The sequence below is a fragment of the Papaver somniferum genome, chromosome 3, assembly GCF_003573695.1.
Source record: "Papaver somniferum cultivar HN1 chromosome 3, ASM357369v1, whole genome shotgun sequence".
NCBI classification, from domain to species: domain Eukaryota; kingdom Viridiplantae; phylum Streptophyta; class Magnoliopsida; order Ranunculales; family Papaveraceae; genus Papaver; species Papaver somniferum.
In genome coordinates this window covers 50,579,015-50,651,103 of record NC_039360.1, presented here as the reverse complement: position 1 = coordinate 50,651,103, position 72,089 = coordinate 50,579,015, and the positions used below count along the sequence as shown (strand labels likewise).

Here is a 72,089-nt window from a genome sequence, read left to right as displayed (position 1 = left end):
TCCGAGAAGACTATAAGAAAAACACATGCGTCAGCTAAGAATCAGGGGCAAGGTACTAAGGAACTTACAAGCACAAAGGTATGATAATGATCCTTACCTCCGCAGGCGTTTCAACCAAAGCCTTTCTCTTCCTAGTCCTTGTGGCCACAGAATTACCAGCAGAACCTGGAGCAGTCCCAGCAGAAGAAGCAGGGGCAGACTGCAAAAGAAAACCGTCAGAACAAAGGTATCAAAGCAGACAAAGATATCAAAGCGAACAAAGATATCAAAAATGAAGGTACCTCATGGTAAGGGGCAGGATTAAAAATCCAAGGTCGATACCCATCATACTTCTCAGGCAAAGAACGAGCTGAACGAGGAACTGAGGGATCCGAGGTGGTAAAACCATAAGCCCAAGGACCAACCACACGAAGAGGAGTACGATCCCAACGATCATCGTGATCAATACGAATGCGATCAGACTTTAGCAAAGGCATCCTAGCAGAATAGGGGATGGTAGTCAAAACAGTCTTATCAATCTCCTCTAGCAAGCGAAGGCTATTACCTTCCCTAATCTTCCTAGAAGTAACATGGATACGACGAGGACCAACACTCCAAGGAAGAATTACCAGCAGAACCTGGAGCAGTCCCAGCAGAAGAAGCAGGGGAAGACTGCAAAAGAAAACCGTCAGAACAAAGGTATCAATGCAGACAAAGATATCAAAGAGAACGAAGATATCAAAAACGAAGGTACCTCATGGGAAGGGGAAGGATTAAAAAGCCAAGGCCGATACCCATCATACTTCTTGGGCAAAGAACGAGCTGAACGAGGAACTAAGAGATCCGCGGTGGTAAAACCATAAGCCCAAGGACCAACCACACGAAGAGGAGTACGAGCCTAACGATCATCGTGATCAAGACGAATGCGATCAGATTTTGGTAAAGGCAGTCTAGCAGAATAGGGGATGGTAGTCAAACCAGTCTTATCAATCTCCTCCAGCAAGCGAAGGTTATTACCTTTCCTAATCTTCCTAGCGGTAACATGGATACGACGAGGACCAACACTCCAAGGAAGAAGATTACTCTTCTGAATAGCATCAGCATACGTAGCATTGAAGTTGGCAGGGGTATAAGCCTCCCGCTTAGATTTCCCCCCAGCAAAGGGATCATAAGACTCCAGGGTTGTTTTGCCCTTGCTACGGTACCATCTTTCGCGAAGGGCACGCCAGTAATTACCAGTATATTGCATAACTCCTCTAACCTGATTCTTGTTTGTCGGGTCATCCCTCGAAGACAAAATATCATAGTAGAAGGGATATTTTCTACTAAACAAAGGGAGGAGCATACCTGCGGCCAATTGTCCAACGCTAATGAGGAGGTTATTATCATCATAAGGAAAATCTCGGATGAGAGACTCAGTAAGAATATCAGGGCCATTGATGAAGGAAATCTCAAATTTATGGAGGCGAAAAGACTTGGCAGCGGAAGATCGAAGGAGAGAAAGAACAATTGGAAGCGGAAGAATCTCAATGAAAGAGATGGAGGGCGACAGTTCGAAGAAGAAGGAGAAAGGGAATTAATAAAAACTCCTTCTCTTTGTTACCTTCTTATAGGCGGCTGGAGAATCCAAAAATTTGGATGTCCCGAAATTCAAGGGGAAGTTATTGCATGAAAGGACATGTGGGGACCACCCAATCGGTACGTGCAAAAATGGCGGCGTAACGGAAGTTTTCTTCCACTTCTACCAAACGGTAGAATATGAAAGAAAAGGGGAAAACTGTGAATACCAATATTCTGTGGAGCACGTGTCATGATCTTAGTGGTCGCACATATATTAAACTGTGTAGCCTTCGCTGAACTGAGAAGCCTAAGTAGCAAAGGATACCTCCTTAGATCTACTTTATCTCATCCCAATAAAGAAGGCCTAAACGGTCAAGATAAGAATGGTAAAAGCCTAGTCTACAAAGAGGCAGCTGGCGAGGGGACAGAGGTAGATGACGCATCTAATCATCATTAAATGCTCAAATATCTTATTTATACGCATGAATCAAGGCACGTGGAGAGAGAAGGATTGGCAGAACCCGATTGGCGGAAGCTGGCGGTGAACAAAGGTACAACTTGTACTAAGGTTGGGTAGTTCCCGAAGGAACGTGGGCCAGCTGAGGTGGCGAAATACAACTGGAGAAGATACACGGTGGAAGAAGGTATCATTGGTACGAAAGGTATATCAGCAGACAATGGACCCAGAGGCAGCAAACATATACCTGGAGCAAGAGGGGCTATAAATACCAAGCCTCACCAACAAACTAAGGGCATTCAATATCTAGGAGAGAATATCTAGTCTTAAACTTATACCTCTTTAATGTTTAGAACTTAAGTATTTAGTTCCACTTCAGTTCTCTCTATTACTTTGGGAAACATTTAAGATCTTTGTAACCACTTCAAACTTAATACAAAACAATCACTCATTACCCCGTGGACGTATACAAATGTCGAACCACGTAATCTCTTGTGTCTCACGATAACTTAGAAGCCATTACATTATATTTGTGTTCTTCGTTATTATTGAGATCTTAGATATCATTTATTACCTAAATTATTAGTTCAACAGAGGTAGCAATACTGCTTAGTATCAGATCCTCAGAGATGTATACATTACGTAGACTACGGAAAACGAGTAGTCACAGCCAGAGTCTTACAGATTGATCTCTCGAATCTAAAAGTACTCATGTCCAGTGCATTGTTTAGGGTTTGAATTCGTTTCTCATCAACACACCCAAATTTACCAAAAACAGCAGAACCAGTTTTTACCCTCAAACAATTGGCGACCACAATCGGAGATTGATCTCTCAGTTGCAACATCAATATTTCAATATTCATTCCAGTTTTCTCAATTTCAAAAGGGTGGATCTTAGATTCAACTCAATCATTAAATTCAATTTAGTTTCAACAACCAATTTCAATTCTGGTGTTCCATTCGCTAAGAAGCTTCACAAAAATGCTTTTTCAACCAATGCTACTAGAAACGCCTTGGATAGCTGAGCACCAGTGAATCTCCCAGATGAAAGGACCAGAAGGCCGCGTGGAGGCACAAGAAGACGTGACTACTACTTAGAAGAACGAAACGGCTTCTTTGGAGATCCGGATGGAGCAACCGCCTTTTCTGCAAACACCACAGGTGTTGTATGGAGCAAGCCAGAAATGCCTCAAAGGATCCACACCAAGAAAGACAAAGTGAAGATTCACGTAGCTGTTATTCCAGTATGGAGATAGTCAACAACAAATCTCAACACCATTGGAGTCATAGGAAGACACCTGCAGAGATCACAAAAGAAAAGATCCAGAACATGGCGTAATTCTGAGAATTCATACATCTACAATAGCAAAGGAGGCTTGAACCATCTTCAAATCATCATAAAGGGTTCGCCTATTATGTCAACCCGGACAACAGCGAGACACTCCCTTAGGCGTGAAACCTCCGATCACCAGAGCCAGAGCCCCTGCCGCCACCAATATTTCTTCGAGCGTAACGCCCCCGGTCGTTACTAGAGCTATTGTCCCTTCCCCATCAGGACGAGATACCGGAGGAGCCAGAGGATGCCAACCCCCTATCACCATTTTTGATTTAATGGAAAAACGAGAAGTTCTCGCTAAGGCTCAGACGAACATGACTACAACTCAGAAAGAGGTACTCACTTTCCTCAAGACGCTAATGGAGCGACTACCACAAGAGCCGTGTCAGCCCATCGAAACAATGAGGAGTACTTTCAACACTTTTGGCGCAAGCACTTCAACAAGGCGTGCATTCATAGATGAAGAAATTTGTTCTGCTCCTGAGCGCTTAGGGGAAAAGAATCATCCATCCAATTTCATCACGCGCGAGGATCTAGAACGACTCCTCCAGCATCGAGGCAAGTAAAATCCGGTATACCTGCACCAGCATCAGCCTCCTTATCCTCCTGATGTGCAAAGATCTCCTCTTCCGAGAGTATACTCTTCTCCTCAATTTTCCCTTTATGACGGAACTGGTAATGCTCGTGAACACATCTCTCATTTTCTGGAGTCATTAGGAGAGCACGAATACAATCATGTCCTCCGCCTGAAAGAGTTCTCAAAGTCACTTACTGGGAGAGCGTACACCTGGTACAACAACATTGCGCCAAACGGCGTATCCAACTGGTGTGAGATGGTAACCGCTTTGTACAAGAAGTATTTCTTCGTATCCGAGCAAATCACCTTTTCAGATTTGGGGAGAATGTTTCAACGAAACAATGAGCATCCAAATGATTATGTCAAGAGGTTCAAAATCCAGGCACTGGATTGTCATGATCCAAATATGATTGAACAACGATTGGTGGAATTACGCATTAATAGGATGGTACCCATATATCGTGCTATGCTGGAGAATCTGCAATTTCAGACATCCTCTGAACTTCGTGAAGCTGTTAAACGCTCGGCTACAACATCACCTGCCCTGCTAGAAAGAACCAAGCCTTCCAAGAATGAAGAGCCTCATGATATTCGTGGAAGCATATATCTCACCAACAGGCAATACAACCTTCAGCCTTCTATAAGCAGCTTCATTGAAGCAGCAAGAGGAAAACCACCGAGATACAACATCCTGCGCGTCCAAAACTGCCAACTCCAATTTCAGTACCACATGCACGACTATCACAATGATAAAACAACATCCGAGATATATCATATCTGGCTTAACGGCAACAAAATCGGTGAGAGACGCCTTTAGAATTTCGTCTCCCGTAGAAGAAGTTGTTGCATTACTAAAGGAGGTCGCACCCGGGACTTTAGAGGTACATACGAACTCTCCATGTCAAGAGCTTCTTCATATTTGCACAACCTGTTAGTTAAGTCATATGCATGAGGGAACTTCCCTACTCCTCAAAGACACGATCCAAAGATGATAAAGGTAAAGGAGTATGGCTGGGGACTGCTCAATACTACCCATCTCAAAGATGCAAGCAAGCTATCATTATGATTCCAAGATGTCCAAAAACGAGGACATACTCAAGAGAGTAGACGTATTGTCAAAGACCAGAGATATGCCCGGACGTTTATGAAACGCAACGTAGATGCAAAGACAGTCCCATGATCAGCAACTCGTACGTTCTTCATAAAAATTGTATTCAACTCCAATTCTCTTCCAAAGTATTTTTTTTCAGAAACCCAGCGCATCCATCAAGTTGAAATTTCAATAGATACTCTTGGGCAAGACTGTCTCCCTCTTCTCCATTCCATAAGAAAACATCAAGGAAGCTATCGATTCCATCATCAATTTCTCCCTCTAATAACGAGACGATCTCTACCATTATATGAAGACTTCAAAGCTCGCGCAAGTAACTACCACGCCTCTTCCTGCCGGTCTCTTCTGATCACAGCTGCTGCTAAGAATCGTTGTTGCTCGCCAGAGCTTCACCATAGCAACAACCACTACGGACAGAGAGCCATGTAACTCACGCTTGGGGACTGAGGCTCGACACAGAATCCAATCACTTTCAATGACTTCTTCAACACAAGAGAGACGGTCAATCAAGAAGCATGTAATTTGCAAAGGAAAATCAAACTGAAGGTCGGTCAAATCCTTAACCATTATTATTATCTCCCCTATTTCGAATTACCGTAAGAGAGCGTTGCATGCATTGAGATGTTACAATAGAAACAATATTCTTTCCCATAAGGAGAAAACACGACTTGTCGTCCAGCGCTATTTGTCTGTCGACTTCCCATCTGCCATATCGTATCGCCTCAGAAGAATCGGAAGAACTCATTTTTCGAAATCAAGGGTTAAGGGCGCCCTCACTGTAGTTCTCTCCAGAAGCCGCTTCAACGCACTCTCCATAAGCCGCTTCAACGCTCTCTCCTGAAGCTGCTTCAACGCACACCCCTGAAGCCGCTTCAACGCTCTCTCCAGAAGAAGCCGCTTCAACGCACACTCTTGAAGCCGCTCCACGCTCTCTCCAGAAGCCGCTTCAACGCACTCTCCTGAAGCCGCTTCAACGCACACCCCTGAAGCTGCTTCAACGCTCTCTTCAGAAGAATCCGCTTCAATGCACACTCCTGAAGTCGCTTCAATGCTCTTTTCAGAGGCAGAAGCCGCTTCAACACCTTACCAGCAAATATAATGGAAGTATGTCTTTCAAGAGAAAATAAGCTCGGTATAATTACACCTGGGGACTGCCAGCACAGGACACGTCCCTCAACCGGTTTATTTCTTATATCAGCAATCATCACTGTTGAAGCTTTACGAGCCGCAGAAAATTCTCGACATGAAGACGTACATGTGCATCAAAGACTCCAAAGTACAAATAGGAGATGTTTTCACATGTCCAGCCACGCCATCGAATCTGAAATGTAACTGGGGACTGCTCATCGCATCTCATTCCATATAACCATACAATATTTAGAAGATGATTCAAAAGATGTCGCTTGGAACGAAGTCCTTGAAGATATCCCAAAAAGTATCCTGCTTCAACATTGAGACGGTGGCGCATTACCCAGTGACAAAAGCATCATGAATGAGGGATTATTATTTGATCAAGCTTTGGCCCCAGACGCATGAAACAAAGACTACTAAAACATCAAAGAAGTGTCGTTAATGCCACGGCCGAGGGTGCCTTCACTAGAGTCCTATCTAGGAGATACTTCAACATCCTCTCGAGCCGCTTCAACACGCTTTTCAGAAGCTACATCAACATTCTCTTTGGGAGCTGTTTCAACATCTTTTTCAGAAATTGCTTCAACAGCCTTTTAAGGGTATTCCTCATGATAGGGATCATCCACATCAGAGTCAAGGATTATGAGGTCATCATGAATAGTTTGAGGTCCCAAACAAAACGTATGCCTAATCTACCTGGGGCTAACCGACATCATGCTAGGGGAACGCTTGATAAGCACGAAAGTGCGACGCATTTTCACCCATAAATACATTAGCTGGGACTCATTTTATCACTAATAAACTTGTTTTAAGTCTTTTCAAGGAAATAAGCTCTTTTGGAAAAATAGATCGAAAAAAGTGTTAAAAGCAGCCAGAGGAACTGATAAAGGCACCCATCATTTCAGATACGGTCACCCAACTTGTTAAAGACACCCAACAAATGAACAAATGGATAGAGACACCCTCTTCTTCTTCATTTGAAACAGATTCATATAATTTATGGAGATCTCAAAGATTTAAGGCAAAGATACCTTGTTGCCTATTATACAAGAAGTTTTCATATCTTGAAGTTAAAAGAGATAATATATTGATGAGTTTGTTTTTATTGAAAAGGAGAAAGAAAATCTGTGGTTTTATTTATAAATAAAAAAAATGATAATATTCCCCAGGATTTTATTCTAGCAAATAGAGGAAGATGTGTGATAATGGAGAAAGAAATTATTCATGAGATATCTTTCATCAAAGAGAAGATCTGGTGGAGTTATGAAAGAATATTTTGAAAAGATGTTTGAGTAATGGGTTGTTGTTTATAAATAGGGTGCTAATAGGTCCAAACAAAAAAAATAGGGGGAGGTTTTGGTAGAGCAAAATTGTTGCGTTTAATTTTTCTTCATTTTCACCATTTTAAACACCATTTGAGCTATTAATTATATTTTTTGAGTGTGTTTTCATCATGAGAAGCTAGACCCCAACACTGGGTTTCGACGGAGGAAGCCGGACTTCATACATGGGTGAATTTGTTTTATTTTCCATTTGACTTTTGCACTTAATTAAAATAGAATTATGATTTGAAAAAATTAGTTATTATTTTATTAGATGGGTCATGCTTGCTTAGATGTTTGATGTCCCATGCGTACGATTTATAACTAATGTTTGGAAAATCTACCTTGGAAAGAATAAGAGTCGATGTTGTTTTATTTGTCGAGCATCTCTTTCTGATCTTTGCTCTTTCTCTTGGGCGATAATTGTTTGAGAATGAATAATTGAACCTATTGATATGAGTTTGGCCGAATCCTAGACACAGTAACTCTCTATTTTATTCCTTTAAAATTAATCTTAACAAGTCTTAGATTTCGAATCCTATTTACTAAAAAAACAACGAAAATCAAAAACATTATCATTCTTACCTGGAGGCCTCCTCAACGTGACATGTTCCAGGGACATGCTGACCCATCTCTCCTGGTAACATCTAACTTTGTCTCTTGTCATGGTCTAGTGCTTACCCCGCAACAATGTCACTGTCACGTACTAAGCATGGGACTTAATGTTGATGGTGGTTTTTAGTTCAGGGATAAAATTGTAAAACCCTGTATTCAATGCGCCATCGCTCTGTAAAGAGCTTGAGACATTTTAAAGTGATGAGTGCTCAAACCTCTCCACTTACATATGTATTGAGAAATTCACTACATTTATATGAAATCCACTCAGAATGGTGCGTGTAACAACAATCCCAAATATTCTGTGAATTCTATTTTTTACCAGCATTATTCACTAATGCGTGACTTGCCTAGTATTTTACTATGCTATGTTCCCATCCGAACTCTCAATATTGACATGACATGACGATTAAATGTTCACTCTCAGCAGAGTAGCATGAATCTCCCGAAGTCCCAGTATTGAGATCTGCGTGAAAATACCCACACAGGCTACATCACTCTCTGACAAAGAGAATCTGGTATTGACGCACTTTTAAGTTAGCTCGATCACGCTTGAATTCCTTAAGGAAAATCTAGACTGTTAATATCAGTCTCAGAAACGATCACGACCACACAATTTGGCCGCGCAATTCAACAAACCTAGACAAATCCTGGCAGAATTAGGTAATTACTGCATTGACCGCCGGTGGGCCCACCGACGTCCCAACCAACCGGACTTTGCCTAAACGCATCCCAGCGTTGTCAAACGCCAACCCTAAACAGCGTGGTCGCGTTATTGAAAGAAGCTCGAATGAGCTAAACTGTCTAAAACAGTCTCAAAAGTGTCACAGCCGTCCAACTTTGCCAGCCTGGTTGGACGGCTTGGATTTTCTTATGAGTGATTAAGGAAGTGCCAGCATGCACAACGGCGGCTCAGCCTTCCTCCCACTCGATTGGTCTGTCCACAACAAGTCTGTAGGACAATAAATCGTTTTTCCCAAACAATGGCACACACGATGCTTTTAAAACCTTAATTTGGGTCGCGGAAGTGTATTAGTGTCTTAAATTGATCACGACCATCCAACTTAGCCAGCCTGTTTTGATGGCTTGGATCACGTTTTGGACAGTCCGGGAGGTGCGCACGAGTTCACCATCGGCCCAATACTATCCCTGCTCGATCGACTTACCCATGGGAAGTCAATGATGCATTGAATTGCTCGATCAAACTAGAGAAGTCGCGGCTGTTTCAAAACCCTAATTGGGTTTACAACAACATACTTCTGTCGTAAATGGATCACAACCATCCATCTTCGCCAGCCTAAACGGGCGGTGTATTTTAGATTCAAGTGGTCCCAAAGGTGTTAACGTGACCACCATCAACCCATCTTTACACGTGACAGCCCGGCCTATGCAAACAGGGCTCAATGCCTCGAAACGCACGCCCAAAGAGGGTGGGCCACACGGTTTTCAAACCACTGAATTACATCAACGGCAATATGCAACTGCCGTAAATCATCTCGTCCATCCAACTTTGCCAGCCTAGTTGGACGATGTAGATTTATTTCCAGCAAACCAACAAACCAGCATGACGATCATCAATCATCTCTCTTTCATGGGGAGCGATCGACCAAGTGATGGCTCGCCCATCCGGCCTTCAAACGATCACCTGAAGATGACCGGTCATGCTACCTTTTTTAAGACGCCCAATCTGCGACTTATTCAATCAAGCTCTAAAACAACGATGCTTCGTGCACATCGATTATTTTGAGATTCTTTCTTAAAAGCGATGCTTCACATACATCGAATACATGTGATATTTTATAAATATCGGCTTCATAAATAACTTAGTTATTTAACCTAACAACGCCATGTGTTATTCTTTGAGGCAAGTCCCACGACTTGACTTACCTACTCGAGACATCAAAACATGTCACAAACTGGGGGATACTTACCGGGGTATTGGTCTGGCGGTTTACGGCGTGCGGCGTGCAACGCCCATTACGAGAACGTGTCAGGAAAGGATGGACGGTTAACAATGATGGAGTAGTGGATGAAGGTGTGACCACGCAATGATGACCACCTCTTACACAACTCCATTACTCCACTACCTAACCTCCTCCACTTCCTATGAGATCAGGGTAGCGCTCAAATGACTTGTATAAATAGGTTTTCAACTTATTTCGACAAAAAATAAGAACACAAGTGTTATCAACACAAGTATCCAGAAAACACCAAGAACTGATAGCTTACATTCTGCAATCCAGTTCCACATTCTGATACAAGTCATAAACAGCCACACCTTCATAATTCACCATTTTTGATCTCAAACACCTTCTTCGCTTCTCTTCCTAAGATCAACCCTTCTCCTTCACTTTGTGACCGAATTGAATCTGGAACGGCCATTTCTTGGTTTAGGCCAGAGTCTTACAAATTGATCTCTCGAATATAAAAGTACTCTCGTGCAGTGCATTGTTTAGGGTTTGTATTCGTTTCTCATCAACACACCCAAATTTACCAAAAACAGCAGAACCGGTTTTTACCCTCAAACAGCAACTACAGAGAAAATAGTTGGGTCTGGCTTCACAATCCCAATGAAGTCTTCAAGTCGTTAACATACAGAGACTCGGGTTAAAGGAGAATCGACTCTAGCTTATACAACTAGTATCACACAGGAGGTGTGGGGATTAGGTTTCCCAGTTGCTAGATTTCTCTATTATATAGTCTTCAAATCAGGGTTTGCAATCAATGCTACCTTGGTAACAAAGCATTCAATATTCACCGTTAGATGAAAACCTGATTAGATTCAAGATAATATCTTTCAACCGTTAGATCGGTTCTTAGCTTGTTATACACAAATGAAATGCACGTTCATTTAGGTTTGTGTAACTGTACCTAAACGTGTACAACTAGTTGGTTCAACCGTAGTTAACCAATGGTTAGCCATATGAGCACTTTCATATTAACCTTATTCATCTTCACCATAACTAGTCCAAATGACTCAAATGAACTAGTTCGAGAGTTGTTCAATTGCTTAGATCTTATAGAAATATACAAGACACAATCGAAGCAAAATCGGTTTTGATTCACTCTAATCGATTCATGAACATTATAGCCACGGTTTGAAAATTGCATTCCTTATTATATAAAAGTTTTAGTTCATGAACAACCCAATTTTAGGAAGTAACACACTTAAGTATGCGTACGGGTATGCGTACTTAAGTAACCAGATTTGAGTTTGTTTTGGTTTTCAAACTCAGCAGAAATTCACGGACGTGAAGTTTCCGCTAGTATGCGTACGGGTACGCACACTTAGGTAACCGGATTGAGTTGGTTTTGATTTCCAAACTCAGCAGAAATTCACGGTCGTGAACTTCCGCCAGTATGTGTACGGGTACGCATACTTACCCAGTCTCCATCAACCATTTAGTACACACACAAGTATGCATACATTTGGTTCCCGGTTTTGGACTTATACACTAATGTGCGAACACACTATATGCTTATATCCAAAGATGGTTACATGTTCTAAACTCTTTATTTCAACCATTGAAACATTCTTAGAGGACGTTATATAGAGGTTATTCACACTCTATTTTTCATCAAAGTGATTTTAAAGATATTGAAATAATCAGCATGACTTTCGTCACTTGTAAAGATGAACTTGGCCAAAGTGAAAGCTTATCAACACATATTTCGAGAAATAGATAAGCGAGATAAATTTGGCTCGAAATAGCAAATTCTATAATCGAAGTCTATATAGCAATACGACTTTTGTCTAAAGATAGGAGATGGAGTAGATAGACGTTTGAGTGATATATAAGTTCAAGACTCCGCATACCTTTTAGTCGGTGAAGATCCACCAGTTCCTTGAGTAGTTTTTCGTCTTTGCATGATGAACGCCGTGGAGTCTAGAGCTCAACTACACTTTTTATCCTAGTCTGAGACTTAGCTATAAGTAGACTAGAAATCAAGATTTATAGTTTTGGCAACTAAACTTGACAAACAAGATTGAGATAGCAACTCTTGCGAGTTCGACCGAGCAGTGCTCAAACAGAATATAATAGACTTCTGAGGATAGATAAGTTTTAGTCTCCACATACCTTTTGTTGATGAACTTCCTCTGAGTTCTTTAGTAGATCTTGGTCTTCGGTTGTAAGCGCTGTGAAGTCTAAAGTTCAATTATGCAATCTATCCTAGTCCGAAACTCCTATAGGTAGACTAGAAATCAAGACTATAGTTTTGATCAAATAAACTTGAAAAACAAGCTTGAGATAACAACTCTTGCGAATTCGACCGAGCAATGCTCTAACAAGATCAGCTAATGGAATCAAGTGTGCAGAATCCGACGTGGTTCTAGAGGCGCAAGGAACGCGACTGTACGTTAATCGGTGTGAGACTTGGTTAGCGCTCAACTACATTACAGTCCGAAGTTAACTTGTGGTAGGCTAGTGTCTGTAGAGGCTTAATATAGTGTGGTGTTCAAATCTGGACTAGGTCCCGAGGTTTTTCTGCATTTGCGGTTTCCTCGTTAACAAAATTTCTGGCGTCTGTGTTATTTCTTTTCCGCATTATATTTTTATATAATTGAAATATTACACGTTGTGCATAGTTCAATCAATTGGTAAATCCGACCTTTATTATTGGATAGGAATTGATTGACACTTGGGCATTGGTCTTTGGTACCATCCAAGGTATTTCTCATAACAATCGGGATCACAGGTTTCTATCTGTTCGATTGCAGATTATATTGAAAATTGAGATTAAGCTCTTTGATATATTTCTTGATTGAGCTCTCTTTTAATTTGGTGCTCCCGGAATCATATTAGAGTTAGTCCATACAGATTGTCGAACGAATTATTGGGTGTGGTTCTTATACCCCCGCTTTTTCATGATATATGACATGAGTGTTTTCTCGGGTCTTTGATTTGGATTAAGTCAGTTCTTCGGATTTATATATAAGCTTCTATTTGACTTGATCAAATCACACTAACACGAAAAAATTACGCGGATCAGGACCCCTACCTGCTGCAATGTTAACATTTACATAAACCCTCATGTATATTTTAATGTAGTTTATGGTATAGTTAGCAAACTTCAACTAATTTTGTAGATTTGAGACACATTATTCAAACGGTCGTATGTCCTTAGAAAATGGTACCACTCTCTGGAAACTAGCGTTTAAACTTTCCAATTTTTACCAGAAAGTTAATTCAAATGAGAAAATGAATAAACTGGATCTTTAAAATTCATACAAAAATCAGACAACATAATCTTGTTTGTCTATGTCAAATTTTCAGTTTGTTTATTCAAAAATCAAAACAAAATTACCTTCTCGTTGAAGCAACCGGTAATAACAAATTTATTACCAGGAAAACCCATAAATATGCAAATAAGGAATTATTTCTAGGATGGTGCATTAATTAACAACAATTAATTAATATTAATTCTTCGACATATATAATTTATTTTTGAAAATCACAAGAAAGCAAACATTTATATCTGAGATTATTGATGACATTACAACACAAATTAGATGTTTTATTTATAAAATTTAGAATTATGGAGTCCAATTTTGTGCACACTATTTTAAAGAGGGTGCACAAAACAAATTAATCCTACTGGCCGGATTAGACGGATTGCCAACTGTCTATTCCATTAATATTTTGCCTTTATTTTAATTCAATTAAAAACTAAAAAAGGAAAATAGTATATATTTCCTACATCCTAAAATATAACAATTTCAGTAAGGAAATAAGTTGATTAGTTATACACTGAAGCACCGACGCAAGAGTAAACCCCAAGTTTATAACTAGGTTTTGCAGATTTCCTTTAGAAGTGACGGGGAGCAAGTGATGGTCAGTGCTTCGTTAGATTGGAAAAAGTAGTAGATAGGTCCAGTGAATTAAACAATTCAGTACTAGTCCAATGCTAGGTTTAAAAAGATAGTTAAGTAGAATCAATTAGTTAAGCAGAATCCCTCAGCCCAGCTTTATAATTTGTGCGTCTCTGTGATCTTTCTCAATCTTAGTCATGTTATAAAAGCATCCAATCTGCCAGGTTCTTTGGCTGTAACAACATTTAATAAAACCTTGATCAACCGTACTTGAATCTATTGAGCATTACCATTAAAGCCTTTGAAATATGAGACTACGACGAGACAGTCACAATTTACAAAACATAACTTTATTTCGTGCATTATTAACTCACATTCTTCTCTATTGATACCAAGACTCACATCTACGTCATTCAACTAATTAATACGGTTTTTTTTATAGATATTCGCAAACCAATTGTTTCCTATTTGAAATCACTATATTTTAGGTTATGAAATATATTACTTTTATTTTTTTAGATTTCAATTGAACTAAAACACATAATACTTTTTTTTTTAATAAATAGTTAACGGTTCGTTTAAACCAACCAATAAGATTAATTTGTTTTGTGCACACTCCTTAAAAGAGTGTGCACAAAATTGGACTCGTAATTATGTGTAGTAAAAATGGTTGCATAAATATATAAGGAGGTTTTATCGAAATGGTGATTGAAAAAACAAAGCAAACACATATTATCAAGAAAGCAGATAATGAAGAAATTGATTTCTTTTTTCTTTTTTGAGAAAGATGGTAATGGAGGCAAAGAATTGAGCAATAACAGTTTAACATAAGTTTGAAGAAATAAGAAAGTTAGAGGAAAAGTCTGAAGAACTATAAAAAAAAATGAAGCAAAAGCAAAGACTTGAGCAAATGATGAACTCAAGACCTAAGGAAGATATCTATATTTTGTCGGGGATTTCAGATTAATGGAAACTGACACAACAAGTTAGTATGTCATTAAATACGTAGTGGCGGTTATGAGAGCGAAAAAGATACTACTTATGGGTATGTATATATATATATGCAACTCTAGTATTAAATACATGATCATATTATTATGATCAAAGTGTCAAGGAAGAATATACAAGTTGTTCACAACTTATGTATATTGAATTAAAATTATAAAGCCTATCTTTGGAACTTTACAATTACGACATAGACATAATCATTCCGACATATACATAATATTTGTAACTTTCTAATTTGGATTGTTATTTTAGTTTTCGGTTATTGATTTGATTGACTAATGGTAGTTGAACCTTGATTGCACCTAGTTTGTTTATTCCGAAAACCTTCTCTTCTGATATAAGGTCACTCGAACTAGATCAAGGATCTACGTAGAACATATCTGTTTTTAGATATGACGATAGGCTTGTGATGATCCATTGTTAACTGACTTTGTTCTGCGCGCGACCTATCATAATGGAATCAAGTATATTGAAGATTAAATACTTTTGTGGGATAATCTTCTAAGCATGAAATCAATCCTAATTTCATTACACAATCTAGTAAGAAGTTATAAATATTATGTCTATGTCGCAATTAGAAATAACGTAGATAGAAATGAAACAAGTCAAGTCTTTTATTACTAACCTCAAGTAGAAGGATGATGTCTTCGTTGATGTCCTTACGTCTTCAGAATCTTTAGGTCTTCAGAGTAATACTTGTATGTCTCAACATTTCTAGACTTCCTAGTCTAACCTGACGAAGCTGGATCTAGTAATGTAATCAAGCGACTTTGAGTTTTGATACTAAAATATGACAAACAATCTTGACATACCAACGCTTGGTGGGTTCAACCGGACAATGCTCTAACAATTTCCCCCTTTGTCAATTTTAGTGAAAAACTCTAATATATATGGAGAATACACAAATTAAAAGATAAAAAAAATATTTCATGACATAACAGCCTCTTAACTCATTCTTCAGACGCTTGATTCCAAGTTCAACAACACAACAACCTGCACATATTAAAAAAAAATGGCGTTGTTGAAGCATCTGAATAACAAAAGTTTACTACCCCACCCCCTTTCCCCCTTCCCAAAGGAAGGTTAGGTAGATATTTAATCCGAACAATTTTGTTATCCCTTTTGTAGTATATTATACAGTAATAATACACAACATGATGATATGTTTCTCTCCCTTAATCGATGCTTTACTCTTATGTTAGATGTATACTTTTCAGCATATATATCCTTCTCATTGATTATAAGTCACCGTGTAATCCATGTATTTCTCCCCCTTTTTCATAAAAATGACAAATAAACGAAAAAAAATACATAAGAACCGAAAGGATCTTACAAGTTCATCAAAACTCATACAACCTATAATAGTTAAGCACAAAGGTTTAACATACCATTTAGATAAGCAACACTAAAACCGAAATTACCTAAGTAATTTGTTTTAACCTCTTAATTATCAAGGAAAAAAATTGCCCGAGAGAATTTTTCCTTTGATTTGATAAGTCAAACTAAGATCAAAATTAACTTACTTACTTATCATGATTCAATTATTCATAAATAATTGTACCCTATTTAGACAAGAAAAAACTAGGTTAGATAACTAGTTTTCTTATCAAGGACCGACTAGACTTGAATAATCGTACCTTTGAAGAATATCCGATTAACAGAATACAAATAAATCGTTACCTCGCTTTTCGATATGATAAACTAGATCCAAACTGATTAATTTTTCATGTCAGGAAAAAGATCAAAATAATTATTCCCTCAATTTTCACAACCACTCACCCCAAAAAGATATGACTTTTAAGCACCAGTTCAATAAAGAACTCTCCCCCCTGTATGTTGTTATTCCCATGATTATGTGATAAAGTAACCCAATAAGTTAGATCTGAAATATTTCTAAATCAAAAAGTTACAAAATCATAAGAGATAACATATTATGAGACTGAAATATTAGGGTTATTGAAAACCAAAACTAAATCTCATATACCGAAAGAAAAGAAAAGAGATAATCAATTGGATCAAGCAATGCAATCGTAACTATAAGAAGAGTGACACAAATAATTTCAAATAAAAACTTAATAGTTCATATTTATCGACTGTTTGAATAAACTTTACACAAACATTGACATGAATCAACGTTGATTAGTTCAATCATATAAACAATTTCTTAATCAAATCTCTTCATAATGTTGTGATCTTCTTCGTTTAATAGGAACAACTCTATGAATTCCTTAGATAGATCCTTGATCAAATTAAAAATTTTTAACTTTGAGTACATTCGGTTCTCTTTCATTTAATCTTTTTATATTTCCTGTTGTTTGACAAGTTGTTCTTGAACAATAAGCGATTTCTCAAGATAACATTTCGACACCATGACTTCTAATTTTGTTTCTGCTTAGGTATGAGCCATATTGTGAAACTCTTTCTCATAATCGATCATAGAATAGGGGTGACCAAAATTATTACAATAACCAACTCCATTTATGTTTAGGTAAGAGGAATCAAAGTATAAAGAGGAGTTGAATGCCATCTTTTCTGCATACCATTCAGAGACCTTAGCAGAGTTTTGCATGATAATCATTATAAATGAAAAATATCTAACAATTTGTGTTTGGTGCGATCCAACCTATAAGACATGAGTCAGATTAAAGGTAAAGGAATACCTAAAGACTCGATTAACCTATCACAAGAGTTTGGTGAATCAATCTTTGGATTTAATTTTATAAAATATTTATAAAGGGCTTATCCTTCAAGTTCTACTTGTTCTTTTGAAATATATTTGAATTTTCTCAAGATGATATTAAGTTAAGCCTTGTATTCATGATCAATGATTCAGACTCTGAAAAATCTCTTATAGAACACGAAACACCCTTGATTATATGAATATAAAAACATCATAGATAAGAGAATTAAGCGAACAATTTCTTTCGTGTGCGAAACAACTTAATCTTGTACTTGAAAGAGAAGGTAAACTTCTAACCATTTTAGATTCTAAACAAGTGGAAAATGATCAACTCGTTCTTGATCTAGCTTCCTTAGAAGCGTAGCTACTTTCTCTCAAGAATGCTTCTTCTTTGAATATTTTATCTCTCGAAGAGAAACTTAGTAAAAGTATTCATCAAGAAAAATAAACTGTTCTTTTGAGAATCTCAGTAACAAACAAAATACAATGTCTTAAAAGTCTCATTTGATTCTGAGATTAAAACTGTTTCCGAGCATGTTAAAAGGATGGAAGACGAGAATCACATGCTTATGTCAATAAATCATTTCGTATTGTACCCTCCGGATAAACCTAAGGTTTACTCAAAACCTGATTATATGATTGCTTCCTAAAAAAGAGAAAATATTGACATAGATGCACCAAGGAAAAGATTTTCACTTTCAAAAGAGGCTCTAGTTGTTAGAGCACTGGTCGGTCGAACTCACAAGTGTTGCTATCTCAAGCTTGTTGTCAAATTTAGTTGATCAAAACCGTATCTTGATTTCTAGTCTACATATAGTCAAATCTCGGATTAGGATATAATTTTGTAGTTGAATACCAGACACCACTGCGTTCTACCATCTGAAGGTGAAGATCGACCGAAGCTTTTGGATAACTTCATCAAAAAAAGGTAAGTAAATGCTGGACCATTTATTACTCAAGTTTTCACCTTCTTATCTATGAGACAATGTCGCATGATTAAATTGGACATTACATGCATAACAAAATTTTTGAATCAAGTTTATCTTGTTTATCATTCTAGAAATATGTTGACTAAGCTTAAGAGCATTTGTTCATACTTGATGAATTTGGTTAAGAACAATTTATTGTTTATGACCTAAATTATGATTCAAGATTTAATCATTTGAAAATATTCTGGAATAGTGATATGTGTCATTGATGTTATTCGAGAATGTTTCAGATCCATTATTGGAGAGATATATAACTACTGTAAATCTAGATACAGGATAGTATACATATTGGGAGAACTGTTATAGGTCCGGAACCGCAATTCAAGTACCGACGTAGCTATAGTTTGGCAACAACTTTTTGGTACGCATAATCAGTATCCATACCATAAAAAGTCTGTGAACACATGAACTACGAATGGTACGCATACCTAGTATGCAAACAGGAAAAGATTTGTTGGTTTCAAAATCGCAAAGGTATGCATACCCAGTACGCATACCATAAAAGATCCTCGTGTTCCTGAACTTGTTTTTGTCTTAAAGGTACACATACCTGGTACACGTACTATGACAAGAATATTCACGATATATGTACAATACACATACCCGGTACACGTACTTACCGTGTCGAATATTTTCAGATGCATCAGAATTATTTCTATGAGATAATCAGCATTTGAATAACTCTTTAAGAACGCATATAAATATGATTGATCACATTTGTGACTCAATATAAGTCTTAAAGTGTTATATGAAAATGCTTAAGCTTATTGTTCAATTGGTTAGCTTCGACTAAATTTTATGAAGCAAGCATTATACACGGTTCAGTTACGGTTCATCCTAACCAGAGTGTATATTATATTATGTTAATCTCAAGTCAAGTTTTTCATCTAACAATGATTATTGATTGCTTGATTCCAAAGCTACCTTAGCTCAAATCTAAAGCAACCTTGATCTTGAAAGTCTATATAAGGAGAACCTCAAACAACTGAGACCTTTGAATCCCTGACACTATTCTTGTGTGTCCTAGTTGTAAACTAGAGTCATCCTCTCCTTAAAACCCTTCTAGGGTTTAGCGACTAAAAAGACTTCACCTAGGGATTCGTGAAGCCAGGTCCAACTATCTTCATCTTAACAATATTTTTCTATTTGTTTTCGTTTAATACAAGCTCAATAACCTGTAAACAAGGGTTTATTGTATTACCAAGTCAAGCCTTTTTGGCCCTGTCGACGATGATGAGTGAAAACTGCCAAAAATGAGTTAGACTTAAAATGAAAATGAAGCCTCTACTTTTTATCTTGTTGACCTTGATGATGAAGGAACCCTAGAGTCACGCATTCCTCTCCTTAATATCTTACTGAAGCGAGTAATAATTAAGATACTAAAGAGATATTATGAACCTTTTTTGATGGCTAGATTTAGGGTTTTTAAATCCATCTTCAACATCCTCATCAGTGTTAGAAATTTCTCCCTATTATGATCCATTTTTATCTTCCATTTGCTCATCTGAACCATGAATCTTTTCTGATGATCCCATTTTATCTTCCATTTTTTCGTCTGAACCATTAATCTTTTCTGATAATCCCTTAAAAGACTCCATTGATTTATTGGATGATGTTTTATTTATGTTAAATGCGTGAGAAATTCCAACGGTTTTACATCCACTTGTGTAGTGTTAGGATTTCGATTTTCAACATGGGTTTCTGATTCATTCTTCTCCCAGGAAAAAATTTGTTTACATTTACGATCTGCAGAACCCAACGTATATGTTCTCCAAGAGGAACACGTATTTCTTGCTGAAGAATAAATGAAGTTGTCGGTGATTTCATGTACATCTTTATCGGTTGAGGAAATAAACTTTTGTTTATTTTCCGAACTTCGATGTTGGAGCAACTAGGTTTAAATATTTCATCAAATTTGATTTGCATCTTTGGCCCAAAAGTGGGTCACACGCTATGTTACTGCTCTGTCCATCCAAATGAGTAGACTGCAAATAAATTTTTCACTAAACAAATTTCACTTGTAATATATAAAACAACCCAATAAATAATATGTATATATAGGTCACATTTTTCAATGGAAAAATCAGATTTCTATACTGACTATTTTTTTAACACATCACATTTTTATAACCAATATTAAAGCATATGATAAATTCATTAAAATAATATAAATATCTTATCTGATTAACAATCAATCTCTCACAAATATAATTTTACTAAAATTGTTTGTCACACTAAATTTTATTACAGAAGATTATTACAATTGTAATCATTACTAATTATTTTAGAACAGATGTAGATGCTAGCAAATTATATTAAACGAATTTGTGAGTATATTTTATTATACAAGTATACTAATATGCCCTACTTAAATAAAACTTTTGACTCCGTTATTGCATACTACTAGTTTATTATTTTAGAAAAACAAAAATTGATGAGCTTGATTATAATGTGAAATTAAGTTATTGATCGTTAACTAAAATTTAAAGAGATTGTTATATCTATAAGTCATAAAAACAAAAGTAAAAGATATTATTTATCAACATATTAAAAGACATATCTATAAGTCATAAAAACAAAAATAAAAGATATTAACTTAATAGCAACATACTAAGTTATTGATCGTTAACTAAAACTCAAAGATATTGTTATATCTATAAGAATGAGAAAGACAAAGACTAGAAGTTATATAATGGGATAGTAGGTAGGGTTTTCAGGATTTTCTTCATTTCGGAGAAGAGGAAAACCTATCCTGCCGCACCATCCAACTGCAACGGCTAGGGATGAAGTGATTCAAGGGCTAGTTGATTGTGCTGCGTACAAATACTCTCAGCATGGGAGGGGAAGGGCTAGAAATTCGGTCGGTAAATACCCCAACTTGGTGGTGCAGTGATGGCTGGTTTTCTGCATGTCGGCCCTGTCTGGTAGACAAGCACACCGCGTCATTAGCAAAATAATTCTTGCAAGCTAAAGCCAAACCATCTCTAACTGCAAGATTAGAGAAAAGATCGAACTTATTTTTATTTCTTTATACATGTGGGAGATGACTGATACCTCTATCGAGACACTACCAAAGGAGGTTTGACTTCTTAAAGAAAAACTTGGAATTAAAGAAATAGTCAAAAATGAGGGGACACTTGATATATCAAAAGAAAAAGAAAGGGTCTTATTCAACTCAAAGGGAGATTTTACAGCCGAGGGCATTTATCTTTCTTGGTATGACCTTCCTTGATAAGTATTATATTATCCAAGGTAGGGAAATGGTTGCTTGCAGTTTACTTCTGTTTAGTTATTATCCATAAGCATAATACTAGATACATGGTTGAAATTTTATTCAGTCGTCGGCATAATTTTAACTTTTTTGTCGGTCGGTTAGAAGTGGGACAGACTGTTATACGTAGTAGTTCTTAATATGTTTAGGAAGAAAACGGAAAATGCTATATGTATTAGACTTCCTTTTTTATGACAATAATGTATTATCTATTATTGAAATAAAATAAAATGATGGGATAGTGGTTTATTCACATGTGGCAGTTAAAACAGTACAAATAATTTGTATAATCCAGTGAATTTCTAGGAATGATATGGATTATGTTTGTTTTACCAAATATTTCTAGTTTTCATTTCGTAAGTATATTAATGTGACCATGTGTGAGGATCCAAACTGCATGCATGACATTAACACTTAGAATTATCAGTTAATTTTACGACATTTGCTCGTTGCCTCTTTTGTGCATGTTGTGAATTTCTTTATATATGCCACAATCTTGAAAGATGAAATATTTTTAGCTGATAAACTTTTCTAGTATCCAAATCCCTGATGGGAATGGTATTTTCATGCCAACATTCATCCAATTGCAACCCCCACAACCAATATAGAATTACATCTTGAAATATTCGTTTTGGCAGTACAAGCCCATGCAGCACGTTTACTGGGTGAAGAAATTTTATCGCATCCCATTTAACATGATAATTTTTAGAATCTATAAGCATCTCCTTCGGTTCTGTGTCAAGTTTACAACTGATTACAAAATTATACTGGATCGAAAAAATAAATTGCCACGTGTTTCATTAAATCTGAAGAAAATTAAACACTTCATCAACACTCATTCTAAGCCTATTAAAAAGTTATTTTTAAAACTAGTTAGTAACTTGATTGTATTTGAATCCAGAATATATGAATTTTCTCTTTTTCCTGGACCTAAAGTTGCTCTTATCTTTTCATTAGAATCAATCATAGTATTTTATTTGAACCGATAAATGGTCGAGAGTATCTAATCTCAACGATTTACATCAAATGCCAAAAAAAAAAACTCGTCGGGTTAGGCTATACTAAAACCTGTGTTTACAAGATGAAATTTCAACCGTGTAAATGAATTTCGACATGTATACACGTATTAATACTGCAGATACGGCTGTAGACTTAGGTAGCTTATTTTTAGGAACAAAATGTTAGTTTTCAATATCAGGAAACTTTGACTAGAGTATTTGTTGTAACCGTTGTCTATATAAATCTATACGTAGATTAATTTAAGGAAAAACTGTTAGTTTTTTGTATTAGGAAACTTAAATAGTTTAATTTTGGGAACAAAATATTAGTTCCAAATTTTTCTACCTACCTCACATACATATATACATATGTATATGTGTATGCATGCGTGTATTTTATTAAGTTCAACATGTTATATATTTATGGTGAACTACTTACCATAGTTGTGCATGCCGTGTCCCCGTATTCAAAAATTTTGAGTTATCGTGTCGAAATAGTGTTTGGACACAAGATACCAACACCGTGTTTGTGTCGTTGTAACACAAACCAAAACCACTTACGCGCTATAGAAATTTAAGTTACTGACGGGACCTATGAGGGGTCTAAACTGGGCTTTATCCCGCTCCCTCACAGGTCCAATTTTTTTTAGTATATGCAATAGTTGTAATTTTATTTGTAGCCCAAAAGAAGCTCACTATCCATCCACAAGCGACTCTTTTTTGCCCTTAATCCGGTTGGAAACAATTCCGGTGGTATTCATAGTATATGAAATGGTCGTCAAGAAGGTAAGGTATCGAAGGTTGATAGAAGTTTATGAGTTTTATGGGTTTTTAAACAATATCTGACTGCGGAAAAGAAGTTATTGTCGATTAATGGGTGAGGTAGCTTTTAATTTTAGGGGATTAATTGATTCATCGTAATGCAAATAAAATTGGTTCTCCTTATTCTGCTATGTTAATCTCAAGTCAAGTTTTTCATCTAACGGTGACTATTGGTTGCTTGATTCCAAAGCTACCTTAGCTTGAATCCAAAGAAACATTGATAAATATTTGAATCCCTGACACCATTCTTGTGTGTCCTAGTGGTAAACTATAGTCGTCCTGTCCTTCAAACCCTTCTAGGATTTAGCGACTAAAAAGATTTCACTTAGGGAAGCCAAGTCCAACTATCTTTATCTTGATAGTTCATATATCCTGATCTTGTTTTGATTGTCGAGCTTGCTCCAACAAACAATATAGATAGAAATCTTAAAGTTTTTCGTCTCAGACTTTGTGATTCCACAAGCTTAGAAATCTCGTTTTGAATAATAATCTAGCCGGGAGTCATAAGACCGATTGCAATCGATTTCCTATCTCACCTTGATCTTTAATTTGGTGAAAAACAATTTATTTTTTATCACTTAAATTATGATTCAAGATTTAATCATTTGAAAATAGCATGGAACAATGATATGTGTCATTGATATTATACGGGAAAGTTTCAAATTTATTATAGAGAGATACTTGGATACAAGAAATTATGCATACCAATTCACATACTGGCGCAAAAACTGTTATAGGTCCGGCGCCGCAATACATGTACCCAGTACACGTATCGCCGTAACTATAGTTCGGCAACAATTTTTGGTGCAATACCCGGTATGCACACCTTTAAAAATCTGTTAACTCGTGAACCAGGATGGTACACATACCTAGTACGCAAATCGGAAAAGATCTGTTGACTCCTGAAACAGGATGGTATGCATACCCAGTATGCAAACCGGAAAAGATCTGTTGACTCCTGAACCCATTTTTGTCTTAAGGGCATACAAACCCAGTACATGCACTATGTCAAGAATGCTCATGAACAGGAATACAACACACGTACCAGGTACACGTACTTACCCTGTCTAATATTTTCAGATGCATCAGAATTATTTTTATGAGATAATCGACACTTGAAAAACTCTCTAAAAACATTATCTAGACATATTTGATCACATTATAACTTATGGTTGTGACTCAAGATTAAATTATTTAAGTGTTATATGAAAATGGTTAAGCTTATAATTTGTCTGGCTAGTTCGGCTAACCTTTCATGAACAAATCATTGTACACGGTTCGGTTACGGTTCATCCTAACCAGAGTGTATAATATGTTATCTTAATCTCAAGTTAAGTTATTTATATAACAGCGGATATTGATTGCTTGATTGTAAAGCTATCTTATCTTAAATCTAAAGCAACCTTGATCTTGATAGCCTATATAAGGAGAACCTCAAGCAACCTAGAGTCGTCCTCTCCTTTAAAACTTTTTAGGTTTAGCGACTAAAAATACTTCACATAGGGTTTGTGAAGCCAGGTCCAACTATCTTTATCTTGGTAGTTCGTGTATCCTGATCTTGCTACTAATTGTTGAGCATTCAGCTCCAACAAGAGTTTCACAATATGGCTCACACTTGTGCAGAAACAAAATTAGAAGTCATGGTGTTGAAATGTTCTCTTGAAAATCGCTTCTTGTTCAAGAACAACTTGTCAAACAACAAGAAATTCTTCTAAAAATATTAAATGAAGGAGAAAAGAATGTGCTCAAAGTTGAAGAATTGTACTTAATTAAGGATCTCTTAAAGGAATTCGTAGAGTTGTTTCTATTAGACGAAGAAGATCACAACATTACGAAGGGAACTGATAAGAAATCTTTTATATGATTAAACTAATCAATTGTTGATTCACGTCAATGTTTGTGTAAAGTTTATTCAAACGGTCAATAATTATGAATGATTAATTTTATTTTTATTTTAAATCCTTTGTGTCATTTTTCTGATAGTTACAATTGCATTGCTTGTTCAGATTAATTATGTCTTTGGTTTGATTTCGGGTTTCAATAACCTTAATGTTTCGGTCTCATAATATGTTATCTCTTATGATTTTGTGACTTTTTGATTTAGCAAAATTTTGGATCTAAACTATTCGGTTGCTTTATCACATAATCATAAGTAGATATTATGGAAACCTATGTTTGAAGTCATAATTATACTATTATCAATTTATGTTTCATAAGTTGTGTATTTATTATACATATGAGTTCGGTTTTAGCTTTTTACTATTTGCACGTAATAGTTAAAACTTTGTCGACCTTTCTTTGGTAAAGGTTGTCTCTTTTGTTATTCTGAATTATTTTGATATCTTTACTGACATGTTGATCAATTCGTATCTTAGTTTGTCAGAGACAAAACATCCGCAATCGTCCTTTAAACACACACTTTCTATTTCTAATGTGGAAGATAATTTTCCCTTTTAATTAATTTACCTTTCATATTAAAAAGTAGAGTTTTAGACATGGCCATCCGTCCTCCTGTGCACAGTAAGTTCTCATTTGCACATCAACCATCTTTATTTCCATAGAGAGTTTTATACATGAAACAGCAAAACTTAATGATTTTAATACCAACCATCTTAAACAGCACAAAAACTGCGAGTTAAATGCCGATCTAGCTGAACGTGAAAGTGCTCTGACTTCCTTTAGCACCGCCAACAATGCTGGGGTTCCTGATGCAAGAAGAGCCATGCACATGCCAAGTAAAGTGCATCCTGATCCGCACTATAAGTGCAAAAACTGCTAGTCTTTTTCTTTGGCAGCAGAAGGCTCAAACTGTCCACCTAAATGTGCTAGAAGGTGAACAAAATAAAAAGTCAACAGCACCAAACACTAGAATCCAATGTGTCACCCATTAACTCATGTGTAATTGTCTGAAAAGCATTTCTTGGATCGCTCAATTTACACAAATACCACTACAACAACAGTACACTACTATTTGACTCCTTTCTTTCCCTTTCTCCCATATTCTCTTCTCCGCTCTCTTCCCCACTCAAAAAAAACAATTCAAAAATCCAAAAAATCCATAAAATTCCCAATCTGAGCTCAATGAAGATGATTCAATCAAAACCCTAGAATCCTAATGGAATTGAGTTCATAATGTCTAACAATGATGTTGATTCAAACCCTAACACTCCTGTTAAATCTGAAAGAAGACCATTACTGAAGAAATCAAGAACCATTTCTGATGAATTCCGAACTTCAACTAGTAATTTCTCTTCATCATCGTTATCAACTTCTCAATTCTCTCCAATACATCGTATCTCAACTTCTCCGCTTCCATGTACGAATCGGTTTTCAGTAACTGGGAATTCAATTATTGATGATGATTTATTAGAGAAGAATCGTAGTGTTGGTAGTACTATTTCTGATAGAGATTGGTATTATCCATCTTTTCTTGGTCCTCATAGTGCTAGAAGTAAAATTAAGATCAAAACAGTGAAATCTTCTGGTAGAAATAATGAATTACCTCCTTTATCTACTATCCGTGTCCAAAATCGAACTGCTACTGTAAGTATTGATTCTACTAATAAAGGGAACTCCATTCGTTCTTCTTCGTCTTCTTCAGATTTAACTGTTTCAGATCAGAAATTGGAAGAAGAGAGAAAAATGAGAAAAACAGTTAGATTTTCGAACTCTAGCTATCACTCATCAACAGCTCGGTTTTCTCTCAAATGGATTCTGAAACGCATAAGGGTTTCAATCAAAATTCTGGTTAGTTTGTTTTTTACTTAGTTCCCTTTGAACTGAAACTGAAACTCTTGTTCTGAGCTTGTTATGTTTTTATTGCAGCTTATGATCATATGTGTGTTATCTGTATTATACTCGGCTTACCTGCGAATGATAATTGAACAGCTCCAGGTATTAAGCTCTTCGATGAATTTATTGTAGGTTCTTTGCAAAGTTTTATACTTAGAAACAATATAGGGCTACTTGTTTAGCTGGAAGAATTTGTTGTAATTGGATCAATTTTGTTGTTGTTGTTGCAGGGAGAGATTATTAACCTTCATAGACTGTATAGAGGAAATGATGTTGATGTTAAAGACAACCGCAAATTTTTGGAGTTTGAAGATGATCGTATTTCATATATGTATTTTGGTAATGCTAACAGTAGAACTGTTGCTTTGTATACAGTGTTAATCGTGCTTGTGACACCCTTGTTGTTGTATGTATTTCTTGATTATCTTCCCTACGTAAAGATACTTCTAAAAAGAACAGAAAATAATGAAGAGGAGGTTCCCTTGAAGAAAAGGGTAGCCTATAGAGTTGACGTATTCTTTTCTGTGTACCCATATGCGAAACTGATTGCGCTTCTTTTCGCAACTATACTTCTCATTGGATGTGGTGGGTTGGCATTATATGCTGTCAGCGACGGGAGCCTTGCAGAGGCACTTTGGCTTACATGGACTTTCATTGCGGATGCGGGAAATCATGCAGATAGGGTTGGCACTGGACCAAGGATAGTTTCTGTTTCTATAAGTTCTGGAGGAATGCTTATATTTGCAATGATGCTCGGTCTTGTTTCTGATGCAATCTCTGAGAAGGTGGATTCTTTACGGAAGGGGAAGAGTGAAGTCATAGAGAGCAGCCATATACTAATCCTTGGATGGAGTGACAAATTGGTAAGTCACCACTATGGATTTTAATTTATGTTTGACGCTTTAACTGTATCATAATATTTAGCTTACTAGCTTATAATGGAGTGACAAATTGGTAAGTCACCACTATGGATTTTAATTTATGTTTGACGCTTTAAATGTATCATAATATTTAGCTTACTAGCTTATAATATTATATCAGAGTTCATTATAGTGGGTTCATTGACGTCAGATTGAAATAGACATTAGTATACCGTGGGGCTTTGTAGTCACCTTTCTCATTGTGACTAACAAATTATATACACCTGTAACCTTGTGTCAATATATTGTAGAAGCATGTATTTCGTCTGGAGCCTTTGCATCCAAGGGACTATTTAGTACAAACATCTATCATTTGTTAATTTTGATGATGGATTTGGTGTAAATTTCTCAACTGGTGTTCTATCTGTTTCCATTTCCGGGCCTTCCATTTACCTTGTTGAAGCCTATTGCTGGTACATCTGGCAAATGTTGTAGATGTTGACATAATCTATCTTTTCCTCAGAAAATATCCTAAATTTCTTCCTTAAACCTTTCTGCCTGTTCACTCACATCCTTTTTCTAGCCTATATTATTGTTGTAGTAGTTATTTTTCGAGTGATCTTCTGGCAGTTAGTACCTTCCTTTACATATTTTAGAATTCATACTTTTTAGTTATCCATTTCTTTCTTAATTCAGTTCATCTTAGCCTTCATTCTCTATGGATACCTTCCAGCTTCTAATCCTCTGATTGAAGAGGAAGGATAAGCTCTAACAACCTTGAGGTCATGAGTTTTTCCCAGTTTATATACAAAAGCTCTGGTGAATTTAGGAGATGGTCTGAAAAGTATTTCTATTTTTAACTGAACAGGGGTCACTTCTGAAGCAGTTGGCAATAGCAAATAAGAGCATTGGTGGTGGCGTTGTTGTGGTTCTTGCAGAAAGAGACAAGGAGGAAATGGAGATGGATATAGCAAAGTTAGAGTTTGATTTTATGGGTACCTCTGTCATCTGCAGAAGTGGGAGTCCTCTTATATTGGCTGATTTAAAAAAGGTGAACTAGCTTACAGCTGTGTAACTTTATAAGTTACAGTTTTATATATTATTTTTTCCACCACTTATTTTGGTTAAGTATTTACGATTCATATGGTATTTCATTTGCTTATTGTAGGTTTCAGTTTCGAAGGCACGTGCAATAATAGTTTTGGCATCAGATGAAAATGCAGACCAGGTTCGCTCATCCTATGTCAGTATTTGGCGGTTATCAATGAAATTGCATATGTCACCTTCAATAGCTACACCAACCTTATTGCTGAGAATTGTTAATTGTATTCTCTGATCAGAGCGATGCACGTGCTTTGCGAGTTGTGCTGAGCCTCAGCGGAGTAAAAGAGGGTTTATCTGGTCATGTTGTTGTAGAGATGAGCGATCTAGACAATGAACCGTTGGTGAAGCTTGTTGGAGGAGATGTCATCGAAACAGTAGTTGCTCACGATGTGATTGGGCGATTGATGATTCAATGTGCTCTGCAACCTGGACTTGCACAGGTCAGTCAAAAAGACTAGTGTCAACGACTTAGTTGTGAAGAAGATACGTATGATATTAATTTCTATTATTTTCAAATCACTATTCTTTGGTGAATATTATACACTTACTGAGGAACGAGGGAACCACATTGATCCAGAAAATTACCTGCATCAAATTGAGAGGCCCCTTTCATTTATCCCTTCATATTTATCTGACTGGATCTTAATTTTGTTCATAGAGAAGTCCGCAGTCCTAAGTTCAGTGTCCTTCTCAACAGAAACAGCTATGATTATGATAGTTGAAGTGATCTGTGTCACAAACAGATTCCAGCCACACTAGATTTGTCTGAACGCACTATTTCTGGGAAAATTCGAGCCACACTTTCTCTTCCGATCTTCTCATTGTTTGTCGCATTTTGTTTTGCAAATAGTTGCAGAAGTCTACTGGATAAACATGTCCTACTTATTTGCCAATATAATAATAGCGTACAGCTTTTGCCGACTGTTTAGTTTCAGTAAATTGTGTGGTTCCTTCTCCTCTTTTACATACTTAACAAGGTATGGGAAATGAGGTGGTCACCAGCTCTTATTGTTGAGGTTTTTAGCAAACAGGAGCTTCTGATAGTACCTTCCAATTGAACACACTGATACTAAATTTATGGCAGTTGAATACATCAACATCATTCAAATGTATGCTTCTTCTCGATAATGATACATGGTTTTAGCGAGAATTTGTTTGCTTTGCAGATATGGGAGGACATTTTAGGATTTGAGAATGCGGAGTTTTACATCAAAAGGTGGCCACAGTTGGACGGTTTATGCTTTGAAGATGTGCTAATTTCATTTCCAGATGCAGTACCTTGTGGAGTTAAGGTTGCTGCGAATGGCGGGAAGATTGTTCTTAATCCAGATGATGATTATGTTCTTAAAGAAGGTGACGAAATCCTTGTTATAGCTGAGGATGATGATACATATAGCCCAGGTCCCATACCAGAGGTTATTATTCTTTCACCTGTATTCTGAAGAAGTAGTATATTAGTTATCATAAATGTCTTTTAGATCATTCATGAAGAGGCTCCAAAACTTATTTCGCGTGATAGGCACCTGTAGGACATGTCTGACATATTTTCGCATGTTATTGCATTTTAAGTTTCAATATCTCATCTGCATTGACTAGTCCTCCTGTACCATGTTTTTGGTGGAACTGATATGATTGTGTGGCTAGTCCACTACAGGAGGCATGAGACTCTGAAACAGCTAAAACAGGTTCTCTTTTTATTTTCACAAAGTGTGGCAAAAGATCACATTGAATTTCACTGCCTGTTATTAACTAAGTACCTCGAAACGCGAAGCCCCCAACACATTTGATAATTGATATCTTAAGAATTCATTCATGAGAATCATCATACCTACATATGCATAAAAGAAGAAAAAAAAGATGTGCTTGTTAACTAGAACAAGATTCTGCACTCGAGCACAAAGAAGCTGTAGGAGGAAAACTGCATCCTAACAGTAGATGCATTGTTCTGGGTATTGACCTCGTGGGACAGTGTGGTTGAAATAGATGGGATTGAGGTAGGGTGGAATAATAGAAACATAGTCCCTACCTAGATAGGCGTGTCACTCAATCACAAGGAAAATCTGCTTGGTAAATTGACAATGTTATCTTTCTATAGAACTAAACTTTTCACAAATAAAGTTTCTAGCTCAGCTCTGATTGGTGTCACCTCCATATTGGAATCTGTGGTCTCATTCCCACTGGCAGATTTCCTAGCGTACTGGCAGTAGCTCAGTTGGCATCTCATCATACTTGAGGGTCTATTGTTGGGCCAGTTACTAATGGTAGATGCAGTCTGATCATATGTATAAAAGTGAAATTGTTCAATAATATGAAGGGGGGAACTGTGAATTGAGACTATATGTCTTGGGGCCAAAAAGGAGAAAATGGAGTTCTATAGTCTGCTTTCACTTAATGCTCATCAACTGTTTACTTCTCTATTCTATGATGTCTGTGACGATACTGATTGCCCATCTTATCTACCTCTTCCGCATGCTGCAGGTACGTTGTGGATATTTCCCTAAGATTTTTACCCCTCCAAAATATCCAGAGAAGATACTGTTCTGTGGTTGGCGTCGTGACATCCATGATACGATCATGGTAATTTTGTATTTATTTAGCTCTTGATTCCGTCAGATTCATGTCGTCAAAATGTATCTGTTCTGTTTTCTGTTAGCTTTTTTCCGATTTAACAATTTATGTCTTATAAATTTTTTTGGTGATTTATGTTCATTTATTAGGTTTTAGAGGCGTTGTTGGCTCAAGGTTCAGAATTATGGATGTTTAATGAGGTTCCAATTGAAGAAAGAGAGAGGAAGCTCATTGATGGTGGACTTGATATTTCCGGATTAGCGAACCTAAGTCTTGTCCATAGGTACGGGAATGCTGTCATTCGTCGACATCTAGAGAGTCTTCCTCTAGAGACCTTTGATTCTGTAAGTGTAAAATCTCTCCTCAAAAAGATGAACTTTGCCTTTCCTTTCTCTGTTACTTGTACATGGCCGGTATTTTGGTACCAGTTGGTGCCCTTTGTTTCATTAATTATTAAGTTATTTTCATGTTGCATCACAATTTCATTAAACTGGTTAAACAAGGATCTTTTCTACACAATCAATGAGAAATATACACAATACTAGACTTCTTAATCGGTTGACAGTTGTGTATTGATATACACATAAACACTGGACTTCTTAATCAGTTGTGTAGTGCTGCTCACTAGTACATGAATTAGGAGTTAGAACAACCACCTAACCTTGAACTTGTTGAAACCAGGGCCTTTCAAGTACTTTAAACCATTGTTGTTGGAATGTTTATCCCCATCTCTAGTTTATGTTGTGTTAATTTTCTTTTGTAAAGACAAGTCATTTAAATTCTTATTCGCTAAAGGAGTCATACTCTACATGTCATTATATGCATCTTTGTTTTGATATCCTTATGCAACAGTTGAACTAACACTAAGCAAAAACAGATTTTAATTCTTGCAGACGAGTCTTTAGAGGATTCTATTGTACATTCTGACTCCAGATCTCTTGCGACTCTTCTCCTCATCCGAGATATTCAGGTACTAGTGTGTATGCATATTGAGTATGTTCTGTTAACCTAGTTTAGTTTGGGAATGAATGAGTACATTATGGAGTATGTCCTGTTATGGACTCAAACATTTCTCATATAATAACACTGGAAACCATGATTTACCCATTAGTGATAATAGTTTATAAGAACTTATGGATTATAACTGCTTGGTTGTCTTCTCTATATTCTTCATCTTTGTTTTTCCTTTGAAAAACTATTAGTGCCGTATCTAGGAAACATTATTATTGTTTCTTGGTTATTACTAAAAAGTCTGCCTATTGCATGTTGAACTATTTCAGTCCAAGAGATTGCCGTATAAGGAAGCAAAATCATCTTCCCTTCGGCATGTTGGATTCTCTCATAGTTCTTGGATCCGTGAAATGCAGCAAGCTTCAGATAAATCAATAATCATCAGTGAGATTCTGGATTCTAGAACAAGGAACTTGGTTTCTGTTTCGAGAATTAGTGATTATGTGTTATCCAATGAGTTTGTGAGCATGGCACTGGCTATGGTGGCAGAAGACAAACAGATCAATCGGGTTCTCGAGGAACTCTTTGCTGAAGAGGTATATTCATATTTCTTTTTCGAATTAGCTTATTAGGAATTAACTCATTTCAGCACCTGCAAGTTCAGCTAGTGTTTCCTCAAATTCAAGAACGAATAGATGATTTTCTTGTTATCCTTAACTAATGAATGTTGCCAACTTTCTTTACAGGGAAGTGAAATGTGTATAAGACCAGCAGAATTCTATCTCTATGATCAGGAAGAGTTGTGCTTTTACGATATAATGCGTAGAGGACAACAAAGACAAGAGATTGTAGTTGGTTACCGATTATCTACAGCCGACCGTGCCGTAATTAATCCTCAACAGAAGCTGGTACCTCGAAAATGGTCCCTGGATGATGTTTTTGTTGTCATCTCTGGTGGTGATCAATGATGGAGCATATTTGCACCAAGTAGCACCTGTTGTACTAATCTAACCTGATAGCATGTGATGGTAGGTAACTTGCTAGTCTTTTGCTTCTGAGAGTTCTCAAACATATTTCAGAATAAGAATAAATAAGGTTCGCATTGGTCTAAAATAGGGTTAGTCACCATTTTTCTTTGTCAGATGCATTTTATCTCTCGTTATTTCCCTCTGTAAAAATTAGCATTCTGTCTAATTACGAGCTCAGGCTGTAGTATTAATAGCCAACGACTGTACAACTTTAATATAGAGGGGTCTTGACTCCTGGTTAGTTGAAAAGCAGTATAACACGGAAAGTATAAAACCAGCCTGACAACAGATTAACTCACAATCAAACGTCTTTGAAAAGAAGCATGATCGTGATAAGTTAGTCCAAGGATCAAAGTGTTGATTTCTGTGCGGCAGCTGCCCTTGGCGCTTACACAAGTAACAGCAGTTTAATGCATACTTCCAAGTTCAAGACGGGAATTTTTTTAAATCAATGTTTACCAAACTGTGTCAAAATTACTAAAAAAGCTACCGTTTCTACGTATGCTCATCGTAAGGCTCAAGAGTTCGTCGACATGGCCAAACTTGTCATTGGGACAGCTAGGGGAGAAGGTGTGGAACCGCGGATTCGGCTATTCTTCACCAGGTTCTAATTTAAAAAAACTAACAAAATACAAGGAGTACGACACGTGGAAACCAGTAACAGTAGATATAAAGAGGGGTTTAGGATTCAAGAGAGAGATTGCAGAGAGAAGGGAGGGATAACAACAACAGCAACAATGGCGTCCTCATTAGGAGCTCCAAGAGCCACAACTTTTTCCTCAAAAACTCTAATAAATCTCTGCAGAAGAGTGCCAATTTTCCTTCCGCGTAGATCATTTCATTCATCAACTCAATTCCAAACCCTAAAATTCATTCCTAATACTTACAGAGAACGCCGTTTCAGTGTAAGAGCTGAGACTCCATCAGAAAACGGTGGTGTAAATTACGATTATGACCTATTTACAATCGGTGCTGGTAGTGGTGGTGTTCGTGCTTCTCGTTTCGCTTCTAATTTTGGTGCTTCGGTTGCTGTTTGTGAACTTCCTTTTAACACTATCTCTTCTGATACTGCTGGTGGCGTTGGTGGAACGTAAGTTCAAATTTTAATTCATTAGTCAAAATTAGTCCAACACAGTAGTATCCAATTCCATTTAGTAGCTAGGGATTCAATTGAATTTGATGTTGTTTTTGTATTTTGGTACTATAGGTGTGTACTTCGTGGGTGTGTACCAAAGAAATTACTTGTCTACGCCTCCAAATATTCACATGATTTTGATGATAGTTGTGGGTTTGGATGGAAATATGAAACGGATCCCGTTCATGATTGGGGAACATTGATGGCTAATAAGAATGCTGAATTACAGCGTCTTACTGGAATCTACAAGAATATATTGAAAAATGCTAATGTCGCGTTAATCGAAGGCAGGGGAAAGGTTAGGTGATCTCCCCGAGTTTGAATTTAGTGTATGAAGTTAATGACCAGATGTTGTTGTGATGTTTGAATGTATGTATGTAATTATGAGTTTATGGTGGTTGCAGATTGTGGATCCTCACACTGTTGATGTGGATGGGAAGCTGTATAAAGCGAGGCACATTCTTATATCAGTTGGAGGAAGACCTTTTATTCCTGATATACCTGGGAAGGAGTATGCTATTGATTCTGATGCTGCTCTTGACTTGCCCACTAAACCAACAAAGATTGCAATTGTCGGGGGTGGTTACATTGCTGTAGAGTTTGCTGGAATTTTCAACGGGTTGAAAAGTGATGTCCATGTGTTTATTAGACAAAAGCAGGTCTTAAGGGGTTTTGACGAGGAGGTGAGCTTTGGTGGAATGTTAATTTTTCTGGTTTCATTTCTGAATGGACTAGATAGTCTCTTCATCTGTACATTCTTTTACCATGCAGGTCAGAGATTTTGTTGCTGAGCAGATGTCTCTGAGAGGAATTGAGTTCCATACTGAGGAATCGCCTCAAGAGATCATAAAGTCACCAGATGGCTCATTGACTGTCAAAACTAACAAAGGAACCTTCGACAGTTTCTCACATGTTATGTTTGCAACAGGCCGTAGACCAAACACAAAGGTTTGGCCTTCTAGCAATGATAAATATATATACATTCATAATATTTTCAAAGGTAACATTCATAATATCTTTCCTTAAACTCATTGTTTTACCAGAATTTGGGACTTGAAGAAGTCGGTGTAAAGATGTCAAAGAATGGGGCGATTGAGGTATGATCTTTTAGGCTTTAGCTATTTCAGCTGTCTGGGGATTGCTGTGCTTACCTTGATTTGTTAGCGGTTTTTTGTAATTGTTTATGATCTGTCTAGGTCGACGAATACTCGCAAACATCAGTTCCTTCCATTTGGGCTGTAGGAGATGTTACTGACAGGATAAATTTGACTCCAGTTGCACTGATGGAGGGAGGAGCGTTTGCAAAATCAGTCTTTGGGAAAGAACGCTCCAAACCTGACTATAGGTACGAGTTATATAATTTCATGGACTGATTATTGAATAGTATCATATGATCAACAACAAAAAAATGTTGAATAGTATCAATAACGAATTTTACATAGTTCACAAAGAAGCTATTACTTCTGTGTCAAGATCTTATACAATGCTATCTTGTCTTAATATGGAGGACTAACTTATTGCTGCCACATAACAGTGCTGTGCCATCAGCTGTGTTCTCGCAGCCGCCTATTGGACAAGTTGGTCTTTCAGAAGAACAGGTACCTGACTGATCCACCACGTCTGCAACTGTAGAGCATGTGCATGATCTTTTGCAACACTAACATTTTATTTTTTTCGTAGGCTATTCAAGAATACGGAGATATTGATGTCTACACATCCAATTTCAGGCCCTTGAAGGCCACTCTTTCTGGGTTGCCAGATCGAGCCTTCATGAAGCTTATAGTTTGTGCAAAGACGGACAAAGTTATAGGCTTACACATGTGTGGGGATGATTCACCCGAAATCACTCAGGTTTCTGCTCGTTTCTTCAGCATAATTTACTTTTTAAGTTTTTATATTCTTACTTTCATGCAGCTTATAATGATATTATGTAATATATTGCAAATTTGCACTTTCAGGGGTTCGCTATAGCTATTAAAGCCGGATTAACCAAGGCTGACTTTGATTCTACAATAGGAATTCACCCTTCAGCAGCAGAGGAGTTCGTTACCATGAGAACTCCTACTAGAAAGATTCGTCAGAGCACCCAATCTGAGGTTGAAAGTTAATATGCTCTTAGTTTTGGTTAAATGCATCAGAAGAACTCTTAGTAATTCAGCTTCCATTCTATTAGAAAAGTTAGAAAGTCATGGGGAAAAAATGCCTTGAATTGGTTAATCGGCATCTTTTGTTTCTTATTCTTAAATATTTTGTGTGTAGGGAAAGGCTGAGACTGAGGTTAAAGCCACAGCTGGTGCATGAAGTTGAATTAGTTGTGCAGTATCATGATATACAATCTCAATTTTTGTCTGCAATTTTTTTTTTCCTTTTTGCTGTTTTCTTTTTGTATGTAATCATCTTAATAGGAACTGTAAAATGGTCTGCTTAAATCGATTTTCAGTCACTGGAAATTCGTTTATTGATGATTATATTAAAGAAGAATTGCAGTGTTGGTGCCTGGTGGTACTATTTTCTGATGTAGCAGATTGGTGCTATCCATAATTTCTTGGTCCTCATAATGCTAGAAGTAAAATTAAGATTAAAACAGTAAAATCCTCTAGAAATAATGAATTACCTCCTTTATCTACTATTCAACTCCAGAAATAATGCTCAAGTGGTTCAATCACTGGCTCTTTAGATGGTATTACCAACAAGGTAAAGGTGCAGACTCTCAATTGGGCCAGATTTGATAATTACTTCAGCGGTACATGAATGATTCATTAGAGTGGAAACAGAAGTTACCCAATCCTCGTTGTTGGAATTTTCTTGAGGTTTTGCCTCATTGTTGGAACCGGTTATGAGCCTCTTTTTTTTATATGTATCATGATGTAATTAGCCTCAGAGAATAGCTACAAAGAATTGATAACTGAAGCATAGGACTCCACAAAATTAACAAAAAGGTGACCAAATATACAAATTTACAGTAGCCGACTCCCTGCTCATCTACTCAGTATACAACGTCAGGCTTCTCAAATCTCGCAGGCGACTCTCTGGCAGTCTATCCTCTGCAAAACTAACCTCCTTGTCTGGATGTTCATAACTGATTTCCTCATAATGTTTAAGTCTACTGCATTTAGCTGCAACAAGCCAACAACCACAGAATGGAGTTGCTTTTAAGTCTACTCCATTTAGCTGCAACAAGCCAACATTATTTTGTGAAGCCGAAACCACCTTACTTCAGAAAACATACCAGTCAATTGCCAAATTCTAATCCTGCCACCACTCTACCAAGGTCTCTGCAATATAGTTACTTGCAATACCCAAGCCCATTGCCTGAACTCTCAAATTCCACTATGTCCTCTCAAAATATTGGCAGTACCTGCAGGCCCTGGATTCCAAGAGACGAGAAGCTCCATCACAACACGACTACTTCATCAGATTCTTAATTAAGATAAAAATTAAAAAATTTCTCAACCTCAAAATGTCTATAGAGGAAGACTCTCTAGAAGTCGCCGAATGACAACAATTACCATACCTAGGACAAGACTTAGGTTCGCTAGTCCAGAATCAGTGTGTTTCCTCTCTCTTTCTTCAACTGAAACCTCACTAATTCTGAACCTTGAGCCAACAATGTCTCACCTGAAAGTAAAATGAAGTATATCAAAACTCTATAAAAACATAAATTGGTCATTTCGTGAAAAAACTAACCGAGAACAGAACCATATACATTTTTACAACATGAATCTGACGGAATTACCACGATCTTGATGTCACGATGCCAACCACTGAACAGTAACTTCTCTGGATATTTTAGATGGATAAAAACACTTGGGAAATATCTGCTGCGTACCTGCAGCATCTGGACCAGATGATGAGACAAGCAATTAGTATCAAGTCAAGAAAGCATAGAATAGAGAAGCAAACAGTTGATGCCTATTAAGTGAGGAAATATGTCAGTAGGAATGAGACCACAAATTCCAATATGGAAGTAACGCCAAGCCGAGCACAGCTGAGCTAGCAGCTTTATCTGTGAAAGCTTAATTCTCTATAGGAAAATCATATTATCAGTTCACTAAGCAGTTTTTCCTTGCGATTGAAGAGACAAACCTAAGTAAGGGGTTGTGTTTCTATTATTTCACCCTACCTCAATCCTGTCTAGTTCAACCACATTGTACCATAGGGTCCATGGCCTGAACAACTGTATCTAATATTTGGATGCAGCTCTGCTACTACAGATTCTTTCTGCTAGGCTGCAGATACCGTTCCAGAGTTAACAACCATACTGCAGACTTCATCATACTGGTACCACTCTTGACCTAACTTTCTCCTAATTTTTTCTTTCATGCATGTGTAGGTATGATGATTCCACAACTATTTACCCCTGTGCTATAAATCCAGATGACTTCTTAATATATCGATTATCAAATATGTTGCCAGCCTCACCTTTCAAAGTATTTAAAGTTAGTCAGAAGCTGTGAAATGCGATGCCAGACCAAATGCAAACAAAAGAAGAAAAAAAAATGTTTGGCTCATATTCAGAGTCACACGACCTCGTGCTGTGGAGTAGCTGCCACACAATCATATCAGCTAATAACTTATGTGTGCAGCTAATGCTATACAATCAGTTAATTCAGTTCCACAAAACCATGCTACGGGAGGACTAATCAGTTCAAATGAGAAAGTGAAACTTAAAACGCAATAACATGTCGGACCATGTTCTACAGGTGCATATCACGCGAAACGAGATTTTGAGCCTTTTCATTCCCGATCTAAAAGATACTTATGGTAACAAATAAATTACTACTTCAGATTATAGGCGGAAGGAAAAAGAACCTCTGGTATGGGATCCGGGCTACACGTATCATCATCCTCAGCTTGAACATAATCTTCATCCAGATAAAGAACAATCCTCCCGCCATTTGCAGCAACCTAAAATTCCACAAGTTACTGCATCTGGAAATGAAATTAGCACATCTTCGAAGCATAAAGGGTACAACTGTGGACACCTTTTGATGTAAGACTCTGCATTTTCAAATCCTAAAATGTCCTTCCATATCTACAGAGCAACAAAATTTGAACCATGTGTTATTATCGAGATGAAGCATACATTTGAATGGAGTTGATGTTCATCTGCCTTGAAATTAGTAATAGCAGGATGTTCAATTGGAAGGTAAGATTAGAAATGCCAGTTTGTAAAAAAATCTCAAGAACAAGAACTGATGCCACCTCATTTCTCGTTAATTTTTTGAGCATAGTGGTGACTTACCAATTTGTCACTCCATCCAAGGATTAGTATATGACTGCTCTCCAATCCATGACTTCACTCTTTCCCTTCCTTAATGAATCCATCTTCCCAGACATTGCATCCAAAACAAGGCCGAGCATCATTGCAACCCTATCCTCATGATTTCCCGCATCCGCAATGAAAGTCGAGCCGAAGTGCCTCCGCAAGGCTCTCGTCGACTGCACATAATCCCAACACACCACATCCAATAAGAAGCACAATCAGTTTGCACATGGGTATGCAGAAAAGAATTCATCAACTCTATAAGCTACCCTTTACTTGTAGGGAATCTCCTCTTCAATATTTTCTGTCTTGTTTAGAAGTACCATTCCACAAGGATGATGATAATTAGGAAAAACCCACAGCGGCAAGGCTGTCACAATCACGCCTAATATCAAGCAACAGCTTTTAATTCCTGAAAGCACATGTCCTAAGGCACTAACCGCAAAGAACGCGCATTAATTGAAAGTTGAAACAAAGCATAGATATAACGGCTACATTCTATTTCTTCTCTCCGCTCAATTAATTCCGTCACAACGTATAAAAATTTGAATTCGTTTTCTTCCTAAACATTCTTTCTCCAGGAGCTCTGCTTCTGTTACCAAAACCCTTTTTTTCATGAGTTCTGATTATATTACCCAAACCTCTGTTTCATCATGATCTTTGTTTTTAATATCAATTTCAATTTCAGTTCTATTCATTGTTATCAATAAACCCATCGTTCAGTTCCCAACTTCAAAAACCCTGATTTGCAGAAGAATTTTTCTTTCTCGGAAGAATTTGTAGACCCAAACTCTTTGATTAATCCTTGAAACGAAAACCTCTTTCTGTATTCATCGTTAACAATTAAACCATCTTTCAGTTACTTAAAGAATCCTAAACCCACTTTCTTCTGCACCAGAATTTTCTTTCTCGGAAAATTTTGAAACCTAATCTCTTCCATTAACCTCTTCCGAAACCCTAATACCTCTTGAAATTCAAAAATATGAATTCTTTTTTGTTATTTGTATTCCTGAAATATCTACCTGCGACTCGTATGGATCCATTACCGCCCTTTTTAACCCAAGAAGAAGAAGAAGAAGTACCCCAAGAAGAAGAAGTACCCTAAGCCGATCTAAAACCAGAATCGCTTCGAGTTGAAAAGATGTTGACAGAGCAGGGTTTGGACCAAGGCATTAGATTTCCATCCGTTGAATTTGAACAACGTATTTCGCAGAATTGGTGGGCAAACCAGGATGTGAACGGGTTAAGGTCAGGTGCTGTCGATCACGTTCAAATCGATGTGTGCATTCATCGCTTCAAGAACAGTACTTGTATCGATCCCGACAGAACGACAACAGTGACTTTGGGTTTGGGGAAGATGGAAGATTCATATATTTTGGGCTGGAATACAAATCAGGATTCTAATTGGTTCAGAGATACTTTTGTAAAAGATTTCAGATTAGGGCTGAATGATGTATTTAGTTTAGGTTATGATGAAACCCGTCGCACTTTGTTTTTCTTCATCCATCATGATTTTATCATCACCACAACACTCGACCCAGAACTCAAGGACATACTTGTCAATCCCGAAGATAATCATGATCAGTGGGAGGTGATTAACACCTTGTTTGTTTGCAGCCGACTCATCTGAGTTGTCTGGATCTCAATGAAATCATCTGACTCATTAAAGTCTGAGTCAGAAAATATGTTTGTTTTATGAGTCAGACCTGAATCAGCTGACTAGATCTTTTTGGACAGAAAATGTCCTTGTACAGAATGGGCTAACTTTGCATCATTTTCATTTACAATCTTGAACTTTAAACAAATACATACATACATGGTGTTTATTCACCAATAATAATATGTTCAATAGAAGCTGAATTGTAATTTGTACATAAGGGGATTGTTATAAGGGGAAAACTGCGAGTAATCAATAAGACGCCTCAAAATTCCCACCAGTTCGGAAGGTCTCTCATTGGCATAGCTTACACTAGTCCTTCCACCAAGATCACTGGCATAGCTAATTGAATAGCTGCAGATGTACTAATTTCGTTCACTTTTATACCTGACCGTATAGAAGTTAGACCTCAACCAGCATTTTCTCAGAAGTGTAGCTGACAAATCCAAAGCCCCCCGACCTCCCAGTTTCTGTCTATGATAACTCTAACTGTACATTAAATGATCCAATAAGTATTGAACATTTTATGTAAGAAAACACGAGTGTAATTTTCCTTATCTCAGTAATATTTTACATTTAAATCTCAGGATCTCACAATACAATGGTGCATACATAATTTAATTTTACTTGATTACTTTCTTGTGCCAAAAGAGCAGGCAAACTATATATATATCCTAAGAAAAACTCGGTGCTCTTAGAAACAAGAATGGGCAAAATCATTGCAACCAATAAACAAGATGTGAAAAGAACAAACAATAGTCACTAACCGTCGGTAACTTCACCAAAGCTGTTGAATGCTTCCTTAAGTTGCTGGTCATCAGTATTATAAGAAAGACCTACAAGCAATAATAAAAATTGAGTTAAACAAACAGAAAAATATCATTTGAGGAGGATTTACACTATAATCTATCACTCACGGATACTAGAATACCTCCAATAAACAGAAAAATATCATTTGAGGAGGATTCACAAAGAGCTTTAAACCCCATTGGGATACTAGCTACAAAGTAATAACGATATCAAGGAAGCTATCTGTTTGGACTAAGTAGCCTCCAGTAAATAACGCTTTTAGAAAATAGGAACATCACAACCACTTTTTAAAATGAAATCAACAACAACATGAAAATGAAATTATATACCAGAAGCAATTTAAGTCATAACGGGACAATTCATAGACTGCAATCCAAATCCTTTCGTCAATCCGTTTATTTGCACAAAGCCCATATAAATTTCTCAAGTATAAGGTGTTTATACAGAACCTAGGATTCCAAATTTAAAGCGAACATTTCATGGGCATAAGGTATAAATGACACCTCTGCATAATGAAACATCCATTTACATACAAAAATGTGCAAAAAGGAGATCCTCCTAAACCCATAGCCCATATGAGTGAGACCAACAAAAACTAATAGATTATCAGGACTTTATTTTTTCAATTTTAACCATCTGACACAACGGTACCGTAGTAAATGTCACAAGGACTACAAATACAGCCGCCATTACGACTAGATATTGTGAACCATAGTAGTCTACTATGTAATAATACTTTCATAGAAATATAGGAAGAAATCTTGTTCAACTTCTAAGACTAGTAACTTATTCAACTTCTGATGGCAAAAAGATAAACAAAAAATAAATCGATATTGCTAACATACCGTATAGTTAGAAAGGTTCAAAACCAAAATAACATAGCCAAATCGAACCACAAAATGCAGCTTCAGGGGAAACTAAAACACTTTCTAGATGATATTCTAAACTACTTATACCACTTCTTATTTTTTTCATTAGTATTTGCGCATTGAACAATATAAGATGTTGATATTGATATCGATATCTATCAAGGCACAATGGTCCATGCGAAGGATGCTCAAGAGTGATTGTTTCAAAGCAGATTGATTATTAATCAAAGGCATCCAAATCAACTAAAAACAGGCTAATAACAGTACATGGAATCTATAATTGAAAAATTCATATGCTATCATGCTTAATGATCATACTTCTCTACTTGGCATTTTCACAAACACCATCTAAAAGCTAAAAAACATCCATCAAATACTCAACCAGCAAAGCAAACCATCCTATAAGAACAAAGTAATCCAGTGAGTATGTGCATAGGAAACCCCTGGCTCTAAAAGAAAACAACATGGAAGGAAGAAACTATTATACCTTCACAAAACTCTAATCTTCGTCCCTCTTCCTTATTTTCTTCCCCCTTGAAGCCAATTAAGAATTCAAATCAGAATATAGAAAAAACCCATCTTCTAAAATCATCAAAAACCCATATGAAAATGATATAAAACATATGGACGAAGGATTATGGATGTTGAAATTATACCTGACGTTGATGACTCTTTTATAACAAGCTGATGACTTGAAAGAATGGAGAGATTAGTCGAAACTGATGAAGGAGATGATGATATTAGTGAATTTGTTGAGAGAGGATGAAGGAGACATCAGATCTAGGGTTTTTCCCCATCTTCCATCTCTGCTCTCGATGGAAAAACCTGGATTGAAAAAACGAGGAAAAGAAAAAGGAAATGAAAAATGTGATTTAAAGGATCGAGGATATTTTCGTATATTCTTACGAGTCAGGGGTTTGGGCGATTGAGTCAGGGGTAAGTTCGCACCTGAGTCCATAGGGTCCGAGTCAAAGGTTGGCAGCGAGTCAGATCGCGAGTCAGGGGTTATGAAAAATGGAAAGCAAACAGTCTAACTGCCGATTCAGACCGAGTCAGGGGTTGACTCAGACCCAGACGCCGAGTCAGCTGCAAACAAACAAGTTGTAAATTTCTCCACCCAGTAGATTTACTACATGGGTTTGTTCTTCCGAAACCCCATACTATCCCTGTTAGGGATTTGGACACCGGAAAATATTACCAGCTAGATTTTGTGGATGATGGGGATGGAAACTTGGTATTATTCTGGTGTGAGAATGTGGTACGAGAAAGAAAGTTTAGTGAAAATGATGCCATATGGGTTTATGAGGACAAGCTTGGACGATTTCTTGCCATATCTCTATTGATACGCTACTGATGGTCCTTAGATCAATCTCTCTATGGTGTAATTGGATTCTTGGAATGTTATTAGGACAAGTATGTGTAACAGATTGTACGCCAAAGAAGTTGCAGATGCTGTCAACAAGGAAAATGGTTCCACTGATCGGAGGTTGCGTCATTATGTCCAAGACATTAGGGAGTTTTTTTTTTTGTACAAATTTTAGCTCTTGGAAACTATATTATGTTCCTAAAGAGAGAAATAAGGCTGCTGATATCCTCTCTAAAAACTAGCTAGAGTGGATAGAGTATCTAATATTTGAAGTAACACTTCACCTCCTGAAATCAGAGCTCAGTTATATGTAGATGCTTCTCAGTTATATGATCTAATATCAAAATGCAGTTTCTACATTTCTACACAAAATGAAGATACTAAATGGGAATCCTGGGTTCGTCTTGCTTTATCCCCTGTTCTTTTTCAGTTCTTTTTTATTTTACATAGCAGACCATATATTATTACTCATTTGTCAAATAGAGAAAAATCTGAATTTACATTTTACAAGCACTTTTGGACAGTGACGGAGCCAAGGCTTAATGCTCCCGGGTCATTACCAGCGAACCCTGAATCGTACTTACCTTGCAAAAGCTTTGCAAATAAATCAAGCACTTACTCTCTTTGAGCTCGTTACCAATTCCTATGCCACAGTCCAAAATAACTAAGAAAGGTACCTAAAAAAGGTCAAACCAAATCAGCAAAAAGAACTAACAAAAATTTAAAAGAAAAACTAAAAACAAAGCAATAACTACAGAAAATTAAATCCAAAACTACTGACTAGAAAGTCTAAATATCAATTAGAGAGGGTTTTGCAACCACTCCCCGGTAGCGGCGCCAAAAACTTGATGAATCGGAGAACCGTGACTTTAATTAACCGCAAGTATACGGTGCACTATATGTGAATAGTGGCAAATATGGATCGTTCCCACGAGGAGAGCTAAACTCTTTTTCCAATCAATACTGGTAACTTTCAAGTCAAGAATATTTCAAAGTGGAGATTTCAGAATTCTTATAAGCTAACAAATTGAACCAAAACAAAATAATTAAGATTGTATCAAAGATGTGGAAGTATTAGGGCTACGGAATCCGTTGAAAGTTACGTTTACTAATGTTCTATCACAACGTCTCAAATTTACTCATGCGAAGTTGCAAACCTAGCTACTAACGCACGGAAGATATTTCATTAAGGATTTATAGGAATCAGTTATCATAAAATATTGTTTGTTCTCAACGGATTCCGGTAGACATCCCTAGTACTAAGTATACATGACATACATAGTATTGGAATAATCATAAAACAATCAATAACAAGGTTCAATGAGTATTTCTATCAACCTAACAATAGACTATACATGGCATAGAATATGAGAAATTGAATAGAAGATAAATCATTGTAGAGAAACTCAAGCAAATGACATTAAGCTCAAAGTTGGTAGAAACCCTTGTTTTAGAACATGAATAAAATAAACCTACAAGTTCATCCTTCACCCTAACAATAGATTTAGCTAGACATGGTTTTGCTCAAAGCCATAAAAAATGATATAGAGATGAATAAACTCAACATATAGAAAATCAATCAAATGAAATGGAGCTAAACCTAATTGCTTCCCTGATTACGGCGTATCTTTTCTTCTCTTCACGCCAGGTTAAATAACCATCCAAACTCTCCTCTGGTGACGGACGCCAGCACACACCAAAGCCCAGTCCAAAAACAGAACTCCAGGCCAACAGTAAGTCTGGCCACTGTCTGCACCTCCTTGTTCACAGCCATGACCAATACCACCAACAACCAGCTCAGTCCAATCATCTCAGCACCACTGGTCACGACCATTTCAGATCCACTGAACTGATGCAGCCAACACCAGCATCTCCATCTTACAAAACACCACCACAGGTTACCCATCCACCATCATCACTTGCAATCAGGAAGTATCACCGTCTTCACCAGTTGTTACTGCTGTGTTTGTTCTCAGTCGAGAACATTCAAGTGCAGAATCGCAAACAACCACTCTACATATCGGCTACAGTTGTACTTCAGAATATTCACAGTCTCGTGACCCACTGGCTATTACAGCTCGATTAGCTCTGATCCGAGCTCCATAGAAAAACTCAATTGGAATCCATCTCCTTGTTCCATATGAGACTGCCTTATACAATTTGCAATCAACTCAGCCAAATTCCCTGACTACTTTCAGTTCACATCCAACCACAGAGCTAGCCATTGATCACAACAGCTGAACCAAGCTTCGCCACAGCTTCTTTCCCTGCACTTCCAGCCACCACCGACTACACCAGCTCGACGACTTCCAAATTCAGTCAACATATACACCTTCTCCAACTCCGTTAAATCAACAGCAGGAGCAAGTGTTTTTCACCATTCAAAACCACTTAACAGTACCACATATCATAGAGAGTTGGTTTTATGGGATCTTTAGACACCACTCGACTCAAGCAACCAATACTTTCTTAACTGAACTGTTTCCCAACTCCGGCCACTGACCTGTTTTTCATAATCACAATACTCATGGAAGCAACACCTTTCTGCGTTCAATCGAATACCCACAGAATCATCTGTTTTCTCTGTCCATCACCATTAAATTAAGACCCAATATCAACTGATGTTGAAACCCCCAAATCTCCATCGATCAAGCTCATGGAATGAACCCAATCTCCGTTCACAGCGAACAAACATCACGACCTAGCTTTGCTGTAACCAAGTTTCAGTGACACTTCATCTGCATCTTCATGATTTCATCTTCGTTTACAACTCAGAACCGCCCCAAACAGTCACCATTTAATCAAGACCAAAAGTTAGGTCAAAACCAATTTCAGCCGATAACGAACCTTGTAGCTCTGTTGTCGTTGCTGCTGCGTATAAATTCCAACACTACAACAGTCTCACACAGATCCATTGATGTTGCCTCAAGATCTGGTGCTCATGAATTGGAGAGAAGAGCTTGAACTCCATCTAACGAGAGGTAACGGAGAAGATACCACCTTGGTTTGGCTATAGCTGTTTGGATGATGACGAATTCCATTCAAGTATGAAGCTCGATCTCAAATTCCCTTTCTCTGTTGTTACCAGCTTGAAATGAGAAAGAAAAATGAACATTTCTTTTTCTTGTTTTGATAAGACCGAAGAGGTGGAAAAATGGGACACGTCTCACTTTCTAGGCCCCCTTGTGCAGCTCACACGTTTGGTAGAGGACATCATTTCTTTGTTCAACCTCCTGGCTTAAGTGATGCGGCCCATAAATTGTTGGCTTGCTAGCCCACAAGCTCCGACTCCTTTGGCATTGCAAGTCGCAAGCACCAATTTAGATTCTAGGTCATTAGTTCTCCGGGCGAACGGATTTCACTTATAATTCCTGTAAAAGCTCTAAAACATAATTATTAGCGAGATATCGAAACCTAACTAGTATAAATGCGGGTATAAAAGTGTCGCACTTGCGTGCTTATCACCTACCGACATAGAATTTGGGTCGAAGTTTATGCCGGTTTTTAGCACCGACAGTCTTTAATAATAATTCGTGTATGCCGGTAGTGGACTTAAAACATACAGGAGATTTTATGAATTTTTCACCAGTACCGGCATAGATTTTGGGTTGTATTATATGCCGGTTTTGGGTACCGGCATTCTTTTGTAATAATTCGAGCATGCCGGTAGTGGACTTAAAACATACAGGAAAACTTAAGAATTTGTCACCTATACCGGCACAAATTTTAGGTTTATTTGTTTGTCGGTACAAAGTTACGGCATGGAATTGATTTATTTCGAGACTGCTGGTAGTAGTCTTTTGATATCCAGGAGAATTACATATGACTACTGGCATTCTCGATAGTCAATGTTCACTGCCGGAACATTTAACCGGCGTGGTTAGTTTAAGTAAGTCAATGACGGTACAAAAACTGAAAGTGAGTTGTCTCTCATTCATTTCGTGTGCTTATGATATAGGTCAAAAGCCAAGGAATCTAGCAAAAGAAAAACTAAAGATGCGGTCACTAAGAGAAGAAGGAAGGACGGTCTTGATACTCCTCAATCTCTCCCTCCTCGAGGGAAAGATGAAGGTCGCAAAAAGCGTTTGGGGGCTGAGACAAGAGGGATAATTTGGGAGAGTGGTGGTGACCGTAGTCGAGTTGTAATCCATGAGCACGGTGATCAAGATGAGCAAGATGAAGAGGAAAGTGAGGATGAAGATAATGTGGTTCCTCCAAGTCAATTAGCAAGCCAAAGCGAAGTTGGTGGGCCAAGTCAACAACCAACACAAGGCAATGGCAAGAAGGGCAAAGGCAAAGTGAAAGTTAAAGGTTCCCACCTTCCTCATATTAATGACATGATACCGGACCTTGAACGTGGTAGAATTTGGGGTGAAGCTTCGGAACCGAAAACACTATTTGGATACAAGCACTCGTGGGCTCGTACTATCTATCAAACCTATGTAAGCATTTTTTATCTTGTGCATATGTATTGTTGTGTATTTATGTAAAATATCTTAATTGTATTGTCTCCTAATTGTAGGATCATAAGAAGGCTGTGCGTGTTTGCCGAAACCAAGCCGCTGATTGTTGGAAATTGTCCGAGGAATATGAAGAGGTCCAACAAATAGTAATGGATTCTGGTCTATATGCTTTGGTTGAAAATTATGTGAAGCCTGATTCTGTGACTGTCAATTGCTTCGTCGAAAGGTATCATGGTGAAACCGATACCATGCACTTCCCTTTTGGGGAGATGACCTTCATCCCTGAAGATGCTCAAAACATTCTAGGCTTGAGTGTTATCGGAAAATCAATTGCAGAAGGAGTTGAGTCTCTGGACCTAGAATGGTCGAAGTTGAACGCTCTGACTAACAAGCTGTTTGGTTGGGACTACAAAACTTCTGTGGAGAGCTTTTATGAATCCACGTCTAGTAAGACAAAGACAATCAAGTTGACACTGCTTAAGAAGAAGTTTGAAAACACAAAGCAAAGAAGTTCGAAGAATGGATGGGACCCTAAACAAATTCGTTATACTGCCGCTCCATACCTGTTATACATCTTGGGAACTAGGGTATTCCCTGACACTAATGGAAACAAGGTTAGTGTGAACTACCTTCAGTACTTGGATCCGTTGGAAGATGTCTATGGGTATTCTTGGGGCACCGCGGTAATGGCACATTTGATGACGGAGATGAGAAGGGCCTCTAAGGCTAAAACCAACCAATTTGTCGGGAATTTCACTCTACTGCAAGTAATTTTGTTTTTAAACTTATGTTATTATGTATATTGTTCACATGTACCCTTACCGTGAACTTAGAAACAAAACTTATTGCTTCACCTTGGAATAAGTTTGGGCTTATGAACACTTCCCAACCTTGTTCAAGGACTGGACCTCCTTGAAGATCAAAGACCTTCCCGAACCCGATACGCCTATAGCTAAGAGATACGAGTTCAACAATACTCCGAAGCCCGGTAACATGGGTCGACTGATCGATATGAGATTGGATTTGGACGCGATGAGTACCAAAGATTTTGTGTTCGACCCTTACAAGGAGGTTAGAGGAAACCACCAAGTTTTGAGGTTTGGTAACGTTGCATTCTACCATGGGCCGTTGTTCCACCCAAAAGGATACGTTATGGCCAATCCTACACGTGTGATGCGCCAACTTGGATATAAGAAATTATCACATATCAAGACGGACTATTTTCAATGTTTTGTTCTTGACCTTTCTCGGTGCTTTTCAACTCCTAATCGGTTGCATGTAGAGTATAATCCAAAACCGGATCCAACAGATTGGAGGGATAAGGAACCACGTCGTTTGGTAGATATTAGTCAGTGGGATAAGTGGGAGCTTGCGTAAAACGGTGATGAGGTTGATGCCGACTACATGGAAGATTACCTGCAATGGTCACATCCTTTTGTCGTCCGCCCGGATGACGTCCAAGTTCCACCCCGGAAACACCCTCCCGATCCAACTCCCGCACAGGCACCACCTACGATCGCGCAACTTAATAAGACCCTTGGATTGCTAGTAACTATTGTTAATTACTTAGTTTTTTAATGTACACATAATATTATATTAGCATATATATACTAATTATGTGTTGTTTGTATGAAACTAGCGGCGTCGGCTTGGCAAGTTGAGGAAGCAGTTATGTTGCAAGTACGATGAAGGAGAGGGGCTATACAATGAAGAAGTGAAGGAATTCGTGGAGAATCTTGATAAAATTGAAGAAACCGACCCCAGTGCAAGAAATTTGTTCAGGGAAATTAAGAAGAAACCGACACAAAAGAAGCAAAAGACCAAGTGATTAACTATTTAGTTGTGTTTCTTTTTCTGGATGGTGGTTGTTACGTCGAAAAATTCCGAACTTGTTTTCGTTTGTACCTCATGGTTAACTCTTTAGTTGTTTGGCTTTCTTTTAGTTTATGTTACCTAGATTAAGAACATTTAAGCAGAATCCAGTTGTTTGGTTTATGTTGAAATGTTTAGATTTCTAGTGATTGCTTTATGTTGAACATGTTTAGATTTCTAGTGAAATGTTATTTTTGGAAGATTTATTTACGACTGCTGCCGGCATGGAAAATCTTAGGTTCAACAACGCCGGTACTCGTTCCGGCATGCACGGAAATTACAGTTCATTGTCGGTTCCTCGTACCAACAATGAAATGTTTTATAAAACCATACTGGAACTAGAAGATTAAAAATGTCATGATCCTGTATAGAAAATTGAAAGGTATTCGCATAGTCGTTTTTCTAACATCTATGCCGGTTTTATGATTTTTTCCAAATTTTCATAGTTGACAGAAAACCGGCACTGTAAGCTTGGTTGCTTCTATGCCGACACTCTGCTAGTTTTGAGTATAAATCTATTTCAAACACTCTTTTGTTTCATTCCTAAGTAGTCTATTACATTGGATTTGAAACTTTAAATTAAAACATGCTAAAAAACATAGAATGGATTACATTTGGTTAAAGATTATCTATTTCCATCCATTTTCAACAATTGCGGAACCTTTAAGCGTTTCCCGAATCTGTTCGGAGACATCTTCCGGGATGGGGGTGTCAAGGATCATCTTTATTGGTTCTTATTCTCTTTCAACATATTCCTTTCCCTTCATATAATACTGATCACACCCATCGATAGGCTTGCATTGTCCCTTGTGGTTTTCTTTTGACTCTGCTAGTTCAACAGCTTTGTAAAACCATTGAAACTCATCGCACTTTGGGTGATTCAAACACCTTAGAAACATTCTTCCATTTTCAGAATCATCAGTTTTTGCAATCCAAAACCGATGTGTCCCATCACAACTTCTACAATTTGAATAAATAAAAGGACAGTCCATGGCTAGATGAGAAGGTGACTTGCAAATTTGACACTTGCAATAATGACTCTGTAAGAGAAGATTATATTAGTTATGCGTCATAGTAGTGAAGATTATATTGTTAGTAATGTTTAATCTACTTACTTTAAAAATAGAGCTAGATGATGAATCTCCCATCCCTTGTGAAGCTTTAACCGTGCTTGCTTTCTTGAGAGAATGATTTTTTTTATTTGGTGGGTGGTTTGTGTAGATTTTTCCCAAGAAATGGGGAGTATTATATAGAAATGAATCATCAACAGTCTTATTTTTCAAAAAAACTAGCCGTTTTTTTTACTTTACAAACGTCGGCGTAGTCGCTATTATAGATCCAATGTCGGTTCCCTGTAACGATATTGATTATTGTTGTAAGACCATGTCGGTAATGGTTGCATATTTGGCCCAATCTCTGTAAAGAAATTCCCTTGTACCGGCATGATTAGCTTATGGCAACACTGTACCGGTACTTGGTGACGGCATCTTATCACAATTACTACAATGCCGGTTTTGGTGATTTTCAAAAAAAAATAGTCGTTGAGATTTTTTTCTATATAAAGTAAGCTAATACTTGGACCCAAAAGTCCTAAACTGGTGTGTTCTTATATATCTCCTTGATCCTCTTAATTTAGAAACCCTAAACCCTATAATAATTATCTATAAATAGCTTAGTATAGTACCTAATCACATATACAATAAATGGCATCGTTCGACTCGGAGGAAGATTTAGCAATCACCCAAGCGTGGTACGCCAAAACTCGTCCTTCACCTATAGATAACAACATGCGGGATTCCATGTGGTTAAAGATTTTTATCAAATTTATTCACGATTACAGTAACCCGAAAGGAAGAACTGCCAAAAAAACAGAGGAATGACACGACATCATCCTAAATGCGGTGGTTGAGTATCTAAAAATGAAACACCGGATCAATCACGCTACCCGAAATACATTGTCCCCTCGACAACTCGTAAGTATCTTTATGATTAATTCGACATAATATACTCGTTTGCAAATTTTATGTAATAAACAAAGTTTGTGTGTTGTTTTTGTAGCATGAAGCCGTGAAAACGCGTTACTTACAAGAAAAGGGGGAAGCATTCATGTTTGAAGCCAAGGTCAACCATATTGTAACCAAAGTCACGGAGTACCACCAGCTGGGTGAATCAGAGACGAATTCTTCTTAAGAAGATTGATAGTTTAGTGATGTTTGCTTAGGTTTTTAGGGCATTTGGTTAGGTATTTCGTAAGGTTTTGTAGGTAGATCTCTATGTAAACCCTCACGAGACTATAACTCGTCCACTAGGGTCGCCTAGGGGTTTAAAGGCTTAATGCACGTGCTAAGTGCATTCGTTGTTCCGTCGACAAGGATTACATTTGAAATAAATTAAATTTCCGGCATACTATGTTTACATAATTATATGCCGGTATCATGTACCAGCGTAGATATTATATATTTATTACATGTCGGTATATAGTGTCAAAAATTATATGGTTTATGTGTATAATAAACCATGTACCAGCATTGATGTTATAGATGACACAATGCCGGCTCCGTTTTCCGGCGGTTCGTTTATCCTTATTACTATGCCGGCAAATTCAAAATTCAAATTTTTTCCAGTACAACTTCATTGATTGAGTACAATAACGGCCATATTTTGGCACCATCCTATAAATACACTTGCTCTCCCTACAACACAACACACACCTGGTTCCATATACTCTCCAAAGATGATATCATTATATAATATTTATAACTCTCCCAATACCTCAACATACAAAGCAATGGCATCCTTTGATTCAAATGAAGATTTGGCGATCACCAAAGCTTGGTACGCGAAAACTCGAGCTAGGAGGCAGTCCTCCGTAAGGGTGGATTCTGTAACCTTTTGGGGTAAGGTATACAACAAATATATGCAAGAGTTTGGGAATCCGAATAGAAGAAGTGTTCAACAGATTCATGATAGGCACCAAGTCATTGAAAGTGAGATACTTGCTTATTTAGACATCCAAAAACCAATTTTCAAAGATCCCCACTTTAACTTGTCCATTGACCAATTTGTAAGTATTGTTGTGGTTTATTTTACGTGATCCATGTTGTTTGATCTTCCTACTAAACACCACTAACCAAGTAAGTTTGTGTTATGTTTTTGCAGCATGAAGTCGTCAAAGCGCGCTACTTGGAGGAAAAGGGGGAAGCATTCGCATTCGATGCAAGCTACTAATTCATGGAATCCAAAATCCCGGAGTATGCCCCTGAGATGATGGAGAGTGTATCGTCCTCGGACGAAGATTGATGGCTTTAGAAATTTTAGTGTAGGTTTTGTGGGTATATCTCTATGTAAACCCTCACGAGACTATAACTCGTCCACTAGGGTCGCCTAGGGGTTCAAAGGATTGATGCACATGCTAAGGGCATTCGTTTTTCCGTCGACAAGGCTTACATTTGAAATAATTTACATTTCCGGCATTCTATGTTTACATAATTCCATGCCGGTATCTGGTACCGGCGTAAATCTTATATATACTATATATTATTGTATGCCGGAATTCAATGTCAAAATTCTGAGAGCAATAAACAATGTTCCGGATTTTTAGTTATATACATTAGCGTGCCGGCAACTGGTTCCGGCATTGTCGAAAATCTAACGTACACTTCTGAAATAGAGCATTCAATGCATAACGGCTTTCTTTTTTGAATGATAAACCAGTAAAGACCATTTCCGACGTGGGATCTAAGATACTGACAATGCCGGAATGATAAAGTGGAAAAGAGTCGTTGTGTCCTCATATATTTAAAGGAATGGATACACCTATTGCAGTTGATACTCAAAAAAAAAAAGGTGAGCTCCAACACATTTCTCTCATGGCAAAGAAATCACGAACTACCGATTTCAGAGAATTTTTATATGAAAAAAAAAATCCACTCCGATAGGGAATCAATCATCATCCACCACCAACTCAATTCCCATGATACTAGAAAACTTAAAAGGAAGGAGCAAACCACCAAGTCACTTGCCGCAATGGAAGAAGAGATACTTAGAAGGAAAAGAGTAGAAGAAGAGGAAGCAATACAAGAAAAATATCGCAAAGAAACTAAAGAGATAATCGAACGTGTAAAACAAGCGAACATAGAAGCGGATGTTGAGGAAGAAACCGAATGGATTAAGAATTACTTCATAGTTTCGGATTTGCCGGAAGACCACCGCCCTTCAAACCTTTTTTGGGGTCTTGTTGCGGATGGTCCTTATATGTCGAGGTTATATGACGGTAAGTGCAAGAAACGCAAAATGGATTACGGGAATGAGTTTGTAGTGAATCAGACAATTGCCCTCATAAAATTGTGTTGCAAATACAACGAGTTTCTTGCAACATACCGAGATAATAGGTATCAAGCTCAGGCCGCATATACCAAATGGAGAAAAGAGCCTTTTAGGCATTTCTAAGCTGCGTTGTTTGTTGAATCTCGTACCAAGAAATGATGTTAGTTGCAATTAGCTTGAGATCTTTCATTTTATGTGTTTAATGTTTATGTGTAACGCTGTTTATGTGTTTAATGTTTTTTAGTTTATTTCCTTAGTATTAATATGAAGCCCAATTTGGGTCAGTTTCCTTGCTTAAACCTTTTGGAGAAGCGTTAATAATGAATCAAGAATCACTACCGGTGTTGAACTTTGATCAGCTTACTATGCCGGTTTTATGGTTACAATTGAAACTTATTGTCAGAATGCCGGCATTCAATTGTTCCTATCTTTCCATGCCGGCATCCTGACTGTTACAAACACAAGTTATGTGGCAGTTACAAACTCATTCATTCCACTAATTTGACGGTTACAAACTATTTTATCCCACTTATTTGACGGTTATAAAATCCTTAATACCAGTTTATGCGTCGGTTACAAACTCCTTCATTCTATTTAAGTGACGGTTATAGAAAGAAAATATTCAATCTCCCTTTGTATTCACTCTCCCTTTTTGTTTCATCTTCTATACCAAAGACAATGGGTCGTCGCAAACCTCGTGAAAAACCCATAACCAATCCTGAAGAATTTGTTGATGATGGTAGTAAATCGAAATCAAAAGCGCAAGAAATGCCTGAGCCTGAAGAGTCTGTTGGTGAGGCGAGAATAACACAATTTCTCCGGTAAGTGATGTATATGTTGAATTGAAGTATTTTTAGGTTTTATCCAAAGTGAAACTTGGTTGTTTAGTCTTTCTAATACACTAGAATTAAATTTTGAAATCGAAATCTGAAGTTCAGTTACATGTTTGATTCGCGGTAGAATTCAATTTGAAAGTCATGCCAGATTATGTATCTTGAATCCCTATTTTATTGCATGAGCCTATCGGCATGAATATTTAATTGAATACCATGCCAGCATGAATATTTATTCCACACGTATTAACTTGAATCTCCTCTTCTTGAAGAGGTTTCTTTGATAAGGCCAATGCATCCCAAAATTGGTGATTCTCCTCATACAATGCCATCCATCCCTTCCAGATATTAGGATCGAGATCCTTGTTTTTTACCATCCCACAAACAGGTGGCAATGGACAATTGTCCTTGAGTTTTGGAATAACGAAATGATTACCGTTCACGGACGCCAAAACAACTCTTCTCTTCTTAAAGGATCCTTCGCATTTTTGCCACTTTAGGGTAAATGTTACTTCTACGGTGGGGGTAAAATAATGAACAACACATCTAAATGTATCCGCCACTAGATGCTCACAAAGCGGCATTCTCATCTAATATTGAGAAGGAAGAAAGTTCATCTCTTGCTCGGGCCCTAATACTTGGGCATGCATATCATCAAACCCCTCGCCTACACCGAGCAATTGCTCATAAAAGCTCCTCTTGTTCACAAGTTGTTCGGCCATCCTCGTTCTAGCATATCGGCATGGTGACATACCTCTACTAACCGCCGTGTCAAAGATTCCTAATTGTTCTGTCACAGCATGATAGCCACAATTTTCATCTCCATCGACATCATCCGTATATACAATATACTCGCGAATAACCTCCGGAAGTTGGTCTATGTAAGACTTTATCTTGGTATGATAACTTCTAATTGTCCTACCTATTCTGGGATCCTTATACATCTTCATATTACCCTTTTCTAACTTTATTATATCCAAACCATCCTCTGCAATCTCTACACTTGCAATGTCTTCGATATGTGATGGGAGTCCGTACTTCCTAGACTACCCCTTCGCCTTGGAACTAAAACTACATCAACTTTGCTATCACTTGGGTTTGTCACCACCTTTGCCTCGTCACTTTTTTGTTCTATGTCACTTGATGTTGTTACCTTTGGAGGCCTACCCCTTTTCCTTGGAACCTTCGCTAGATCGTCTATGGGTATGGCTTCGGAATGTTCACCTTGTTGTTCTATGTCACTTGATGTTGATACCTTTGGAGGCCTACCCTTTTCCTTGGAACCTCCTCTAGATCGACTATGGGTATGGCTTCGGAATGCTCACCTTGTTGTTCGATGTCACTTGATGTTGATACCTTTGGAGGCCTACCCCTTTTCCTTGGAACCTCCACTACATCGACTATGGGTATGGCTTCGGAACGCTCACCTTGTTGTTCTTTGTAACTTGATGTTGATACCTTTGGCGGCCTACCCATCTTCATTGGAACCTCCGATGAGTTGGCTTTTGGTGTAGATACGGAATCCTTCCTTTGTTGTTAACTTGATAGCGGTTCCTTCCTCGGCCTACCTCTTTGGTTTGGAACCTGCGCTTCCACGAACCTTTGTTCCGAAATCTCACATGCGGTTAGATCTCGTTTCTTAGTTGCCGCGCGTTCTTCTTCACGTTGAGTCATTTCTTTCAATTCTACCCTTTGTTTTCTCCTTGAAGTTTTAGTTTGTGTTCTACCTATTGGATCTCCCTTTCTTGGCTCTTCGCTTTGTGCGATCCATGGACGAGTAATTAGCCTTAGTTGGCTCAACAAGACTTGCCGGCTTACCGATGTGCCATGTGAGTAAGCTTCGAAGAATTCCTTTGCTTCGTTCGTATCCCATGGAGATTGCCCGGGATCTCCCAAAGGGGGAGGGTCGAAAGATAGTTGCTTCCAAGACGGATCAATAACCTCAATAGGTATCACTTCTTCATACTTCACAAGCATATGACGACACGGAAGCCCCAATGAAGACATGTCGGGACAAATACACACATCACCTGGTTTTCCGTAATTTGTCTCATATTTTATTTGTCTCATCATATGTTTTATTGCCCAATGAGAGACGTTGAATTCTATTCCTTGGAGCAACTTACCATAACGAAGAAATTGAGTCATCCTTTCTATTGAGCTTTTCTCAAAAGCCACCTTGATCCTATTGATATCAGCCTTAAAGTATTGCTCCAATGCCTCGGTGACCGTAACCACATTGCCTTGACTGGACTGGATGAGATCTTTAAATCACCCATGAGCGGACTCCGTTGCACTAGTTGTTTCATTATTGAAGTGTCTATACCGGTTTGTCCATGCACGCACAAATTTTTCCTTGAACTTATCCAACCATTGAGTCCGAAAATACCAGACGGCAGTCGGATAAACTTCATTCCAATCGGCAATAAACTTCTCCAATCTCTTTTCGTACATAACCTCGGTAAGAGACCAGTAAACTTTGTCCCAATCTCTTATAAATTCCAACCGTTTTTTATGATTTTCCGCATGTTCTTTGTCCACTCGCTCCTTTATCTTGCCTCTCTCATCTTCTTCTTCTTCGGGGGATAGTTTGTTCTTTCGAACATCTTCCTCTAGTTGAAAAATCATTCTCTTCTTAATATCCGCCTTAGTGGGTTCAAACAAGGCATGACAAGTTTTTATGATATTTTGACGTATATGATATGTACATAGGAAATTTTGTGCGTCCGGGAAGACGTCGGATATTGCTTTCATTAATGCGTCATCTTGATCGGTTACGATGACCCTCGGAAGTTGATTTTCCCGGAAGAATAATTTCAATTGCCGTAATGCCCAATGATAATTATAGTCCCTCTCGTTTTCCATTACACCAAGCCAATGTGAATGTTACCTTGTCCGAGGTTTGCCCCACTATGTTGAACAATGACATATTGTACTTGTTTGTTTTGTAGGTACAATCCATCAAAAGAACACCACAACATGTACTTTCCAATTGTGAAAGCAAAGGATGCGAAATGAATATTTGAAGGGGCTTCTCGTCCGGCCCTCTTTTAATGATACGTGTATAGTTGTAATCCCAAACTATCTTCTCAAATTCTCGCATAAAGGACCTCCCTTCCCATTCCACCCTTCTAATAGTTGCTTGTGCGCTATAAATTGTGCGTAGAGAAGACACGTTAGACGCATCCTTTTCCTTGAAGCCTCTGAGAATTTATCTCGGTTTGATAAGTGCTTTGGTCAATCTCTTTACATCCTCAAACTCATGAGGTTTTAGCTTCGCAACTAAGGAGTGACCAACAAAATCTTTCGGATCCCGGTGGTTATGACAGCCACACAAAACCTCACAATCCCAATTGTTCATGTCATTTAAACGGAATACAAGCTTAAACGGGAAATTATTCTTCCTCATACGAGTCTTGTATACCCTATTAGTCTTCTTTGGATATACATAATCCTTTCTCTTGTGGCTATTCTTGTCCTTGTATTTCCCACTTCTCTCGCAAGCCATCTCAAAACGCCTCTTTGAACCTTCGGTATTCCTCACCAACACACACATGTTCTTAAGAGACGTCTCTTTAGACCAAGCGATTGCTTCATTTCGATCTATTATTCCCTACATAAGATCAATTTCACGTTCATTAGAAGGTTCATCACTAACAATCCATTAGTGAAGTTCAACATACTAGGTGAAAAGTATTCTTTGGTCACATACCAGAGGTATTTTATAGTATTCCGACGTATCCTGATGAAGCGGCTTTGCATTTGTTGGATCAATATGTGTCACCACCTAAAGATCGAATGAAAATTAGTTCCAAACGAAATTAAAACACTATGCCGGAAACCCGTACCGACATGCTCGACCAATGTTCCGGCATAGTCGAACTTAACCAAAACTGAAGACCAAACTTGAAACATATTCCGGCATAAAAGATTCATTAGACAACAACGCCGGAAGCCAAGGTGCCGGCATTCTCTTAATTTATTGTCCCAAGCCGGTACACGCTTTCGGCATTAAAAATAATTGATATGTAATGTCGGTATTTAGCTTTGGAAAACATTTATTCCTATATGTTTTTTGGTAGGTACCGGCATTGTAAAATTGAAACTTAACAACGCCGGTTGCGCTGCCGGCATTCTCGAGATTGATGGTACCACGCCGGTACGGAGTTCCAGCGTTGATGTTTATTAATTTCCCATACCGGTATTTGGTTTTAGATGGAAATGTTTCCTGTATGTTTTTCATGCAGCTCCGGCATAAAAACCTATCAATGAAACCATGTCGGTTGAATATTCAGTAGTATATTCCTTGGTAGGTAAAAAAGTTAACTGCGTACCGGCATAGTTTTTTGGTAGAATACTATGCCGGATCAATATTCAAAATGGGGGATATCGCTCTACCGGCATGGTCGTAGTATGAATACCATGCCGGTATTGAGTCTGCCGGCATGGTATTCATACCATTTCTATGCCGGCACCTAGGTTTTACAGTTGAAAAAATGGCGGGTTTAAAGAAAAAAATCGATTTTTCAACCTCCTAGCAGCTTTACCTGTGTATTGGGGATGCTTGCATGTTGTGCAAGTTTACTTTCTTGTGTAGGTTCTTCGAAAAACTCTCCATACTCGTCAAAATCATCATTCAAGGGTGTTGGCTCAACAAAGAGTTGCAATTGAGAGTTGTTGTTGTTAGTTCCTTGTTGTAGTTGAGCTAAAGATTCAGCAGCTGCAATTCTCTCCTCAAAATCATCTTCCATTTTCACAAAAAAAATTCCACTCAAAAATATTTTTCCCTCCTTCTACTCTCACCTCACTCACCCAAATTCAAATAAAACACACACTAATCATTTATCAAAAATCTTATGATTTTACTAATTATTATTAATCACTAATCCTGATTAGTGAGGGGTAGGTCAGGTAATACGTAAAATATTTAGATAAGGGGTGACTCCGAATTGATATGTGGATCCAATTTTTGTCCTTTTCTTATATCCCCCAATTGTTTTTTTTTATCCCCCAATTTCGCATTCTAAAAAATCTATAATAAAAAAAATTTAAAAATTAAAATAATTAGAAGGATAATTTAGGTATTAGTATAAATATTTGGATAAACGGTGGCTTCAGTCTACTTCTAAATTTCCTAATAAAATTGAAATCATGGCCCCACACAAAAATACCATGGTCCTCAAAAAAATAGTTCATTTATAAGTCCCGAAGATGTGGGCTTTGGACACTCTAGTCCTACCCTCTCAGGCCTACAGTATGTCAATGGATAACCGAATATTTAATATCTGTTCGAGTTTGTCTCGAAAATTTAGGATTTTGTTTGAAATTCAGATATCGGATACATATATCTTATTGGATATTCCTACTTTAACAAAACAGATAAGGATATTAGACATTATTTTATAAAAATGCATATGCAAAAAATAATATTTATTCATTTGCTTGGTAGTATATGAAGACGTATAAAACTAGTTTTGTTGGCCGTCTAAAAAAAAACATAGAATTTTTTAATTATGGTTGAAAACTTTTGTATTTTTTTTTTAAATCTAAGTTGATGTAATAATTTATAAAGTGAATTTTTCTCTTTCGATCAAGTTATCTTGGCTAATTTGGGGCCTGTTGATGACAAAAAGGTCATTAGAAATAAATTTCACACAACCCCTTACCCAACTAATATATAACTACCTATTTTAACCCTGATTAATTAGAGTTAATTAATCGTATTAGGTGTTAATTAATCGTCTTAAATGGATCTTCAAAACATCAAACAACTGAAAGTTTTTTATTTTTTTCGTAAACCGTGTCCAGAATCGGTTTACGTTCATGCACTCGTAAACCGATTCTGGATTGGTGTTTTCGAAATTAACAAAGGACTTCCAGGACCGGTTATAAGTATGCACAGATAAAATCTGATTTCTATAATCGGGGTTTTGTGGGACATATATAAACCGATTATTATCGTTCATAAGATTATTTTTTTCATTCATTTCATATCTACTCCTTTTCATAGGAATCACGGATGCAGCACGTGCATCAAACCTTTGAATCCCTAGGCGACCCTAGTCGACGAGTTATAGTCTCATGAGGGTTTACATAGAGGTCTACCCACAAAACCTACACAAAAAATTCTAAAACCATCAATCTTCTTCGGAGGAATCCGAGTCCAATTCACCCACCATAAAGTCCGGGAATTACTCCGGAATTTCGGATAACATAAAGTGATAATTTTCATCGAATGTGAATGCTTCCCCATTTTCCTCCAAGTAGCGCGCTTTCACGACTTCGTGCTACAAAAACGCGACACAAACTTACTTAGTTAGTGGTGTTTCATTGAAAGATAAAACAACATGGATTACGTAAAATAAACCACAAAAATACTTAAAAATTAATCAATGGACAAGCTAAAGTGGATAATGAAAAAGCGGGGGTCTAACAACCTCACCAAATATTTCGCTTAGCAATCTGTATGGACTAACTCCAATATACTTTTAAGAGAATCAACTAGACATTTAGACTCAATCTTAATAAAAGTATATCCAAGAATTAATATCTCTATCTCTCAATTCAATCTGCAATCAACAAATAGAAATCTGCGAGCCCGATTGAATATAAGAGATATAACTTGAACGGTACCAAAGACCAATGTTCAAGGATCAATCAATTTCAATCAACAACCAAAGGTTGGATTTACCAATTGATCGATTCAACACAAAACCTGTGATATTTCAATTATATAACAAAATATAATGCGGAAAAGAAATAACATAGACACCAGAAGTTTTGTTAACGAGGAAACCGCAAATGCAGAAAAACCCCGGGACCTAGTCCAGATTGAATATATTAAGCCGCTATAAACACCAGCCTACTACAAACTAACTTCGGTCTGGACTGTAGTTGAACCCCAATCAATATCACACTGATTTAAGGTACAGTTGCGCTCCTTACGTCTCTGATACCAGGAGGATACTACACACTTGATTCCCTTAGTTGATCTCACCCACAACTAAGAGTTGTTACGACCCAAAGTCGAAGACTTTAATAAACAAATCTGTCTCACACAGAAAAGTCTACAGGAATAGATAAATCTGTCTCCCACAGAAATACCTATGAGTTTTTGTTCCGTCTTTTGATAAATCAAAGTGGACAGGAACCAATTTATATACGAGACTTATATTCCCGAAGAACATCCTAGAAATATCAATCACCTCACAATAATCTTAATCTACTAGCGAAACAAGATATTGTGGAATAAAAAACGATGAGACGAAGATGTTTGTGATTACTTTTCTATCTTGCCTATCGGAGAAGTGAATCTCAAGCCAATATTCCAAGTTCACTCAATCACGATAGAAACAGCAAGATCAGATCACACAACTATAAAGAGAATAGGGTCTGGCTTCACAATCTCAATGAAGTCTTTAAGTCGTTAACCGATAGGGCCTCGGTAGAAATCTAAGGTTAAAGGAGAATAGACTCTAGCTAACACAACTAGTATCACACAGAAGGTGTGGGGATTAGTTTTCCAGTTGCTAGAGTTCTCCTTTATATAGTCTCCAAATCAGGGTTTGCAATCTAAGTTGCCTTGGTAACAAAGCATTCAATATTCACTGTTAGATGAAAACCTGATTAGATTCAAGCTGTTAGAGCACTGCTCGGTCGAACTCGCATGTGTTGTTATATCAAGCATGTTTGTCAATATTAGTGATAAAAAATATATGTCTTGATTTCTAGTTTACTTATGACTAAGTCTCGGTCTAGGATAGTTAAGTGCAGTTGAGCTCCAGAGTCCATGGAGATCATCTTACGAAGATGAAGAACTAATCGAGGAATAAGTGGAACTTCATCCGACAAAAAGGTATGTGGAGACTTGAACTTTTCTGTCACTCAAAAGTCTATTTTATCTCCTACTCTTGAGACGAAGTCGTATAAGTATGGTAGTTTTCATACATACACATTTGCTATTTCGAGCAGAGTTTACCCGTCTATCTTTATCTCGAAATACGTGTTGGTGAGCTTTTGCTTTAACCATTTTCATATTTACCCGTGATGCAAGTCATGAAGACGTTTCAATCTGGAAAATAGCTTTGATGACGATAGTCGTGAATAACGATTGTTATGACATTATAGAAGAATGTTTAATGATTGAAATGTAGAGTTGAGATTACCAACTACGGATATAAGCATATATAGTGTGTTCGCACATTAGTGTATAAATCCATGTGCCGGAAACCAAGTGCGTGCATATGTGTGCATGCGGTATTGGTGAAGGAGACAGGTTGAGTACGCGTACCCGTACGCGTACCTACGAAAGTTTTCATACCGAAAATTTCTACTGAGTTTGTAAGTTTGCAAACTAGTAAACCAGTCACCTTAGGTACGCGTACCCGTACGCGTACCAAGGAAGTTTTCGAACCGAAAATTTCTGCTGAGTTTTTAAACTCAAATCCGGTAGCTAAGGTACGCATACCCGTACGCGTACCCAAGCTAGTTAATTATCAAATCGGTTGTTCATGAACCTAAAACAATAAATTATAAGGAATGCAATCTTTGCAAACCGTGGTTATATTGTTCATGAATTGATTCAAGTGAATCAAACCGATTTTGTTTCAATTGTGTCTATGAATAAAGACCTAAGCAATTGAACAATTGTGTCTATGATAGACGCATTTATGTGTCTAATATAGACCAATTGTATATTGTGTTAGTACCCATTTTTGTACTTATTATGGCTTTTTATGTCCCTGTAGGTATTTCTGGAGAAATAAGCTTTTGCGGCGAAATTGGCTAAAAAAGTGGTTTTTGCGCTCGTGGGAGAAAATTACTATACGGACTCTCACTTTGGATAAGGGGTAACCTAATTACTAAGGGGTGACCCATTTCCAGACATCTGCTAAAGGGAGACCGGGACTGGATAGGGGAAGGTCACATTTCTTCACGTTTTCAAAAATGCATTTTTGGCGGGAAAGTGCATGCAGCGAGGAGCAGATTTGGAGATCGAATTTCTACGTGATTTTAGGAGATTCAATGGCTGTATTTGGTACGTATGGACTCTACAAGACTCAACAGGTATGTTACAATCGATTGGACCCAACCAATTGGGCTGGAATGGCCGAGAGAGGGTTTCAAAGTCTCAACAGAGAGACGTGTTCTGTTTCAAGTTTAGAAGATTTTTGAGAGATTTCTGGAGGACTTTGACGCCAGGATATGGATGTACCTGGTCCTGTTCAAGTATTAGTTGGAGTTTGGAGAGTTTAGATAACTCAGAAGAGGTCAGAAGACGCGTACAGGGAGGATTGAAGAGAGATATTCTCTTAACTGCACGAAGAAGAAATCTTGAATTTATACGAGATATTTGGGGTCTGTGGGATATATAAGAGTGGTTTCAAGTCATAAAAAAGGTTGGAAAACCTTAGGAGAGAGTTTAGAGTCGAGGAGAGCCGAGGAGAAGCGATTACAGAGAGTTACAGTGCTGCTGCTGCTCGAGGAGGAAGAAGAAGAGGAAGAACAGACCTGCTAAGGCAGTCGTTCTTCAACAGTCTTAAAACAGAAACGAGTGTCGTTGTTTTACAGCAACAGAAAACTATCGTTTAATTTTCAGCACTTACCCCTTTGTAACAGTGACGCTGTAACACTTCTGTAGCGTTGCTAATTCCTGTTTCATCTTATATACATCAATAGAAACACCTATTTTAGCCATGAATTTATCTTGTGAGTGTGTTTTTGGGATGAGGAGCTAAACCCATTAGCCGAGACGACGGAGGAAGCCATTGATCCATATTGATTGGTATAATTCTAATTTTATTATTTATTGCAATATTATTATTTGATTATTTGCATGGAATTGAATTTGAAATATTAGTTTTTATTGAATATTTGTGAATTATTTTGATGAAGCATGCTGGGTTTTAAAAACTTTTGATGTTTTATACTTTGTGATTACAATTATTACTTCAAAAATATATTTGAGGCAAATATTAAATTATTTTTAAAGATAGAATTGCATGAATATTATTTAGAGTTTAATATTTATTTGGTCAATGGTGGAATCCTAGTCTTGGTATTTTTCTCCAAAACTTTGAATTATATTATTTAGTTGCTTGTTTAATTTAAATCTATAAAAATTGTTTTCTTCACAAGTCTGAAAAGAACCCAGTTTTTACCACAACTACAACATCATTTGAAAATCCATCAAATTTTTGGCGCCGCCGACGCGGATTTGTGTTTAGGTAGCAATTTTATTTTATTTTTTTAGATATTTTTTTTATTATATTTTGTTCTTCTTTACGTTTTTGTTTTTTTTTTGTTTCCTTGCAGATTTTTGAAGTTGGAGCGAAAGACAATTTTGCCAAAGCTTGTGGTGATTTACTTAAAGTTTGGGAGCAAAAGCAAAGCTAAAGGAGCGAAAGAAGAAATTTTTTTATTTTTTGTAAAAGAGAGAAAAAAAAAGAGAGACATTTTTTTTTTTTTTTTTTTTAGACTTTCTTTTTTTTTTGTTTTTTTTGGTTGGACTTTGGGATTTTTTTTATTTTTAAACCCTACGGAAGGGTACCCTTAAATATAAACTGTTTGCAGGGAAGGACGACGATTAATATCGTCTCGGCCCCTCGGGTTCGCACACGCATAGGAGTCGTGGCCCGAGTCGACTTCAGCGGTTCTTCGCCCGTCTGGTACGGGAGGTAAAATTCTAAACACCGCGAATCTCCTGCAAGCGGGTTACTGGACTCCTTAAGGTGAATATGCTGAGGACTTGAATATGGACTGTTTTTAAATTCCTAGTAAAGGGCAAGGACTGGACCATATAAGATAAGGGTTCGGATTTCATCACCGCTCCCTTCTTGCCCGCCTTAGGAAAACGAAACCTAAAGCGAACCTAAGCCTAAAATTTGGACTAGAAAGAGACCTATAGGGTATCGAGCTTAACAGGACAATCATTCGAAAAATATTGGTTACTCTTTTAAGCACACCTCGAAGTTCTTGACGGTTTCTGCGAGTTGAATGCGTGACTGCGCCGCATTGGATCGGTGAGGTTTTGGGTATCAAAGCTCCACTGAGCTTCCCTCGCCTCGATTCAACTTGCTTTAACTCGGATTGATTCCAGAGGGGTTTGCTCAAATTGTAACGAATTCCCTTTCGAAGGATTAGAAGCTGGTCTAGAAACAATCTAAGTGGAGCCATCATGCTTGTTGTTTGCTAGAAATCTTTAGGTTTGCTGTGGTAAAGTCGAGTCAGCCTGCTGTGTGATTGCTAGAACCTTCCTGTTAGGATTTTTATTTCTTTTTGAATTCTTTTTAGTGTATGCCCGATTTTGTTAATAGGGCTTGGAAAAGAGATACTCTAGGTCGATTGATTAGCGAAAAACCTAGTAGTTCTTCTGATTTAAGCAGGGAGCTCGAAGACTCTTCTTTGGAGAGCCCTGTTTTTGGAAACTTCAGTTTTGAGAATTCTCTTGAGTGAAAGTACCCCTAGTACTTCTGTTGTGCCAGCGATGGCAACTTTGAAAGATTACATGTTCCCAACTAGGACCAACCGAGCTTCATGCATTAAATTGCCAGCCACTACGGCTAATTTCGAGATAAAACCTAGTATTCTTCAGATGATCCCTATATTCTTAGGAAAAGATGATGAGAACCCTTATTTTCATATTAGGGACTTTGAGGAAATTGTGGGACAATTAGAATAAAAGACCTTACTGATGAAGTCTTGAAACTTAAATGTTTCCTTTTCCTTGAGAGATAAAGCCAAGACCTGGCTGAACAACCTACCATCTGAATCCATGAAACATGGCAGGAACTTTGCTGCTTCTATATGAAATTCTACCCTAAGCATAAAACTGCAGCTGTTAGGCAGAAAATTAGTGCTAGTGTGCAACAAGAGGGAGAGTCTCTTTATAGGTTTTTAGAGCGATTCAATGATCTCCTATCTCAGTGTCCTCACCATGGATTTGATAATATGAAACGTACAATTATTTATGATGGTTTAGACTATTCGACCAAAGCCATGGTTGAGTCTATGTGCGCTGGTGAGTTCACTAGTAAAAATGCTGATGATGCTTTTACCTTCTTAGGAGCTATCGCTGAAAAATCCCAACAGTGGGAATCTTGTGTTGAACCCCCTAAAAGACTCTTAGTCAATAGAAGTAGCACCAATGTGGTAGATACAAGTTTTGGTTCAGATGCTAAGTTTTGCTTTATCTAGAAGGTTAGAAGCTTTGGAAATGGGCCAGTCTAAAAATAGGTCCCTTGTTGAACCTAATAGAGCCTCTCAAGTCTCTAGTTGTGGAATAGAGCCCGATAATTCATTTTGGGAAGGTCAGGTTAGTGAAGAGCAAGCCCATGCTGTCTATAACAATGCTAGGTTTGAGAACCGTCAGAAGTTTGACCCATACTCAGAAACCTACAACCCTGGTTGGAGAAACCATCCTAATTTCTCTTGGTCTAAGGGCCAGAGTCAAGGCCAGTCTAGCAATTCTCAGCCTCCCCCAGGTTTTGGTTTAAGAACTCTTCAGGTCAAACCCAGTTTCAGAACACTTCCGAGAAAAAGATCTCTACCTTAGAGGATACTCTCACTATGTTAGCAATAACCATGAATGCTATCAAAGAAACCACATGAGCTTTCAACAAGAAACTAGGCAAGAATTGAAGAATAATTCCCAGAGTCTTGCTAAATTAGAACTTCAAGTAGGACAAATAGCTAGTTCATAAGTGAGAGAGAAGATGGAAGGTTCCCTAGTCGTACTGATCCAACCCAAAGGAGAGAAATCGTACAATCATGTGAATGCTGTCACAACCCTAGGAGTGGAAAGAAATTGACAAAAGGTTTCCATGCCTGATAGTGAACATGCTGTAGTTCACCCTGCTGAGCCAGAAAATGAGGAGACTGATAGAGTCTCCAAAGAGACCAATGAGGGTCCTGTTAAGCCCGGCTTTGTTCCCAGAGCCCCGTTTCCCCAGCTGCTAGTTCCGACTAAGAGGGAGTCCAACTTTAATGATATATTGGAGGTTTTTAAGCAGGTTAATATCAACCTTCCATTATTAGATGCAATTAGGCAGATTCCCTCTTATGCCAAGTTCCTTAAGGACTTGTGTACGCGAAAGCGTAAGCTCAGTGTCCAGAAGAAAGCCTTCATAGCTAGTCATGTGAGTTCTATTATTCAGAATACCACTACTCCTAAGTATAAAGACCCAGGGTCCCCTACCATTGCTTGTACAATAGGTAAGTACCGTGTTGAGAAAGCGTTGCTTGACTTAGGAGCCAGTGTGAATTTACTTCCATATCATGTGTACCTTAAGCTAGGACTTGGTGAGATGAAACCTACCCAGATAACACTTCAGTTAGCTGATAGGTCCGTTAAAGTTCCTCGTGGTGTCATCGAGGATGTTCTCATAGAGGTTGACAAGTTTATTTATCCAGTGGATTTTATTATCCTAGATACCCAACCTGTCCCAGACCCAGAGAACCAAATACCAGTGATTTTAGGTCGCCCGTTTTTAGCCACATCTAATGCGATCATAAACTGTCGAAATGGTATTATGAATCTATCTTTTGGTAATATGACTATTGAGTTGAATATTTTTAATGTCAATAAGCTACATTCTGAGCTAGATGACACGTGCATTGAAGAGGTCAACATGATAGGAACCTTAGTTCGAAGTCTGTACCAAACACCGAATCGGAAGATCCATTAGAGAGTTGTCTAGCCCGTTTTAGCATGGATTTCGACGATGATAGCAACATTGAACAAGTAAATGCTCTGTTGGATTCTATTCCTATGTTAGATACCGATAGATGGAAATCTAGGTTTGAACCATTACTAGCTACCGAATCTACCTTAAGCCCTTATTTCGAAGAGCCTAAAGATCCTCCTAAGTTGGACCCCAATTATGCATTTGTAGCCCATCTGAGATTTTGCCTATAACTTCCGATTTGGATAGTGATCAGGAGAATAGGCCAGAGACCATGCTTCAAGAAAATAAGGAAGTTTTAGAGTGGACCATAGCAGCTATGAAGCAAGTAGAGGATGAACCACCTGATTATAACTTAGAGAAAGCAATTGACCTTTTTCAAGAACCTGATGGTCTAGAAATTAGGAACATTGTGACTAGTCTATGTAGAGGCACCGAAAATTCTAAGTTTGGGGGTAGTGAACTAGAAGAAGCTCTAGAGTATTTTAAATACTCTCCGGATCCGGAAATTCAAGCCATAGTTAAAGGTCTTACGGAGAATAGTGATTACCCTAAATTTGGGGGTAGATATTGTCAATTATCCCCAGTAGAAGTCCCTAACTTGGGACTCAAGCCTAGTGCATCTGAGGTATCGCTTGAGTCTATTCAGACTCCACAACCCGATCCTCCTGATACTGTCCAGGAGAAAATCCATATGTTAGAGACCCGTTTTTCGGATGAATCTGTTTGCCGAGACACTCATATGAAGCCCAAGTGGGCACCTCAGATAAATCCAGTTGTCTTGCGAGAAACTTTAGATCAGGTTGTGCTCTATCTGCTCATTTTTCTGATCTTGAGCATTTGTCTCCTATTCGTGGCAGTTCTATTTGGTCTTATGGACCCACAATTGTTTCGACTATTGGTATACGACTTTGGAAGGTGACAATTCTTTTAGAGGTATTTGATGTCTAGCTAATGACTATAAATTTAGCATTTACTGGGAGGCTCCCGCGTTCATGTGATACGGTAATATCCTTCCTTTTTTTTTCCCTCCAGTGGTAATAGTTTCTCCTTGTTCATGCTTTTAATTTCATCTTTAGAACATTGAGGACAATGTTAGATTTAAGTTTGGGGGTGGGGAAGAAACACTTTTTGTCACCTTTTTACAATAAATAAACTCCAGAGCCTAGAAATTTATGCGTATTTAGGATGGCACTAACCAACCTAAGTGGATGGAAGCATTTTGGTTGTAGGAGTTGAGGAACCGATCTGATTAGATGGCAACATCTAGAAGAGTCTATTCATAAAAGCACAGAGCTCAGGTGTTAGAAATAACATGATAGTTTCACCATATCTCGTTGAGTCCTTTTCACTTCTATTTTTATTTTATTTTGTTTTTAAACTATGTTTCTCTAAGTGATAGGTGGGGCCCACGATTCAAGTTGTTACCAATGCTAGGGTGAATTAGAGTGATTGAGATACCATGAAAAAAAAAGTTGAAAAAGAAAAAGAAATGAAAAAAAAAGATAAAAAAAAGTAAAAAAAAAAAAAAAAAAAAAAAAAAAAAAAAAAAAAAAAAAAAAAAAAAGAAATTGAGACCAGACCATTTGACCAAAAGGAATAAATTCAATAAAGTCGACCACTGGTACCCTTGTATATGCCAGTTGTGTTGACCTAGAGTTAGGTTATCGACCACTGGTACCCTTGTATATGCCAGTGTGTTGATATTAGTCAGACTAGTATCTCAATCCATTAGGATAGGTTCATTTTGGCGGAGGCCTTCAGACAGATATGGGAAACGCCGTTCACTTAGTAAACATCAAAACCATACATGTTTTTCTATATCCATCTTCTTGATCT

General features: G+C 37.6%; 2 protein-coding genes and 2 long non-coding RNA genes across 9 annotated transcripts; 2 read left to right on the top strand and 2 right to left on the bottom strand.

The window, feature by feature from the left end:
* The first annotated feature begins 26,676 nt into the window (after window positions 1–26,676).
* Window positions 26,677–34,358, top strand: LOC113356127 (ion channel DMI1-like). 3 transcript variants are annotated; one of them, XM_026599141.1, is made up of 12 exons: window positions 26,677–27,415; window positions 27,494–27,562; window positions 27,691–28,323; window positions 29,189–29,371; window positions 29,489–29,548; window positions 29,661–29,864; window positions 30,591–30,839; window positions 31,903–32,001; window positions 32,142–32,336; window positions 32,870–32,962; window positions 33,273–33,539; window positions 33,690–34,358. In XM_026599141.1, the coding sequence occupies exons 1-12, from the start codon at window positions 26,801–26,803 to the stop codon at window positions 33,909–33,911; spliced, it is 2,889 nt and encodes a 962-aa protein (XP_026454926.1). In that variant the 5' UTR covers window positions 26,677–26,800; the 3' UTR covers window positions 33,912–34,358. The 3 variants fall into 3 exon arrangements, 2 of the variants coding, with proteins under 2 accessions (XP_026454926.1, XP_026454925.1); XM_026599140.1 differs by having other exon boundaries at window positions 29,489–29,563; XR_003362866.1 differs by lacking the exon at window positions 33,690–34,358 and having other exon boundaries at window positions 29,489–29,563; window positions 32,886–32,962; window positions 33,273–33,425.
* A 229-nt stretch (window positions 34,359–34,587) lies between these two features.
* LOC113356125 (glutathione reductase, chloroplastic-like) lies at window positions 34,588–37,647 on the top strand. Its single transcript, XM_026599139.1, has 10 exons — window positions 34,588–35,061; window positions 35,179–35,404; window positions 35,511–35,789; window positions 35,878–36,054; window positions 36,150–36,203; window positions 36,303–36,451; window positions 36,641–36,704; window positions 36,787–36,957; window positions 37,065–37,202; window positions 37,366–37,647. Exons 1-10 carry the CDS (start codon window positions 34,709–34,711, stop codon window positions 37,405–37,407), a joined length of 1,653 nt encoding a protein of 550 aa, XP_026454924.1. The 5' UTR covers window positions 34,588–34,708; the 3' UTR covers window positions 37,408–37,647.
* Window positions 37,648–37,951: 304 nt separating this feature from the next.
* On the bottom strand, window positions 37,952–41,862 carry LOC113356124. Of its 4 annotated transcripts, none has more exons than XR_003362864.1 (6): window positions 40,352–41,862; window positions 39,919–40,141; window positions 38,843–38,944; window positions 38,621–38,724; window positions 38,336–38,473; window positions 37,952–38,222 (listed from the first exon to the last, which is right to left on the bottom strand). It is a non-coding gene; the product is annotated as an uncharacterized LOC113356124 (long non-coding RNA). The 4 variants fall into 4 exon arrangements; XR_003362865.1 differs by having other exon boundaries at window positions 37,952–38,473; window positions 39,919–40,014; window positions 40,092–40,141; XR_003362863.1 differs by having other exon boundaries at window positions 37,952–38,473; window positions 40,352–40,548; window positions 40,642–41,862.
* A 431-nt stretch (window positions 41,863–42,293) lies between these two features.
* LOC113356123 lies at window positions 42,294–48,232 on the bottom strand. The gene is made up of 5 exons (XR_003362861.1): window positions 44,657–48,232; window positions 44,365–44,533; window positions 44,196–44,241; window positions 42,797–42,865; window positions 42,294–42,518 (listed from the first exon to the last, which is right to left on the bottom strand). It is a non-coding gene; the product is annotated as an uncharacterized LOC113356123 (long non-coding RNA).
* Window positions 48,233–72,089: the final 23,857 nt, after the last annotated feature.

Coding starts and splice junctions, on each gene's coding strand:
- LOC113356125 (XM_026599139.1), top strand. CDS start 34,709: ATGGCGTCCTCATTAGGAGCTCCAAGAGCCACAACTTTTTCCTCAAAA. Junction 35,062..35,178: donor GCTGGTGGCGTTGGTGGAAC/GTAAGTTCAAAT, acceptor TTGGTACTATAG/GTGTGTACTTCGTGGGTGTG. Junction 36,452..36,640: donor CGCTCCAAACCTGACTATAG/GTACGAGTTATA, acceptor GCCACATAACAG/TGCTGTGCCATCAGCTGTGT.
- LOC113356127 (XM_026599140.1), top strand. CDS start 26,801: ATGTCTAACAATGATGTTGATTCAAACCCTAACACTCCTGTTAAATCT. Junction 29,865..30,590: donor TGCAACCTGGACTTGCACAG/GTCAGTCAAAAA, acceptor TTTGCTTTGCAG/ATATGGGAGGACATTTTAGG. Junction 33,540..33,689: donor AGGAACTCTTTGCTGAAGAG/GTATATTCATAT, acceptor CTTTCTTTACAG/GGAAGTGAAATGTGTATAAG.